At 49.4% G+C, this 70,773-nt stretch overlaps 4 protein-coding genes across 17 annotated transcripts; 1 reads left to right on the plus strand and 3 right to left on the minus strand.

Annotated features, from left to right (window-relative positions):
• Window positions 1-2,578: 2,578 nt before the first annotated feature.
• LOC136521197 (probable xyloglucan endotransglucosylase/hydrolase protein 23) lies at window positions 2,579-3,999 on the plus strand. Its single transcript, XM_066514904.1, has 2 exons — window positions 2,579-3,294; window positions 3,433-3,999. The coding sequence occupies exons 1-2, from the start codon at window positions 2,828-2,830 to the stop codon at window positions 3,857-3,859; spliced, it is 894 nt and encodes a 297-aa protein (XP_066371001.1). The 5' UTR covers window positions 2,579-2,827; the 3' UTR covers window positions 3,860-3,999.
• Window positions 4,000-46,416: 42,417 nt separating this feature from the next.
• Window positions 46,417-53,347, minus strand: LOC136520537 (uncharacterized). Of its 13 annotated transcripts, none has more exons than XR_010775284.1 (9): window positions 49,673-51,420; window positions 48,884-48,995; window positions 48,739-48,802; window positions 48,474-48,542; window positions 47,940-48,394; window positions 47,711-47,846; window positions 47,509-47,619; window positions 47,262-47,400; window positions 46,417-46,570 (listed from the first exon to the last, which is right to left on the minus strand). XR_010775284.1 is itself a non-coding variant. In XM_066514094.1 (8 exons), the coding sequence occupies exons 5-8, from the start codon at window positions 48,015-48,017 to the stop codon at window positions 47,245-47,247; spliced, it is 411 nt and encodes a 136-aa protein (XP_066370191.1). In that variant the 5' UTR covers window positions 48,018-48,394; window positions 48,474-48,542; window positions 48,739-48,802; window positions 48,884-48,995; window positions 49,673-51,420; the 3' UTR covers window positions 47,171-47,244. The 13 variants fall into 13 exon arrangements, 1 of the variants encoding a protein (XP_066370191.1); XR_010775289.1 differs by lacking the exon at window positions 46,417-46,570 and adding an exon at window positions 53,148-53,347 and having other exon boundaries at window positions 47,171-47,400; window positions 49,673-49,776; XR_010775286.1 differs by lacking the exon at window positions 46,417-46,570 and having other exon boundaries at window positions 47,171-47,400; window positions 49,673-49,776; window positions 51,118-51,420.
• Window positions 53,348-56,171: 2,824 nt separating this feature from the next.
• Window positions 56,172-57,487, minus strand: LOC136522214 (probable xyloglucan endotransglucosylase/hydrolase protein 23). The gene has a single exon (XM_066516008.1). The coding sequence runs from the start codon at window positions 57,213-57,215 to the stop codon at window positions 56,337-56,339; it is 879 nt and encodes a 292-aa protein (XP_066372105.1). The 5' UTR covers window positions 57,216-57,487; the 3' UTR covers window positions 56,172-56,336.
• An 8,693-nt stretch (window positions 57,488-66,180) lies between these two features.
• Window positions 66,181-68,403, minus strand: LOC136522215 (xyloglucan endotransglucosylase protein 1-like). Of its 2 annotated transcripts, XM_066516010.1 has the most exons (3): window positions 67,942-68,403; window positions 67,507-67,681; window positions 66,181-67,366 (listed from the first exon to the last, which is right to left on the minus strand). In XM_066516010.1, exons 1-3 carry the CDS (start codon window positions 68,239-68,241, stop codon window positions 67,350-67,352), a joined length of 492 nt encoding a protein of 163 aa, XP_066372107.1. In that variant the 5' UTR covers window positions 68,242-68,403; the 3' UTR covers window positions 66,181-67,349. The 2 variants fall into 2 exon arrangements, with proteins under 2 accessions (XP_066372107.1, XP_066372108.1); XM_066516011.1 differs by lacking the exon at window positions 67,507-67,681.
• Between the last annotated feature and the right edge of the window lie 2,370 nt (window positions 68,404-70,773).

Genomic DNA, 70,773 nt, shown 5'->3' on the forward strand with positions numbered 1-70,773 from the left:
CTTCCGGCTGCTGCCGCGTGGCCCGTGGTCCGTGAACGCGAAAAGGCGATTGGATGGATAAGCGATGGGCGCGCCGAGGACGGCAACGCGACAGCAGCCGGCGAGTGGCCCGCGTGGCAATGACCCAACGAGCGCTACTGGCTGCTGTTGTGAATAGTGCCGCGCTGCCGGCGACCGAGAGGACGCTGCGTCCGTCATCACCCAGCACACAGGCAGGCAGGCACCGGGGTCTCGTCTCGTGTTTAAGGCGCGCGGCGGAGCGCGCCCCGGGCGCACGGCAGCGGTCTAATAACTCCGCGCTGCGACGACTCCACGTCTCCACGCCACCGGGCTGGAGTCGGAGGCCCCCAGCGCGGCAGGGGAGCACGCAGCCATGCGTGTGGGTGAATGAGCTCTCAGCTAGTAGTCAGAGTCAGCTCTGCTAGCTAGCTGCTGCTGCTACGAGTACAAGCTGGATGAATACGCCTCGCCGACGCCAGCTCCTCAACCACCCGTGCTACGCTGGATATAACTTTCAGGGCTGTTTGAAACAAAACAATATAAAATAGAGGAATTAGAAAAAAACAAAGGAAAGTGATATAGGCATTCTAGTAAAACAGAGGAAAGAAAAAACATAGAAATACGATGTGAAAGAGTATTTGGAACGCGGGAAATCGAAACGCAAGAAAAAGCAGCTAAAGAGTGGTACTTAGCACAAACAAAAAATCAAACTACAAAGTAGTACTAATCACCTGGCTCTTTTCTGATGGTAATACACCTCACCCGTGTGTTTAATGATGCGCTCACCTCGGACTTCGCAAAGAAAGCAGAAACCACAGATCGGACTAGAGTTTTGTTTTCCTGTGAAATCGTGAAGGAGGCACAGTGTTCCGGAGAAAATGAAAGATTGTTTTCCTTCGTTCCAAAAGCACTACTCGTTTCCCTTTTCAGCATTTTCATTTCCTTTGATATTCCTACAAAAATTCTTGGATCCAAACAAGCCCTCAAACATATTACATGCAGGATGTTTCTTCCATCGGTTCGCGCCATGTTTGGTTAGGCTTGTTTGGCTGATAAGTCATGACTGAAATTACCGTTGACTGATTTAATATGAAAGAAAAATATTATTTATTGACTAAAAAAATACAACTTATAAGCTAAACAAACACAAACGAACATGCCGTCGGCTCAGCGGTCCGAGGCAGGAGCTAGCACCCTGTTGTACTGACGATATACTTGGTTTATAAAAAGACATGCTGATATGCCATGTTAGGAAACTACTACGTTAGTAATTTCCCCATGAAACTAGTTTTCATATAATCATGCATGCATCGCCAGAGTTAACTTAGTATTATTATATGACCCAAACGTAATAAAACACAAGAAATTATTAATGTGCTACCTAGTCGTAATGTCTTAAACCATTCCACCAAAAATTTAATTTAAGGGTATGTTTAGAATGCAAGAAATTCATAAAAATCGTACAAGAATTTTATAAAAAATAGTATAGATTCATAGGGAAAAAAACATAGAAACAGAAAATTTCCAAATTCCAAACATACTCTAAAACAACACTTTGTATGGAGGTGGGAAAAAAAACAAATCCCACTGCGGTGCGGAACCGTGGATCGACTCAAATGAAACAGTCGGAGTAGGAGAGCAGTAGTATCCCGAGTACACGTAACAGTCGGAGTGGACGTGATGGCACTCTCTTAAAAAAACATACTGGTAGCGTGATAAAATAAGCTGAAACTTGATCCATTACTTTTGACAAGTAATAATAATATAATATCCTGACACGCTATGGTTTGTAAAGAATCAAGATAGGGATATGGCAGTGTACTACAGTGCGTTCAACAATCATGACAGTCATGGCAATGGCATTTTTCACGGTGTTCGGCTGGTCTGGAACTTTTTTTTTTTTTTTTTTTTTTTGACTGATTTTGGTTGATCGAATAATATTTTGTGAGAGAGAATAAGCTAAAATAAACTAAGATTAAACAAGGAGATGTCACATTGTGGACGTGATGGTACTAAAAAAAATCATACCGTCGGTACGAACCGTAGAGGCGGTTGGAACCAGCTGCCACATCGCCGTGTCCGTAGAACTGCATCTCCGGGGTAAACAGAACTTCACCATCATCTGAATGTAAATCAGTCAATGTGAATGGTGTGATCCAGCACGCAGGAAACTCCGAGGACTTCACACAGGAAAGTGCCCTGTTTTGAGTACTCTGCTCGCTTGAGGTTTCCCCGTTCCAGACCCAGACACATCATCATCCTGCGAGAATCCAGGTCGCGAGAACAAACGAGGCGATGCACCGTGACGGAATTCGCTGCACGTCCCGGTCGTCCTGCACTGCACGAAGAAATATCTCGGCTCGCTGTGCGCGTGCCTTTGCTGACTCGCCGTGGCCTCCTCCCCTGCGGCCCTGCCGAGTGCTGGCTGCCCTGTGCCCCTGCCCCTCGTCAAGCCCGCTCTGCCCCGCCGCAGCGCACTGCACGCCCCTGCCCTGTCTCCTCCCATCTGCTCTGGCGCCAACTCACACGCATTATCTCGAACACAGATGACACGGCCGGACGGGGCCAGTACATACTCTACTCTGCTTCCCGGCACCATCCGCGCGGCACGCCATTCCCATTCTTATCGCTCGCCGCCGGCTCAGTCCCCCTCTCCCTATAAGACCCACCTCGCACCCTCCACTCACAAACCACAAGCTCTGATCAGATCGAGCACCTCGCAACCTGCTTGATCCTAGTTCTAGCTAGTGATTAGCGTAGTGCGCTCTCTCTTGCTTGCTTGGCTGGTTACGCTATAGCTGAGTGAGGAGGTCTCGAGTGATCGGTCATGGCGTCTCGTCGTGTGTCCGTACTGCTGGGCGTACTGCTAGCCTACTCCGCCGCCTTCGCCGTGTCGGCGGCCAACTTCAACCAGGAGTTCGACATCACGTGGGGCGACGGGCGGGGCAAGATCCTGGACAACGGGCAGCTCCTGACTCTCACGCTGGACAGCACGTCCGGTTCCGGGTTCCAGTCCAGGCACGAGTACCTGTTCGGCAAGATCGACATGCAGCTGAAGCTTGTCCCGGGGAACTCGGCCGGCACCGTCACCGCCTACTACCTGTCGTCGCAGGGCAGCACCCACGACGAGATCGACTTCGAGTTCCTCGGCAACGTCTCCGGCGAGCCCTACACTCTGCACACCAACGTGTTCACCCAGGGCCAAGGGCAGAGGGAGCAGCAGTTCCGGCTCTGGTTCGACCCCACCAACGACTTCCATACCTACTCCATCCTCTGGAACCCCAAGCACGTGATGTAAGTAAACAATGCGTGCGGCTCTCGTCGTGTGTGTTCGATCGTGTTTGATGTTTGATTTGATCATTCAGAGACTGTAGAACTATCGATTGACATTGACTTGCTGACTGATATGTTCTTTGTCGATCATGCTTGCAGCTTCATGGTGGACGAGATGCCGGTCAGGGACTTCCGGAACCTGGAGAGCAAGGGGGTGGCGTTCCCCAAGAACCAGCCGATGCGGCTCTACTCCAGCCTGTGGAACGCCGACGACTGGGCCACGCAGGGTGGGCGCGTCAAGACGGACTGGTCCCACGCCCCGTTCTCCGCCTCCTACCGGGGATTCAGGGCCGACGCCTGCGTCGCCGTCGCGGGCGGCAAGACGCGCTGCGGCGCCGCCGCCGTCGGCACCGAGGGCGCCGGCGCCGGCGCCGGCGCGGCCCCCGGGGACTGGTACAACCAGGAGCTGGACCTCACGCTGCAGCAGCGGATGCGGTGGGTGCAGCGCAAGTACATGATCTACAACTACTGCACCGACCCCAAGCGCTACACGCAGGGCCTCCCCGCCGAGTGCTCCATGCAGTAGTAGTAGCCCGTGTCCACGACTCCGCTCCGTTCGTCGTCGTCCGTCCAACAGGCTCCTCCAACAATGGCGATCGATGGCATCACCGGTTCGAGAAAGACGAAGGGCATCGAAACATGGGGATGGGTTGGGGGGCCGTCCGTCTGTATGGTAAATAAATAAGGATCTGGCGAATCGTAATGCAGTAGCTGCTGGTGGTAAAATTCTTCTGCCTGTTTTGTAGCCTTCACTCCCTTCCGCTACCATCCTGTTCGTACGTGTATGTAGTCTACTGTTCGTGTTCATGTCTGTATTATATACTCCATCAAAAGTCAATACGTGTTTTTCGCTTGTTCCATGTACGTGTGCACTGTGATGTGATTGTGATTGCTCCTGGAAATTATCCTGCGCAGATCGATAATTAAACAACTTAATCTGCTCTGTCCATCAGCGGTCCTTTTCGTGCATTGATACATGGTCAGTATCAGTGTATATGTCATGTGGGGCCACTCCTATTCTATGAAACGGCGTGTCCGAGACTGTCCGTCGCGCTACTGAACGCGCGGCTAGCTCACGGCCGTCAGTCTCAGGCCATGCGGGGCAGGCTATGTCAATCAGCGGATAGGAATAGAAAGAGATCAAATTGGTTTCTAAGATTGAGGAGTAATTAGCTCCTAGTGTTAGGCTCAAAGCCTATTTAGCCATGTACGTGGACAAAAATATCGGCTTCAGGCCATACGGGGCAGGCTGTGTCAATCAGCGGATAGGAATAGAAAGAGATCAAATTAGTTTCTAAGATTGAGGAGTAATTAGCTTCTAGTGTTAGGCTCAAGGCCTATTTAGCCATGTACGTGGACAAGAAATAAAGGAAGCAAGTTATTATTTATCTAATCTCTCTCTCACCTTCCTCCAACTAAACCTAGCCGGTCGAGGGGCAAAACCTCAGCCCTAAACGACGACGGTAGGAGATTACGAGCTCCGTAGTCGAGGACCAGCTACCCTAGGGCACGACGCTCTTGACAACCTGGTATCATGATCCTGGCGATCCTCGCCTACACGCTCCACCTCGTCATCCCCACCACCAGCCGTCGCGCCGTCCTTCGTCTCGCCACCGCCGTCGATTCACGCTGTCTCCGCCCATCCAACTCCACCTCCAGCCGACGTCATGGGAGAACAGCCCAACGCCGCCCTTCAGGCCACCCTAGACGCGTTAGCCGCCACCCTGAAGTCGCTCCAGACCTCCGTCGACGCCAATTCCCAGGCGATCAAGCGCCTGAGCAAGGAGCGTTCCTCGTGGTCGTCATCTTCCAAGTCCGGGACTGGCGAACACCATCAGGATCGGTCGCCGCGGTTCCAGAAGCTTGACTTTCCACGCTATGATGGCAAGTCCGATCCGCTGATCTTCATCAACCGGTGCGAGTCCTACTTCCACCAGCAGCGGATCATGGAGGAAGAGAAGGTGTGGATGGCTTCCTACAACCTGGAAGAGGGCGCCCAGATGTGGTTCATCCAGGTCCAGGAAGACGAGGGCATCCCCTCGTGGCGCCGCTTCAAGGACCTTCTCCATCTCCGCTACGGGCCACCGCTACGCTCCAACCCCCTCCACGAGTTGGCCGCATGCAAGCGCACCGAAACCGTCGCGGACTACCAGGACCGCTTCCAAGCGCTCCTCCCCCGTGCTGGCCACCTCGACGAGGAACAGCGCGTCTAGCTCTTCACCGGGGGCCTTCAGCTGCCGCTCAGCCTCGATGTCGAGGTCCACAATCCGCAAACCCTCGCCGGCGCTATGAGCCTCGCCCGCAAGCTGGAGTTGCAGGAGCAGTACGCGGCCTCGGCCCCCGTGAGCTACGACAAGGGGCCTGCTCGCCACGCCTCCGCCGCGCCTGGCACTGCTTGCACCACCGGGGGCCAACCCTCCTGCCTCGAACACCCTCACCGTGGAGGGCCGGCCGATCAAGCGTCTGTCCACTACCGAACAGAAAGAGCGCCGTCGGCTGGGCCTCTGCTACAACTGCGATGAAAAATTCGTTCGCGGTCACAACCGCGTCTGCAAGCGCCTATTTTTACTGGACAGCGCCGTGGAGGACGCGGAGGATCTGCCGGAATCTTCTGAATCGGCGGCCGCTGACGAGGAGTCGCCCCTCTTCTCCCTTCATGCCATCGCGGGCGTCCGCTTCACCGACACCATGCAGCTCACCATTGACCTAGGAGGCACCCCACTCATCGCGCTTTTGGACTCGGGGTCCACTCATAACTTCATCTCCGAGTCCGCGGCGCAGCGCACCGGTCTACCCCTCCAACGCCGTCCTCGCCCCATGGCTACAGTGCGAACGACGAACATGTGTCTTGCGTTGGCGTCATCCGCCGGGCCACGGTCGCCATCCACGACGATCTATTCCACGCTGATCTCTTTGTCATGCCGCTTGCAGGTTACGACATGGTGTTGGGCACACAGTGGCTGGCGGCGCTGGGCCCTGTCCTGTGGGATTTTGGTGCCCGTACCATGACATTCCAGCGACAGGGCCAGCCTGTCTGCTGGCAGGGGGTCCTCGGGCCCAAGGCCACCGCCGTCCACACCACCACTGCCACAACGACCCTCCTGGACGAGCTGCTCGCGTCCTTCGATGACATCTTCGCCGAGCCACACAGCCTGCCGCCGATCCGATCCCGGGACCACGGCATCACTCTTGTCCCGGGTTCGCAGCCGGTCGCGGTGCGCCCCGACCGCTACCCGGTGACACACAAGGACGAACTGGAACGCCAGTGCGCCGCCATGCTGCACCAAGGCCTTATTCGTCGGAGTTCTTTGGCGTTCTCTTCGCCCGTCCTCCTCATCAAGAAAGTTGATGGCTCGTGGTGATTCTGCGTCGACTACCGCGCTCTGAACGCCATCACCGTTAAGGACGCCTTCCCCATTCCCGTCGTTGACGAGCTGCTAGACGAGCTCCACGGCGCCAAGTTCTTTACCAAGCTCGACCTTCGCTCAGGCTATCATCAGGTTTGCATGCGCGTCGACGACATCGCCAAGACGGCGTTCCGCACCCACGACGGCCTATATGAGTTCCTGGTCATGTCGTTCAGGTTGTGCAACGCCCCGGCAACATTCCAGGCTCTGATGAACGACATGCTGCGACCCTTCCTTCGGCGCTTCGTACTAGTATTTTTTGATGACATTTTGATCTACAGTGCATCGTGGGCTGATCACCTACGCCATCTGCGGGCCGTCTTCGTCGTTCTACAGCAGCACCAACTTTTCGTCAAGCACTCCAAATGCGCTTTTGGCGAACGCTCCATTGCCTACCTGGGGCATGTCATCTCCGACACCGGCGTCGCCATGGATCCCGCCAAGGTGCAGGCGGTCTCCGACTGGCCCCAACCCCGTTCGGCTCGCGCGGTGTGGGGGTTCTTGGGCCTTGTGGGCTATTACCGCAAGTTTGTCCACGACTACGGTGCCATCGCGGCCCCACTTACGGCGTTGCTCAAGAAGGACGGCTTCACCTAGAGCGACGCCGTCGTTGTGGCTTTCTAGGCCCTCAAAGCCACGGTCACCTCGGCGCCGGTCTTGGCGCTACCGGACTTCGCACGGCCGTTCGTCGTCGAGTGCGACGCGTCCACCCACAGCTTCAGGGCTGTGCTGATCCAGGACAAGCACCCCATCGCTTACTTCAGTCGACCGGTGGCCCCACGGCATTGCTCCCTCGCCGCATACGAGCGAGAGCTCATCGGTCTCGTCCACGCCATTAGACGCTGGCGCCCGTACCTGTGGGGGCGTCGCTTCACCGTGCGTACGGACCACTACAGCTTGAAGTTCCTCCTCAACCAGTGCCTCGCCATGATCCCGCAACACCACTGGGTCGGGAAGCTGCTCGGGTTCGACTTCACGGTGGAATACAAGGCCAGCGCGCTGAACCAGGTGGCGGACGCTCTCTCCAGCCGCGACATAGATGACGGCGTCATTCTGGCCGTCTCCGCGCCGCGCTTCGACTACATCGACCGCCTGCGTCAGGCTCAGGCCAATGACCCTGCCCTGGTCGCCCTCCGGGACGAGCTTACTGCGGGCTCACGAGGAGCGCCTTGGGCTCTCACTGACGACTTGGTGACATATGATGGCCGGCTATACGTGCCACCAGCGTCGCCTCTCCTGGCCGAGCTCCTGTCCGCGGTGCACGAGGACGGCCACGAGGGGGTGCAGCGCACCTTGCATCACCTTCGCCGGGACTTCCACTTCCCCGACATGCGCCGCATCGTCCAGGATTTCGTGCGTGCCTGCGCCACATGCCTGCGGTACAAGTCAGAACATCTTCACCCCACAGGGTTGCTGCTTCCCCTGCCGGTCCCGACGGCGATCTGGGCGGACATCGGGCTAGACTTCGTTGGGGCGCTGCCGCGTGTACGCGGAAAGTCCGTCATCTTAACGGTGGTGGATCGCTTCAACAAGTATTGCTATTTCATTCCCCTCGCCCACCCGTACTCGGCGGAGTCTATGGCTCAGGCGTTCTTCACCGACATCGTGCGACTTCATGGGATGCCGCAGTCCATAGTGTCCGACCGCGACCCGGTGTTCACCTCTGTGTTCTGGAAGGAGCTTATGCGGCTCATGGGTACCAAGCTGCACATGACATCGGCGTTCCATCCACAGTCGGATGGCGAAATGGAGGCGGCCAACCGCGTCATCGCCATGTACCTTCGCTGCTTCACCGGCGACCGCCCTCGCCAGTGGCTTCGCTGGCTGCCGTGGGCCGAGTACACCTACAACACGGCGTACCAGACGTCACTACGCGACACGCCGTTCCGGGTGGTCTATGGCCGTGACCCTCCTACCATCCGGTCTTATGAGCCGGGGGACACACGAGTGGCTGCTGTGGCCAAGACAATGGCCGAACGCGTGGAGTTCCTGGGGGATGTCTGCAATCGGCTGGAGCAAGCCCAAGCTGTGCAAAAGCTCCACTACGACAAGTAGCACAATCACGTCTCCTACGCCGTGGGCGACTGGGTCCTGCTCCGCCTTCGCCATCGCCCAGTCGCGTCTCTGTCCCAGGCGCCTAAAGGGAAGCTGCAGCCTCGCTTCTTTGGGCCCTACCGTGTCACCGAGCTCATCAATGAAGTAGCCGTCCGCCTCACTCTTCCTCCACGCGCCAAGCTTCATGATGTCTTCCACGTCGGCCTCCTCAAGAAGTGGGTGGGCGAGCCACTAGCTGCACCACCTCCTCTGCCGGTCATTCACAATGGTGCCGTCGAGCCAGAGCCGGAATGCGTGGTGCGCGCTCGACTGGCCCGTGGGGTGCGTCAAGTGCTCATCCAGTGGAAGGGCGAACCTGCTGCGTCGGCTACATGGGAAGATTTGGACTCCTTCCGCGACAAGCATCCAGTGTTCCAGCTCGAGGACGAGCTGCTCGTCGAGGGGGGGAGAGATGTCATGTGGGGCCGCTCCTATTCTAGGAAACGGCGCGCCCGAGACGTCCGTTGCGCTACTAAACGCGCGGCTGGCTCACAGCCATCGGCCTCAGGCCATGCGGGGCAGGCTGTGTCAATCAGCGGATAGGAATAGAAAGAGAGATCAAATTTGTTCCTAAGATTGAGGAGTAATTAGCTCTAGTTGTTAGGCTCAAGGCCTATTTAGCCATGTACGTGGACAAGGAATAAAGAAAGCAAGTTATTATCCTTCTAATCTCTCTCTCACCTTCCTCCAACTAATCCTAGCCGGCCGGGGGGCAAAACCTTAGCCCTAGACGACGACGGCAGGAGATTACGAGCTCCGTAGTCGAGGGCCAGCTACCCTAGGGCATGACGCCCTTGACAGTATACCACTCTACTGATGCCAATTGAAACGGGTGTGCCCAGCCCGCACTGATGGGGTCACCTGTCGGATATGTATGATAGATCGACATGCAGGTAAGTAAATGTTGCAGTCGCCAGATGTGGTGCACTACTGGAGCATCAATAGCAACCTCTACCTCTCCATTAAGCACGCGACAAGTCCATCCGTGTCTCAATCTGTCACGATAGGGATCCCTGTAGTACATTGCTGCGGTTAGTTCCACGATCGAAAAGGGCAAGGCTTTACAGCAACCGACATTTCTGGACAGATAAACAGAAATTAGAACACGCGTGTTTTTAGCAGAGATCGATAAAACCGCTCTCGGCCCAAGGCAAGAAGAAGTGCCAAACGCTCAAAGAAGCTACACGTTGCTCCACTCCCTGCTTGCTCTCGGTCTCGGCTGCTGGCTTGGCTTCAGGCTACGCGCCATACCCATACGGCGCAAGCATGGCGCAAGGTGACAGGCCTCGCGCTCGCGGTCAGTCACAGGCTCACAGGCGAACCCGCAACGCGACGACGACAACGACAACTGGAAGGACATGCATGGCTCGTCATGATCCAGTGATCATCTCGCTCTCCGCCGCTGACGCGGACAGGTGGCCGCACCGACACATACTACTGGTAGCTTCCTCCTCGGATCAGCACGGAGGTGCTGGAGCTGGCCGCCGCTGCGCCGACTGCACCTGGCAGCCGCAGGAGCAATTCTCGCCACAGCGTGGCGGATGTTTTTGCCGCCAGTTCTGTGGCCGCCACAGACTTGGCGTGGCAGACAAAGGCTGTGAACCAAACAGTCCAATGCCTGTGCCATGCAGCGGTCGGAATATTCGACGATACTTGTCGTTTCAGTTGCCAAGAATGCAGGATTACAAGGCTCCTGGTATCAGAAATCTTGCTGCTCTACTCTAGAAAACAGAGGAGGAGAATTTTGGGTCACAATTTCGACCCAGGCCTTGTTTAGTTGACAGAAATTTTTTTTAGAAAATGGTACTGTAGTATTTTCGTTGTTATTTGGCAATTAGTGTCCAATCATAGTCTAATTAGACTTAAAATATTCGTCTCGTAAATTTCGTCTAAACTGTGTAATTAGTTTTATTTTTTATTTATATTTAATGCTTCATGCATACGTCCAAAGATTCAATGTGACGGGAAATCTTGAAAAATTTTATAAAATTTTGGAAACTAAACAGGCACCCAAAGCAAGTGGCTGCCATGCCAATGTTTTCCCTCCCCAAAGGACGGTAAGGGGGTTTTGCCGTAGTAGATTTATTAGAAGAGAATTGGCCCATTTTCCCCCTCCTGAAAGAACGGCAAGGGTTTTGCCTTAGATTAATTAGAAGAAATAAAACTAGTCCAAATTATAAGAAGAGGATTGGCCACTGTAGCTGTATACCTAATTGGTTTTTGGCTAAGGGCTTATTTAGTTCCCAAAAAAAAATGCTACAGTAGACATCACATCGAATCTTGCGATACGTGCATTGAGCATTAAATATAGACGAAAAAAACTAATTGCACAGTTTGGTTGAAAATTGTGAGACGAACGTTTTAAGCCTAATTAGTCCATGATTAAACACTAATTTCCAAATAAAAACGAAAGTGCTACAGTAGCCAAATTCCTAAAATTTCACGAACTAAACAAGCCCTAAGGGACGTTTGCTGTCTGCACAGGGTGTAGCTGAAAATGAACTGTATGGAGACAGCATCAGTCTATTATGGTCATGTTCGCTTCTTTTATAATCCGTACTTTTTAACTTATTTTTTTTCTCTCACAATAAATCAGTGGGAACAGTGTTTTGACTCTTTTTTTTTCCCAGTGAAACGAACGGAGCCATATATGTCGCCTCGTCATGTCGCTTGGCGTCCTGTGGTTGGATCCCTCTGACTGCTCTTGCATAAGCACGATCATAATCATACAGCATAACATTACCAAAGAAAAAAAAAATCACACGGGAGATGTGCTTGCTTCCATTGTGACTGGAATCGATTAGAATCGAATGGTCACTGGCTGGCCATCTTCTTCGCTCTTCCGGGGACGACGCTGTTCTGCCCTCATGAGTCAGCCCATGACTGATGAGCTGCTGTTTTCGATCAGCATCAGGGCAACAGGGGAGGACTGCTGCATGTCCTTCCTTCAGCATTTTTTTTTCAACGCTTGTCTACTAGGCTGTGACAGTCTGAAGAGACATTGGTTTCAGATAAATTACTTTGCCCCCTGGCGCTGTACATGCATGATTGAGCATGCTAGCTGTACCTCTTGTGCGATGATAGACTTCACAACAGGAGGGAGAGATCCACTGTCAGATTTATATATTTGGCAACGTGCCAATATTAGGGTGCCCTCGATGTTTATCCTGGTGGGAGTGGGACACGCCACGCCACAAGCATGCTTGTGCCGGTTCCTGCCTGTGCTTAGTTCTATCTATCGATGGCTGCTTGCTAGGTGTAGTAGACTCTAGCATAGTTAGTAGCACTGCCGTTGAAACAGCTTGTCTTTCCTGTGTTTTTTGCACGCCTGAACAAAGCAAGAACAGGCAGGGGATATCCATCTGACAGTTGAAATCACCTATCTGGCTGGTGAAACTAATTTTCATGTTCTCTTCTCTCCATTATGCTGTGGTAAATCATCAGAAAAATGGCCTTTTGATTTCAGTTCTGTACCTTTCTGGCTGTATGTATTTCGGCGGAGTTCATCATGTGTTCGTACGTAGTACTAACCACTCGACTTGTATTGCCTTGTTGGCCCCGGACGTGACAGGCGGGCCGGCGAGGGCCCGCTGGTCCTCCATTTTCGTGCCACACAAGTTGCTTGTGCTGATTCAGCACATGCGACCTGTTCGTTGGTTGGTTTGTGGACTGGTTTAGGCTGGCTGGTGCTGGTTTATTGTGAGAGAAAAATATTGTTGGTTGGCTGGTTTGAGCTGGCTGAAACCAACCAGCGAACAGGGTGATGGTCAGTATCAGTGTATACCACTCTACTGAAGCGAATTGAAACGGGTGTGCCCAGCCCGCACTGATGGGGTCACCTGTCGGATATGTATGATAGATCGACATGCAGGTAAGTAAATGTTGCAGTCGCCAGATGTGGTGCACTACTGGAGCATCAATAGCAACCTCTACCTCTCCATTAAGCACGCGACAAGTCCATCCGTGTCTCAATCTGTCACGATAGGGATCCCTGTAGTACATTGCTGCGGTTAGTTCCACGATCGAAAAGGGCAAGGCTTTTACAGCAACCGACATTTCTGGACAGATAAACAGAAATTAGAACACGCGTGTTTTTAGCAGAGAGCAGACAAAGGCTGTGAACCAAACAGCCCCAGTGCCTGAGCCATGCAGCGGTCGGAATATTCGACGATACTTGTCGTTTCAGTTGCCAAGAATGCAGGATTACAAGGCTCCTGGTATCAGAAATCTTGCTGCTCTACTCTAGAAAACAGAGGAGGAGAATTTTGGGTCACAATTTCGACCTAGAGCAAGTGGCTGCCATGCCAATGTTTTCCCTCCCCAAAGGACGGTAAGGGGTTTTTGCCGTAGTAGATTTATTAGAAGAGAATTGGCCCATTTTTCCCCTCCTGAAGGAACGGCAAGGGTTTTGCCATAGATTAATTAGAAGAAATAAAACTAGTCCAAATTATAAGAAGAGGATTGGCCAGTGTAGCTGTATACCTAATTGGTTTTTGGCTAAGGGACGTTTGCTGTCTACACAGGGTGTAGCTGAAAATGAACTGTATGGAGACAGCATCAGTCTATTATATGTCGCCTCGTCATGTCGCTTGGGGCGTCCTGTGGTTGGATCCCTCTGACTGCTCTTGCATAAGCACGATCATAATCATACAGCATAACATTTCCAAAGAAAAAAAAATCACACGGGAGATGTGCTTGCTTCCATTGTGACTGGAATCGATTAGAATCGAATGGTCACTGGCTGCCATCTTCTTCGCTCTTCAGGGGACGACGCTGTTCTGCCCTCACGAGTGAGCCCATGACTGCTGTTTTCGATCAGCATAAGGGCAACAGGGGAGGACTGCTGCGTGTCCTTCCTTCAGCATTTTTTTTTCAACGCTTGTCTACTAGGCTGTGACAGTCTGAAGAGACATTGGTTTCAGACAAATTACTTTGCCCCCTGGCGCTGTAGATTTTTTTTAATTTTAACCTTTTTTAAAATATAATTTTAAATCTAACACTGTCGGATTTTTTTTAAACTAGCCCTGGTGCAGCCAAATGCCTGTGTCGCGCCATGCATGATGGCGCGGCACAGGGCTGACGTGGCGTGGGCCGGCCGGGGGGCGCTGACGTGGCGGGTCTTGCCGCGCCACCGACCCTGGCGCGGCAGTGTCGCGCCCTGTTGCGTGGCGTGGCTGGACCAAACATACCGCACGAGCAGCCACACCACCTGGCCGCTGCGCCTGCCGCCGGCCCGGGCTACCTGGATGGTAGAATCGAAACGCGTCGCGACCGTATTTTGTTGAGTTTTTTTCACGGCCGAATAGATAATTTGATAAGCCAATGATTAGTTTTTCATCTTTCATAATACGATTATGCACCATTTTAACTAATCAATTACGAAAAATTGCCACCGGTGTCTAGATACGCCGGGACTGCCGGTTCCCGAACGCAGAGTACTTAATCTCGCCGGCAGTGCTGCCGCGACTCAAAGAAACGAATAAGAAGCAAGTTGACAAGCTGCCACATAACATATTCATTGTTTTGACATAACATAACTAAATAACCCCGCAAGTTTCGGATGCCAATATTCGTTTGACCTAAACAAATTAAAACCCAGGAGTGTAAGGGTCCCTCGGACGTCTTTGTCTCTTCGGATTTATTGGCAACACATTGGGAGTGTAGCCAACATCGGTATGGTCGTGTCGATGGTGCGTACGGCTCGTACCCTGCAGGTATATGATACGCACGATTACTTATAATTCTTTATGATCGTTAGTTCATGGAGCCTACGTATTGAAACAAACTATCTTTGTTAGTACCTGTGAGGCTCCTTGGGTGCCAAACGGGGCACCACCTAGCTGACACATGCCGATCTCGTCCTGTGGTCATTCATCCCACTAGCCGTGCTGTCCGTGGAATCCCGGGGGTTCGTCGTCGTCGTCATCGTTCTCCTCCTCGTCCTCGGTTGTAGGGTCCTTCCTAGCGCTATGATGTGGTGGTGTATGCACCGCGGAAGTGGCACCCTGCGTCATCGGCTGAGAAGAGCCGGTTAGTGTCCTCAAAGAGGCTGAAGACGTGCCACCCGACCGCGCGGGGAGTGGCGGATCCTCATAAGGAGTGTCCATGCAGCTCAACTTCTGAGCTAGCTTCCTGCAGCTCTTCTTCACATTCTGCATAAATAGACGTTAAAGTTAGTTCATTACCCAAACGCATATACAATAAAGAAATATTTTCAAAACGAACAAGTTTATGTTTACCTCCACAAAAGCCGCGAGAACGCCTGGCCCCTGCCCTCTAGACTCGTGAAGCCGGAACGCTGCTTCGTTGGACAACCTTGATAATTGTGTCGCCTGGGTACAGAAACGCGGTTGGACAGTTTTAGTACACATACTTAATACCAAAAGGATAACAAATTGTACCATTCAAGTATCTTACCACGTATCTTTAAAGCGGTGCTCTCTGTAGCTGTGTGTCCTCCCTAGTGGTAACGTCGTACACATTTTTGATGACATCTTCCTCCGAGTCCTTGTCAATCGCCACGTCAGTGTACGGAGGCTTGATATGTGTCCTTGTAGACCTGTGAAGCCACCACAGGTACTCGTCGAAGGTGTGCTGGTCGTGTGGAGGACCTGCAAGGACCGCATGTGGTACCCTGGTCTGCCACAAATGGATGTACGAGCTGTGTGTCACGCGCCAATCCTTGGTCTTGTACCTCTTCCTGCGGTCAAACCTGCAACAAAACGATATTAGTTGTACCAAACACACCTCTAAATTGTAGCATTGTTATTAATCGATAACGCACCCGTGCAATACTTGATTGGTGGAGTAAAGCGGTGGTGGGCAGCATGTCATTCTTCCAAACTGTCTGCAGACCCCGATGGGCAAGTGAAAGGTCCTAATATGGCTAGAGGGTGGGTGAATAGCCTATTTAAAAATCTACAAATTAACTAGAGCAATTTGATTAGTATGACAAACAGCGTAATGCAAACTTGCTCTAGCTCTACAAGGGTTGCAAGCCACCTATCCAACAATTCTAGTTGCAATGATTACTTAGGCACACAAACTTGCTACTCCAAAGAGCTCAACTAGATGAATGTAAATAATAAAGCAAGCTCTCAATTCTAATTACACTAAAGAGCTTGTATCAACTAGTTTGCAAGAATGTAAACAAGTAAGTAGGGTGATTATACCGCCGTGCAGGGGATGAACCAATCACAAGATGAAGATCAAGCCAATCACCGGGAGAATGCAAATGACAAGAGACAACCGATTTTTCTCCCGAGGTTCACGTGCTTACCAACACGCTAGTCCCCGTTGTGTCGACCAACACTTGGTGGTTCGGCGGCTAAGAGGTGTTTCACAAACCTCGTCCACACGATAGGACACCGCAAGAACCGACCCACAAGTGAGGTAACTCAATGACACGAGCAATTTACTAGAGTTACCTTTCGGCACTCCGCCGGGAAAGGTATAACTCCCCTCACAATCATCGAAGGCGGCCACGAACAATCACCAACTCGTGCCGATCCTTCACCGCTGCTCCAACCGTCTAGGTGGTGGCAACCACCAAGAGAAACAAGCGAAATCCGCAGCTCAACATGAATACCAAGTGCCTCTAGATGCAATCACTCAAGCAATGCACTTGGATTCTCTCCCAATCTCACAATGATGATGGATCAATGATGGAGATGAGTGGGAGGGCTTTGGCTAAGCTCACAAGGATGCTATGTCAATGAAAATGTGCAAGAGATATCCTTTGAGCCGGCCATGGGGCTATAAATAGAGCCCCCATCAAATAGAGCCGTTATACCTCTTCACTGGGCAAAACGCGCTCTGACCGGACGCTGGCCCTCAGCGTCCGGTCGCCCGATGGACGCCACGCGTCCCCGGCTTCAAACACTGTTCATCAGATTTCAGCGGCTACGAAGCTGACCGGACGCTCCGGTCAAAACTGACCGGACGCTGAAGCTCCAGCGTCCGGTCGTTTCCAGTAAGCTCCCCGAGGCATGTTTTTTTTTGACCGGACGCGTCCGGTCCACCTTGACCGGACGCAGACCAGCGTCCGGTGCTCAACCCTAGCGACTGTGCAGACCAGTCAGTTTGACCGGACGCAGAAACCAGCGTCCGGTGCATCACAGGTCCAGCGTCCGGTGCAACACCGAAACTGGCGACTTCTCTGCCAGCTCGACCGGACGCAGCCTTTCAGCGTCCGGTTGCTGAGTGACCCAGCGTCCGGTCAGTAGACCGACGCCAGCATCATTTCGACCAACTCCATTTCAACTCTAACTTCTTCACCCTTACTCAAATGTGCCAACCATCAAGAATTTTGCATCCGGCGCAATAGAAAATAGACATTTCATTTTCCCGAAAGCGCCGAATCCCACCTCGCAAGCTCGGCGGGAGGGAGAGAGGGACCCAAACCCATCTCAACCCTGCAAACACCTTGCGCACATGTGTTAGCCTTTTTTCACAAATATTTTCAAGGGTGTTAGCACTCCACTAGATCCTAAATGCATATGCAATGAGTTAGAGCATCTAGTGGCACTTTGATAACCGCATTCCGATACGAGTTTCACTCCTCTTAATAGTACGGCTATCTATCCTAAATGTGATCACACTCACTAAGTGTTTTGATCACTAAAACAAAATGGCTCCTACATTTTATACCTTTGCCTTGAGCCTTTTGTTTTTCTCTTTCTTCTTTTCCAAGTTCAAGCATTTGATCATCACCATGCTATCACCATTGTCATGATCTTCGTCATTGCTTCATCACTTGGAGTAGTGCTACCTATCTCATAATCACTTTGATAAACTAGGTTAGCACTTAGGGTTTCATCAATTAACCAAAATCAAACTAAAGCTTTCAGCAAGTGAATCTCGACCATATGGAAGAAAATAAGAGGGATGTCGCAGCGATACTCGTGTGACTCGTCCCTAGTGACAGGACTCAGATAGTCCTGGAGCTCCGGAGAATCCCAAGGACACCAAAACACCTGAAATTTTGTAATTGTGTTAGGTTGTGATATAGTGTACATCGAAGAAGACACTACTACGATAGTATAAAGAGCGTAACCTGGTGCTGTGTCAGGACGTCGAGACCATCCGTATACTCCCTGTACTTACGCCACGCATTCCCTCTAACTAACTGTGCTTCCGTCCAGATATACAGAGCTGTAGGGAGTGTATCATACCCGTTCCATTGCTGCATTGAACACGATAATGAATTAGCAACAAATAATCTCATCATATCTAACTGCCTGAAAGAATATAATGAACCGAAGTACTTACCGGTAAACCATTATTAAGGGGCCTCCCAACGGGCAATCGTTCCTAACACCAAACCTAGAGTAGGTAGGAGCAACCCCCAAGGTTCGCATGTCCTAAGGTGTGACGGTAGGCAACGCATAGCTGTCGATACGTCCATGCCAGGACTGCGTTGCCCCAGCTATACCCCGCTATGTTCTCCCACGGCTGGCAAAGTATGTCAAGGAAGATCCAGCTGATGGTGTTGCCCGAGGCGTCTGGGAAGAGGAAAGCACCAAGAAAGTGCCAGAGCCACACTCGAGCGAACCTATCGATCTGTGCCTCCTCAGCTTGTGGGTTCAAGTACTCAAAGCGCTCTGTGATCCAGGACGATGAAACACCGGAACTTTTCCTGTAATTGATCAAAGAAAATGAGACCCAATGCCAGCTGTAAAGCAATGCAAGTATTAAATAGACTTGAATTACTCATTTATTTTTCTTGGAAGCATCGTCGTCCGGTGGAAGAAAACCAGTAAACTGAGCCACCAGCTCCCTCCAGTGATCGTTGTCAACTATCCCTGTCACTGGAAGTCCCCCCAACCGAAGGCCTAAAATAGCCTTCATGTCCTGCAACGTCAAGGTCATCTCGCCACAAGATAGGTGGAACGTGTGGGTCTCAGGCCTTCACTTGTTATAAGAATAGAACGACTGTTAGTTGCCTCCAATTTGTTACAAGAAAGTTTACGTACAAAGAATGCACTCGCACCTGTCTACAGCTGCAGTAAGTAGTGCTGGGTTAAGGGGCGGAAGACCGTGGTTGACAACACGGACAAGCTCGAGGAAGCCGGCACGCCGTATGTACGGCGTATAACGCTCGTCCCACTGATGCGCCCTGGTGTGAGTGTGGGGCCTCAAAGGAGGCAAGGACACCTCTGCGTCGTTGTCACTCAAGATGTGTGCTCGGTGTTGGTCGTCGTACTCCACCTCCAGAATGGGGTACAATGGGTGCTGCATGGAAGAGGCCATCATGTTACAATTTGATAAATAAAGCGTTAGAGTATTCAAATTAACAAAATTCAAGTTAACATTAGTAAGTTCACAAACAAATCATAAACAAATTCACTAACCTAACTAGCCTAAATCTCTAAACCCCAAATCCTAACTATACTGGATAATAAATACATAATCAATCCATATAAAACTTTGGTTCTAAAATTACAAGTAATCTCTCCGTCTCAAAATAAATACACATCTTGCTTCTCGAGTAGTCAAATATGTTTAAGTTTGATCAAAACTAAAAAACGGTATCAATATTTCTATCTCCTAATAAGTTTATTACGAAAGTATACTCCATGCTTAATGTAATAGTACATCATAAATATTAGTACGCTATTATATAAATTTGGTCAAAGACACTAGTAGTCAATAAAAATAGCCTCGATGTCCCTACATGCTCCTAAAAATACTAGCACTAGCAGACCATCATCAACTCTTTTGCTTCTGCGACGGCCGCTCGAGTCTTGCGAGGGCACGTGGGGTACCGTAGGGATACAAAAAAATTACTAACTATACTAGATAATAATAAAAAAAAATGAAATCGAGAGGGAGGTACATTAGGAGCGGGTGGCCTTGACGCGCCGGCGTTCGTGGCGCGGCCGGCTAGGGCGCTGCGCGGCGGGAGTGGCCGGGCGCGGCGTGGGCGAGCGGCCGAGGCCGGGCTGTGCGGGCGCGGGCGCAGGCGCGGGCGCGGGCGCAGGCGCGGGCGCGTGCGGCCGCAGGCAGGGCTCTGGTGGCGGCTGGCGGCGGCGGCGGTGTTCGGGCGGGCGGGCAGGGCAGGGGTGCGGGCGGGCGGGCGGGCTCGCACGCAGTATATATCTGGTCCTGCCGCGCCACAGATCAGGGCGCGACACTGCTGCGCCAGGGTCGGTGGCGCGGCAAGACCCGCCACGTCAGCCCCCCCCCCCCCCCCCCCCCCGGCCGGGCCACGCCACTTCAGCCCTGTGCCGCGGCACAGTCATTTGGCCGCGTCAGGGTAATAGTCGTGGCCAAAAGTGTTAGTTTAAAAAAAACGACAGTGTTAGATTTAAAACTATATTGAAAAAGGGTTAAAACTAACGCTGTACATGCATGATTGAGCATGCTAGCTGTACCTCTTTGTGCGATGATAGACTTCACAACAGGAGGGAGAGATCCACTGTCAGATTTATATATTTGGCAACGTGCCAATATTAGGGTGCCCTCGATGTTTATCCTGGTGGGAGTGGGACACGCCACGCCACGCCACTAGCATGCTTTTGCCGGTTCCTGCCTGTGCTTAGTTCTATCTATCGATGGCTGCTTGCTAGGAGTAGTAGTAAGTAGCACTGCCGTTGAAACAGCTTGTCTTTCCTGTGTTTTTTGCACGCCTGAACAAAGCAAGAACAGGCAGGACAGTTGAAATCACCTCTCTGGCTGGTGAAACTAATTTTCATGTTCTCTTCTCTCCATTCTGCTGTGGTAAATCATCAGAAAAATGGCATTTTGATTTCAGTTCTGTACCTTCCGGCTGTATGTATTTCGGCGGAGTTCATCATGTGCTCGTACGTAGTACTAACCACTCGACTTGTATTGCCTTGTTGGCCCCGAACGTGACAGGCGGGCCAGCGAGGGCCCGCTGGTCCTCCATTTTCGTGCCACACAAGTTGCTTGTGCTGATTCACCACATGGAGAAAGAAAGCATCATCATGGCCTTTGGGCAAGTGATGCAAGAAGTCCCTTAGCTGTATATACCACACTTGCTCAGTCCCTTGATGATCACCAAATGGTCCTAATAAAACGACAGACAATACGACAGGGGTAGTACATGTACAGTGTACTCTCCCACGTAGTACTCCACAAGTCTCCAAGCTGGGTATGAGTTCTCAGACTCTGAGGCAGATATATAGCCAGATCATCCAAGAGTAAACAAAAGTTTACTACTCTCCTTCAAGCTCCCAACCACGTCGACATGAATGCGTATCGTACCGAGTAGTTCGTTCGTGCAGGCACGTGCCTCTACCGTCGTCTCATGTACTGTATGTAATGCAAAGTGAACATGTGCAATTGTTTCTCACAGTTTCAGCTGGAATGCAGAGTACGTAGCAGGTGAACTGTGACTCTGACTCTTTCAGCAAAGCAGGCGGCTGTAGGTATTCACCCCTTAGGAGAAAGCATCATCATGGCTTTTGGCAAGTGATTCAAGATCCCTCATGGCTGTATACCACACTGATTGCTTAACCCCTTGACGATTGCGAATGGTCCTAAAACAAGAATAGGATAGCCGGACAGGGGTAGTACGTGTGCAGTGTGCTACCACTCTCCCACATACTACTCCAACTAGCTAGGCAACTGCTATAATGAGTTCTCAAGCATATCCATCCCGGAGTAAACAAAAGGCTGTCCATGCACGCATGCATGTGCTTCTACCGCCTCACGCTTTGCAATCTTTTCGTTCTCGGAGTTTCAGCCTGGAGGGAATGTAGGTGAATTGTGAGACTGGTGCAGTGCAGGCGGCTGTAGGTAGGTAGCAATAGCATCCCTGCTGAATCCGGCCAAACGAAGCGCACAATCTCCATCAGTGCGTGCATAATTGGTACTAGTACGCCCGAGTACAGACAACCGGAGAGTGACCCCGCTCCGGAGCCATCCTTGCAATTGCGTACGATTAATTAGCGGAGGACCAGCTAGGAAATGTTATGCCTTTGGAGTGCTATAGGTACCTTTGGATTGGTCGTCAGTGCAATCCCATGCCATTGCTGAAGCTACCTACCTCCTCATGATTCAGGGACCAGCAGGCAGCAGGCCAGCTGCTTCCGCTTGGATCGGCGACGAGGATCCTTGCTGTGAGTAGGTCGGTCTTTGAGGTCTGAACTGGTTCTTATTACCCTGCAGAGCCCCAGGTAAGCATGGAGTAGTAGTCATTATGGTATACTAGGCCCTCGTTTAGTTCGGCCCGAATTCGGCGCCGGCAAAGCTACTGTAGCCACGCTGTATATTTCGTTTGTATTTGGTAATAATTATCCAAACGTTGACTAATTAGGCTCAAAACGTTCGTCTCGCAAAGTACAACTAAAACTGTGCAATTAGTTTTTGATTTCGTCAACATTTAGTACTCCATGCATATACCGCAAGTTTGATGTGACGGGAAATCTTCTTTTTGCATAGTGCCAAAATTTGAAATTTGGGGTAACTAAACACCTCGTAGCTACTAGCCATAGGGGCGTACCCAGTGCAGAGAGCTCTCGCTCTGTGCGGGGTCTGGGGAAGGGTGTCAGTGGCAAGCCTTACCCTCGCTTGTGCAATGTAAGGAGACCGCGACTCGAACCCGGGACCTTCCGGTCACAGGCGGTAAGACTCTACCGCTTGCACCTGGCCCGCCCTTCTAGTAGCTACTAGCCATAAAGCAAAAAAAAAAAAGTGACCATGAGTGCATAATCTGGGAGACCTGAAACGCATGAACCTGACTGAAAGAGGCTTTGACAAGGATCATTGGAAGGAGCCTGACGGGGACGAGGACGAGCTGCAACAGGTTCTGAATTGTGGTTTGGACAGCGTAGTAGTTCAGAGCCGGTAGGCACTGCTCCTGTAGACGCGGTAGAGCCAGTGCCATGGTGGGGTGTTGAAACGTGAGGTGATAAAGTGACTAGCTGAACACAGAAAGGACTCTCGAGGCTCGCAGCTCGCTTTAAGGTAGACTTTGCAGGCTTGATGACCTTTTTTCCCTGATGAATGAACTTTTGATGGTACTTGTAACAGTGAGTGGTCTACTAATGCTTATACAGCTTGCAAGTGCCTGAGATCCTGGACCGTTCCTCGGGCGATGCATGCTAACCCCAATCATTTTGCCAGCGTGGGAGCTTGATCACTTGCACAACGTTTTTTTGCTCGCGGACTCATCGGATCAGAGTTTTGTTTCTCTGGCCCGGATAATTAATCTCGTCTGAATCGGCTGTCGGTGTATTATGATTCGAATATTCGATGATCGTGCAAACGTTGGTGGTCCGGCTCCATTAATCTGAGCCACTCGATCAGATCTCTGCCCATGCAGCGACAGGATGCACATCCATCATTAGGGCGAGGGTAATCATCATCATCAGCCACGGCCCGGGGGCATCCTGCATCCATCGGTGTTAATCAGCAGCGGGATGCGCTGCGTTCGTCACGCCTCACCGGTCACGATCGATCGGCCACGGGCTGTTACAAAAAATCACACCGTCGACCCGTGTGGCGGTCGCGAACAAATTAGAGGCGCTGCACGAGGACGATCTGCAGGAGCACAAGTGCACAACAGTCAACAGGATGCCGCCGCCGATCGACATGTGCTCGTGGAATCTCCCTGTAGCATCTCGGGAAAAAAAAAATTAGGTGAGCGACGGGTCCATTAAACCACCCATGCGCCCCTAGGCTGGATCGTCGACACGTGGCGAAGATAACAAATCAAGCGCTCAGCATGGTGCTGCGCTTGGAGCCGAGCCGATGATCGAGCCTGCACGTCGCTACGCGAGGAGCCGAGACATGCGGGGGAGGAGCCGACGCACGTTGATTAGTTTTCCTCACCACGCGTCAGTGATCCAACGTATGGGCGCACCGGTGGTTCAGTGGGCCCGTCGCCCACACAATTTTTTTTCCTCGTTTACTGGTTTTTGTTTCCACGCAAACTCATCGGCCCATATATGGAGGCCCTAGGTCGTCACTGTCAACGCTTGGTGGACCGTGGAAACCAGCCCACCTGGCCCATAAACGGACCATCATGCAAAGAAAGTTCCACCGAGAACGGGAACCGAGGCTTAGCCCAGAGAGAGAGAAAATATTTTCTTTTCTTCACGGGGGCACAAAAGTTACGAGACCAAAAAGAAAAGAGTAAAATGCACCTCACGTTCATTAACTTTTGGAGAGGTGACATCAAGTTCCATCAACTTTAAAAGTGTATTTTTGGATCTTTAAACTTTCTATGTTGTGCATTGTAGGTCCATAACCATTCACTTGCTTGATAATTTTTTATTGAGCCCCTTTACTTGAATGACTCTATCTCAAAATAGCCCTCACGAAGAACATCGGTGCTGGCAACCACGCCGTCGCTCAGTGAGCGTGCGGGGCCAGCCACGTCGTCGTGCCAGGTCAAGAACGCCATAGGCAAGCAGGATGGCGGTCGTGCAGGGCCAACCACGCCACCGCCGTTTGATCGGGACGGGCGGGTGGCCACATCGCTGTTGGGCGGGCGAGCAACCACACGGGGGCCGCCACGCCACCGATGGGCCACCACCCTATCCTTTGAGTCACGGATCCTCTCACAGAGGAGTATGCACGTGGATGCCCCGAGGAGCGCCTCCATGTTCCGCTTGGCGCTTTTCGTCACGTCGTCGTGCAGCGCTGCCTCGAGCGCATTCTGCATAGCCTCGGCCTCGCGCACCTCTACTTCGCGTTCTTCAGCGCGTTCTACATCCACGACGTCACCCGATCACGAGCGTCCGAATCCTTGTGCGGCTGTGCCACTGCCTCCGCCTACATCGTCTCGGCCTGGCACCTCTGCTTTGCGTTGATGAGCCGCATGAAGTAGATAGGGTAGACAACACATACCGCTACGCTGATATGAACATTCGGGATAGACGGTGTCGGCGAGCGTGGCCACCTGCGCCACACGAGGTGCACCATGCCATTGTTGATGGATGCGTTTGGATACTATCCGCATCGACAAAGTCGGCGTGGCCCCTGCCAGGTCGAGGTCCCCCGTCCCCATGTATGCCACTCTGCCTAAGAAGCTGCTGCACTGCTGCAGTAATGTGGATCGGAAAAGCAATCAGCTTGTTGGTTCTAGCGACGTACTCCTACTAGGAAGCAATTAGCAATTAGCTTCAGGGCTACATACATACGGTGTCATTGTCGCTGGCCACCCACTGGCACTGTTAGTCTTGGAACGGCGGTGAACGCCGACTGCGACGACAGGACGCCGGGGACGAGTCAAGCTCACGAACTCACACAAACACAACGCGAGCTCGTGTAACACTTGGGTGTTTTGGCACTGCGATGAAGCGGCAGCTTTTCTGTTCTTCTATTCTTCCTTTTATTGGGAATTACAGCAAAGTCATGCCTGCCCAGTAGCGGCGTGGCTGTCCGGCTGAGCAGCCCGACCACCGCGCGCGTGGCTGCCCCGTGCAAACGACTGCCCGGTGCAAACGGCTGCCCACTTGCCTGGCGGCAGCGTGGCACAGGCGCCTGCCCGATCCCATAGCGTTGTTGTCCTGGCGTGGTGGTGTGGCTGGCCTGTGCGACCGCCTGCACTCTCGCTGAGCAACGGCGTGGCTCCCAGCGCCGATGCCTGCTCATGTTCTCCATAAGGCTATTTTGGGATAGAGTTGAAGTGAAGGGGTCCAATAAAAAATTACAAGGAACTGAACGGTTATGGACCTGCAATGCACAACATAAAAAAGTTTAGGTACAAAAAAATACACTTTGAAAGTTGATGGACTCACATGACACCCCTGCAAAAGTTAATAGATTTACGGTGCATTTTACTCAAAAGAAAAAAAAAACAACGTGGACCTTTGGTCTTGCTCCGCTAGGGTGTGTTTAATTTTCTGCATGTGGTCGGCCTGGCTATGGCCAGCCAAAATGTACAAGTGCCTGTGTTCGATTGCATGTTCCTGCGGAGCCAAGCTCATGTAAGAATGTGATTGTTTGTATGTACTGAAGAGTACGGTGACCCTGGACTTAGAACATGGTATTGTTACCCCTAAACATTGTCATTGCCATTTCATCGAAAACATGCCGTTGCCACCACGGCGGCCACCACAAGCGACGCTAGCAGCAGGTGGCCGGGGCAGCACCACGGTGCGCAAATCAGCGAGGGCGAGCGCCGGGGCTGGCACTGCGGAGCAACAACACCCGGTGGTGCTGACCCGAGCGCGGGCGACAACCACCTGGAGGCACGAGGCGCGACTGGCGGAGGACGACGAGGCATGCGACGGAGCGCATGAAGGGCCTGGCCTCGGCGACACCCAGGCGGGCCTGCGCGCTCGTCCAGCCACCCATCCCTGCGCCCTTAGCTGCTTTGCGCCACGGGTGCTGCTGGTCCAGCGCTGCGGCGGCAGACGCGGCCTTGCGCACCTCACGCACGTGCGTGGCTGGCTCAGGCCTTGTTTAGATGTAAAAAAATTTGCAAAATGATCACTGTAGTATTTTCGTTGTTATTTGACAATTAGTGTCCAATCATAGTCTAATTAGGCTTAAAAGATTCGTCTCGTGGATTTCGTCTAAACTGTGTAATTTGTTTTATTTTTTATTTATATTTAATGCTTCATGCATGCGTCCAAAGATTCGATGTGACGAAGAATGTGAAAATTTTTGCAAAATTTTTGGGAACTAAACTGGGCCTCGGCGTGGTGGTGGAGGCACCGCGCGCGTGCGCGCGGCCGGCTTGGCGCGACGACAGAGGCACCGCGCCCGTGCACGGCCGGCTCGGTGGTGAGAGACAGGGGAGCGGCGGTCAGAGACACAGGAGCGGTTGGCTCGGTTGTGGAAGAAATGGAGCGGTGGGTGAGAGACACGGGTTCGGAGGTGACTCCAACTCACCCTTCAGCGCTAAGCCAGTCGGGCCGCCAAAAAACGAACCCTAACTTCGTTTCGTGAGAGCCAGGTGAGAGAGTGCGTTTTGTATCCAGTGGGCTGAGCTCGCTGGTGGACCCAAGCAATCAAACAAGCGCTGTTGCAGCCCACGCACGCGGCCAGACCAACATTTCGCATATATTTTTTTCGTGATTGTGCCCTGGCACAAATGGGCCGCATATCAAACACGCCCTAGTTTCTCCGTTTGTGTTCGCAAGCTATCTTTGCATATCGTAGAGCGTCCACGTGGTCGGAGCCAAGTTGACCTCAGAGCATCACACCCCGAGCCCAAGCGACGTATGATTTGGCTTTTAAACGTTTACTAGGAGAAGTGCCTAAATTACTGTAGCATCAAGCATAAATCATTATTAAATCTTCATTATCAATCAACATGTCCATTACTTAGCCCTGATCTCATCCTGGATCCGCCATTGGCAATTGGTTGTTATTTTCATTTAAGTTTTCGACAGTGGACCTGCTTGTCGGTGGGCTCTGGGGCACGGTTCGTGGAGGCACACGAGGATGGCTGTAGCGGCATAGGATGTCAGCGCCAGTCGTGTGGAAGCCCAGCTCCCGGCTCCATGTCTACGTGGGTCTCCCATGGCGCACCTCGCCCTAGCCAACGTCGTCGTTCGTGCGCTCCTCGACGTCAAGGCCCACCTCTCAGTCACCATCGTTGTTCCTGGGGACGAAGGCGCGTTGTCCTTCACGCTGGGCAGCCCTACCGACTCTACGGCAAGTGGAAGCTCTAGGAGGTGTACGGAGGGCAGGGCCTCAGCGATCTTGAGCACGCTATCAAGGGAACCATCCATGTGCTCTACGGGAGGTCCTTGCGCATCCATGGCCGCCGGCATGGTCAAAGTGCTTGGCTCGCGCCGCCTGCCCGTTGCTCGATCACGCAACGCCTGGATGTCGTGGAGGAACGAGGAAGTGGAAGCCGTTGGTCTGCCTCTCCCGATCTCTCCAGTGTCAACATCGCCAATCGCGGCGGGGTCCTCAATTAGGTCCTAGAGACGGCGAAGGCGCGCGACTTTGTCCCTGTCGAAGAGCATGGTTGGCTGCCATAGCACGCACAGGCGCCGAATGACCTCCTCCCCGGGAGAGAATCCTCAGAGCCACGCTCTGTCGGCGACGCGTTGGCGTCAATGGCTTCGGCTTCCTCGACGTCGCGGGCGGGGCCACCTCGACCATGCGCAGATCGTGGCCGGCCTTGCGCGTCCCCACGAAGTACGCACAGACATTCTATAGAGGCTTCTATGTCTAGTTTTATCGGCAAGGAGAAACACAAGTGAAAAGTTTTGACGCAAAGTGATTGAGTTGGGTTCGTATACAACGCGTGGTGCCTTATAGCTTCCAAAATAAACACAAAAGGAATCCTATCGGAACATCTTGTATTTGGATTATGATTCCTAGTTATATCAAGGTTTGTTTTCGATATTTATATGGGAAATAAACACAGAAAAAAGACACAAACGATGGTGAAAATGGACACAAGAAAAAGAAAACACAAGAAAACAGACGTCCAAGGAAACATGTATGTCGGAAAAAAAAGAAAAAAAAATAACCATGCAGAGGGACCGAAAATTGGAAAAAAGCAAAACTGAAACAAACTCGGACGTCCGTGGGAAACACGGTTTAGGAGCATATTAGTTTTTTTAGGCAACGGAGCATATTAGTTAGGATTAGTATTCTTAGTTATATTCACCTTATTTGAAGATATCATATATATATGTTATATATATATATATATATATATATATATATATATATATATATATATATATATATATATATATATATATATATATAACGCGAGCTATAGGGAAAAGAGAATTTCTATATTTATGGAGCTAGTTAGGGGAAAACTGTGTAATTAGTTTTATTTTTTTATTTATATTTAATGCTTCATGCATGCGTCCAAAGATTCGATGTGACGAAGAATGTGAAAATTTTTGCAAAATTTTTGGGAACTAAACTGGGCCTCAGCGTGGTGGTGGAGGCACCGCGCGCGTGCGCGCGGCCGGCTTGGCGCGACGACAGAGGCACCGCGCCCGTGCACGGCCGGCTCGGTGGTGAGAGACAGGGGAGCGGCGGTCAGAGACACAGGAGCGGTTGGCTCGGTTGTGGAAGAAATGGAGCGGTGGGTGAGAGACACGGGTTCGGAGGTGACTCCAACTCACCCTTCAGCGCTAAGCCAGTCGGGCCGCCAAAAAACGAACCCTAACTTCGTTTCGTGAGAGCCAGGTGAGAGAGTGCGTTTTGTATCCAGTGGGCTGAGCTCGCTGGTGGACCCAAGCAATCAAACAAGCGCTGTTGCAGCCCACGCACGCGGCCAGACCAACATTTCGCATATATTTTTTTTCGTGATTGTGCCCTGGCACAAATGGGCCGCATATCAAACACGCCCTAGTTTCTCCGTTTGTGTTCGCAAGCTATCTTTGCATATCGTAGAGCGTCCACGTGGTCGGAGCCAAGTTGACCTCAGAGCATCACACCCCGAGCCCAAGCGACGTATGATTTGGCTTTTAAACGTTTACTAGGAGAAGTGCCTAAATTACTGTAGCATCAAGCATAAATCATTATTAAATCTTCATTATCAATCAACATGTCCATTACTTAGCCCCCTCCTTGATCTCATCCTGGATCCGCCATTGGCAATTGGTTGTTATTTTCATTTAAGTTTTCGACAGTGGACCTGCTTGTCGGTGGGCTCTGGGGCACGGTTCGTGGAGGCACACGAGGATGGCTGTAGCGGCATAGGATGTCAGCGCCAGTCGTGTGGAAGCCCAGCTCCCGGCTCCATGTCTACGTGGGTCTCCCATGGCGCACCTCGCCCTAGCCAACGTCGTCGTTCGTGCGCTCCTCGACGTCAAGGCCCACCTCTCAGTCACCATCGTTGTTCCTGGGGACGAAGGCGCGTTGTCCTTCACGCTGGGCAGCCCTACCGACTCTACGGCAAGTGGAAGCTCTAGGAGGTGTACGGAGGGCAGGGCCTCAGCGATCTTGAGCACGCTATCAAGGGAACCATCCATGTGCTCTACGGGAGGTCCTTGCGCATCCATGGCCGCCGGCATGGTCAAAGTGCTTGGCTCGCGCCGCCTGCCCGTTGCTCGATCACGCAACGCCTGGATGTCGTGGAGGAACGAGGAAGTGGAAGCCGTTGGTCTGCCTCTCCCGATCTCTCCAGTGTCAACATCGCCAATCGCGGCGGGGTCCTCAATTAGGTCCTAGAGACGGCGAAGGCGCGCGACTTTGTCCCTGTCGAAGAGCATGGTTGGCTGCCATAGCACGCACAGGCGCCGAATGACCTCCTCCCCGGGAGAGAATCCTCAGAGCCACGCTCTGTCGGCGACGCGTTGGCGTCAGTGGCTTCGGCTTCCTCGACGTCGCGGGCGGGGCCACCTCGACCATGCGCAGATCGTGGCCGGCCTTGCGCGTCCCCACGAAGTACGCACAGACATTCTATAGAGGCTTCTATGTCTAGTTTTATCGGCAAGGAGAAACACAAGTGAAAAGTTTTGACGCAAAGTGATTGAGTTGGGTTCGTATACAACGCGTGGTGCCTTATAGCTTCCAAAATAAACACAAAAGGAATCCTATCGGAACATCTTGTATTTGGATTATGATTCCTAGTTATATCAAGGTTTGTTTTCGATATTTATATGGGAAATAAACACAGAAAAAAGACACAAACGATGGTGAAAATGGACACAAGAAAAAGAAAACACAAGAAAACAGACGTCCAAGGAAACATGTATGTCGGAAAAAAAAGAAAAAAAAAATAACCATGCAGAGGGACCGAAAATTGGAAAAAAGCAAAACTGAAACAAACTCGGACGTCCGTGGGAAACACGGTTTAGGAGCATATTAGTTTTTTTAGGCAACGGAGCATATTAGTTAGGATTAGTATTCTTAGTTATATTCACCTTATTTGAAGATATCATATATATATGTTATATATATATATATATATATATATATATATATATATATATATAACGCGAGCTATAGGGAAAAGAGAATTTCTATATTTATGGAGCTAGTTAGGGGAAAACTGTGTAATTAGTTTTATTTTTTATTTATATTTAATGCTTCATGCATGCGTCCAAAGATTCGATGTGACGAAGAATGTGAAAATTTTTGCAAAATTTTTGGGAACTAAACTGGGCCTCAGCGTGGTGGTGGAGGCACCGCGCGCGTGCGCGCGGCCGGCTTGGCGCGACGACAGAGGCACCGCGCCCGTGCACGGCCGGCTCGGTGGTGAGAGACAGGGGAGCGGCGGTCAGAGACACAGGAGCGGTTGGCTCGGTTGTGGAAGAAATGGAGCGGTGGGTGAGAGACACGGGTTCGGAGGTGACTCCAACTCACCCTTCAGCGCTAAGCCAGTCGGGCCGCCAAAAAACGAACCCTAACTTCGTTTCGTGAGAGCCAGGTGAGAGAGTGCGTTTTGTATCCAGTGGGCTGAGCTCGCTGGTGGACCCAAGCAATCAAACAAGCGCTGTTGCAGCCCACGCACGCGGCCAGACCAACATTTCGCATATATTTTTTTCGTGATTGTGCCCTGGCACAAATGGGCCGCATATCAAACACGCCCTAGTTTCTCCGTTTGTGTTCGCAAGCTATCTTTGCATATCGTAGAGCGTCCACGTGGTCGGAGCCAAGTTGACCTCAGAGCATCACACCCCGAGCCCAAGCGACGTATGATTTGGCTTTTAAACGTTTACTAGGAGAAGTGCCTAAATTACTGTAGCATCAAGCATAAATCATTATTAAATCTTCATTATCAATCAACATGTCCATTACTTAGCCCCCTCCTTGATCTCATCCTGGATCCGCCATTGGCAATTGGTTGTTATTTTCATTTAAGTTTTCGACAGTGGACCTGCTTGTCGGTGGGCTCTGGGGCACGGTTCGTGGAGGCACACGAGGATGGCTGTAGCGGCATAGGATGTCAGCGCCAGTCGTGTGGAAGCCCAGCTCCCGGCTCCATGTCTACGTGGGTCTCCCATGGCGCACCTCGCCCTAGCCAACGTCGTCGTTCGTGCGCTCCTCGACGTCAAGGCCCACCTCTCAGTCACCATCGTTGTTCCTGGGGACGAAGGCGCGTTGTCCTTCACGCTGGGCAGCCCTACCGACTCTACGGCAAGTGGAAGCTCTAGGAGGTGTACGGAGGGCAGGGCCTCAGCGATCTTGAGCACGCTATCAAGGGAACCATCCATGTGCTCTACGGGAGGTCCTTGCGCATCCATGGCCGCCGGCATGGTCAAAGTGCTTGGCTCGCGCCGCCTGCCCGTTGCTCGATCACGCAACGCCTGGATGTCGTGGAGGAACGAGGAAGTGGAAGCCGTTGGTCTGCCTCTCCCGATCTCTCCAGTGTCAACATCGCCAATCGCGGCGGGGTCCTCAATTAGGTCCTAGAGACGGCGAAGGCGCGCGACTTTGTCCCTGTCGAAGAGCATGGTTGGCTGCCATAGCACGCACAGGCGCCGAATGACCTCCTCCCCGGGAGAGAATCCTCAGAGCCACGCTCTGTCGGCGACGCGTTGGCGTCAGTGGCTTCGGCTTCCTCGACGTCGCGGGCGGGGCCACCTCGACCATGCGCAGATCGTGGCCGGCCTTGCGCGTCCCCACGAAGTACGCACAGACATTCTATAGAGGCTTCTATGTCTAGTTTTATCGGCAAGGAGAAACACAAGTGAAAAGTTTTGACGCAAAGTGATTGAGTTGGGTTCGTATACAACGCGTGGTGCCTTATAGCTTCCAAAATAAACACAAAAGGAATCCTATCGGAACATCTTGTATTTGGATTATGATTCCTAGTTATATCAAGGTTTGTTTTCGATATTTATATGGGAAATAAACACAGAAAAAAGACACAAACGATGGTGAAAATGGACACAAGAAAAAGAAAACACAAGAAAACAGACGTCCAAGGAAACATGTATGTCGGAAAAAAAAGAAAAAAAAATAACCATGCAGAGGGACCGAAAATTGGAAAAAAGCAAAACTGAAACAAACTCGGACGTCCGTGGGAAACACGGTTTAGGAGCATATTAGTTTTTTTAGGCAACGGAGCATATTAGTTAGGATTAGTATTCTTAGTTATATTCACCTTATTTGAAGATATCATATATATATGTTATATATATATATATATATATATATAACGCGAGCTATAGGGAAAAGAGAATTTCTATATTTATGGAGCTAGTTAGGGGAAAACTGTGTAATTAGTTTTATTTTTTATTTATATTTAATGCTTCATGCATGCGTCCAAAGATTCGATGTGACGAAGAATGTGAAAATTTTTGCAAAATTTTTGGGAACTAAACTGGGCCTCAGCGTGGTGGTGGAGGCACCGCGCGCGTGCGCGCGGCCGGCTTGGCGCGACGACAGAGGCACCGCGCCCGTGCACGGCCGGCTCGGTGGTGAGAGACAGGGGAGCGGCGGTCAGAGACACAGGAGCGGTTGGCTCAGTTGTGGAAGAAATGGAGCGGTGGGTGAGAGACACGGGTTCGGAGGTGACTCCAACTCACCCTTCAGCGCTAAGCCAGTCGGGCCGCCAAAAAACGAACCCTAACTTCGTTTCGTGAGAGCCAGGTGAGAGAGTGCGTTTTGTATCCAGTGGGCTGAGCTCGCTGGTGGACCCAAGCAATCAAACAAGCGCTGTTGCAGCCCACGCACGCGGCCAGACCAACATTTCGCATATATTTTTTTCGTGATTGTGCCCTGGCACAAATGGGCCGCATATCAAACACGCCCTAGTTTCTCCGTTTGTGTTCGCAAGCTATCTTTGCATATCGTAGAGCGTCCACGTGGTCGGAGCCAAGTTGACCTCAGAGCATCACACCCCGAGCCCAAGCGACGTATGATTTGGCTTTTAAACGTTTACTAGGAGAAGTGCCTAAATTACTGTAGCATCAAGCATAAATCATTATTAAATCTTCATTATCAATCAACATGTCCATTACTTAGCCCCCTCCTTGATCTCATCCTGGATCCGCCATTGGCAATTGGTTGTTATTTTCATTTAAGTTTTCGACAGTGGACCTGCTTGTCGGTGGGCTCTGGGGCACGGTTCGTGGAGGCACACGAGGATGGCTGTAGCGGCATAGGATGTCAGCGCCAGTCGTGTGGAAGCCCAGCTCCCGGCTCCATGTCTACGTGGGTCTCCCATGGCGCACCTCGCCCTAGCCAACGTCGTCGTTCGTGCGCTCCTCGACGTCAAGGCCCACCTCTCAGTCACCATCGTTGTTCCTGGGGACGAAGGCGCGTTGTCCTTCACGCTGGGCAGCCCTACCGACTCTACGGCAAGTGGAAGCTCTAGGAGGTGTACGGAGGGCAGGGCCTCAGCGATCTTGAGCACGCTATCAAGGGAACCATCCATGTGCTCTACGGGAGGTCCTTGCGCATCCATGGCCGCCGGCATGGTCAAAGTGCTTGGCTCGCGCCGCCTGCCCGTTGCTCGATCACGCAACGCCTGGATGTCGTGGAGGAACGAGGAAGTGGAAGCCGTTGGTCTGCCTCTCCCGATCTCTCCAGTGTCAACATCGCCAATCGCGGCGGGGTCCTCAATTAGGTCCTAGAGACGGCGAAGGCGCGCGACTTTGTCCCTGTCGAAGAGCATGGTTGGCTGCCATAGCACGCACAGGCGCCGAATGACCTCCTCCCCGGGAGAGAATCCTCAGAGCCACGCTCTGTCGGCGACGCGTTGGCGTCAGTGGCTTCGGCTTCCTCGACGTCGCGGGCGGGGCCACCTCGACCATGCGCAGATCGTGGCCGGCCTTGCGCGTCCCCACGAAGTACGCAGAGACATTCTATAGAGGCTTCTATGTCTAGTTTTATCGGCAAGGAGAAACACAAGTGAAAAGTTTTGACGCAAAGTGATTGAGTTGGGTTCGTATACAACGCGTGGTGCCTTATAGCTTCCAAAATAAACACAAAAGGAATCCTATCGGAACATCTTGTATTTGGATTATGATTCCTAGTTATATCAAGGTTTGTTTTCGATATTTATATGGGAAATAAACACAGAAAAAAGACACAAACGATGGTGAAAATGGACACAAGAAAAAGAAAACACAAGAAAACAGACGTCCAAGGAAACATGTATGTCGGAAAAAAAAGAAAACAAAAATAACCATGCAGAGGGACCGAAAATTGGAAAAAAGCAAAACTGAAACAAACTCGGACGTCCGTGGGAAACACGGTTTAGGAGCATATTAGTTTTTTTAGGCAACGGAGCATATTAGTTAGGATTAGTATTCTTAGTTATATTCACCTTATTTGAAGATATCATATATATATATATATATATATATATATAACGCGAGCTATAGGGAAAAGAGAATTTCTATATTTATGGAGCTAGTTAGGGGAAAACGGAAAAAAAAAAGGCGGACGAAAAAAATGGACTGAAATTTTACCTCTTTATTATTAGATATAGGTATAAATTTAATGACGATGACTGTTCCTAGCAAATTAGTAGATGTTTCAACGGGTAATGAAAACATTTCGTCTCTGCCTGTACACGCGTCATGAAAACGCCCGCTTAGAGGAGTTCCACGCGTCCTTTTCGCTAATGGATTGTCTCACAGTTGCCTTGTGGTTTAAAGATGTATTCAACGAAATCGTCAATATTCAAATACATTTTAAAATCAAACTTCATACCGTCATTTGACATATTTTGAAATCGTACTTCATTCTATCACTAGACAGACACTATCTAACTCGTATGAGCTCAAACCGTGACTTCCAATCACATAAGAGATATGGAGGAGTGCGAGGACACTATGACGGTAGATAGAACACACAAATCTATTATTAAAATACAAGGATGCAATAGGAATTTAATTTAGTGTATTTCTTATAGACAAGCATTCATCCTTGTATTTCTCATAATACATGCTCCAAAACAAGATCTAACGTAAGTGTATATATTTAGATAAAATTCCGTTGAAGAATATTCTTTTGTGAAGATAGCATGCTTTCTTTTTATTGAGCAGGGACAAATGTTAGATCTAGAAAAAAATGTTTGATCTTCACAAGACAAATATTCTGAGTTTAGAAGAATATTCCAGATTTAGGGGTTAAAAATCCAAATTTAGATGAATGATATTATATGAATTATAATATCCGGTCCGTGTCCAATAGCAAGACATTTCCCAAAAAGGAATAAACGGCTGTGAGTAGTTGTCCTAAAGTTAATACTTGGTTTCGGTCAAGTCAACGTGTACGAATATAGTAGTTTTAAATAATATTAGTTCAAAATAAGTATTACCTCGAAACAAATGGCTCAACACCAAAATTGTTAATAAGTTTTTAAAATACTGCGATGAAGATGTATGTGGTACTTTCTGAGCTTATGTGCAAGTCTATGATGATGGCAATTTCAATCTAAGCATATGTCCAAGTCTATGATGATGCTAATTAAAATCTGAGCATTTGTCCATGTCTATGATGATTTGTCCAGATCTTGATCATATGTCTCTTCCACTAAATGTTGGTCCTCATTTTGTTTAGAAAAAAATTCTGATTTTCTTGTTTTGGTAGTAACTCGGTCCTGGCAATTGTGTTGCTTTGTCTAGATGGATTTGCAAGAGAAGAGACACTTGCTTTTTGCTCGGGCTACTGCTCTTATCATGGCTATGTATCCATTCCTTTTTACTAGGATTAGAATGTTCACGACCTTGCTCACTTATGGGCCATTGAGCAAGATGGATGAGGGGCGCCAAAAAAAAATTTAAACTTAATTTACAACTATAATGATGTAGAGTGTGTAAATATGTTTCGCATGAGAAGGGCTCCCCTTTTCAGGCTATGCAATTGCTTAGAGAGGGGGGGGGGGGGGGTTGTGCCCCCACCCACCACCCCGCGCGCGTCCTTATCTACAATCTCTGTTGCTTCATATTTGATCAATACTGCAGTACAACTAGGGCGAGCTCGGTGCACAGCTAGGGGCAGGGGCGACGACAAGCAGTGTCGGGAACCAATACTAGGGTATCCGAAGATGAGGAGCTAATGGTCATCGACATTGATTCATCCGAGTAGTCAAGAGCGCGACTACAGCTCCAACCGACCCCCAGGTGCGTGGGCTCAGCCACGCCCGACCCCTTGGGTGCGGGCTCCGTCTCGCCCGACCCTAAGGACACGGGCTCCGTCTCACCCAACCTCGAGGCTGTGGGCTCCGCCTCACCTGACCCTAGGTGCGCGGGCTTTGTCTCGCCTGACCTCTGGGGGCGGGCTCCTCTTCGCTCGACCCCTTGGGTGCGGGCTCCGTCTCGCTCGACCCCAAGGACGCAGGCTTTGTCTCGCCCAACCTCGAGGCCACGGGCTCCGCCTTGCCCAACCCCGAGGCCGCGAGCTCCGTCTCGCTCGACCCCAGGTGCGTGGGCTTTGCCTCACCTAGCCTCTGGGGGCGAGCTCTGCTTCGCCCGACCCCAAGGACGCGGTCTCCGTCTCGTCCAACCTCGAGGCCGTGGGCCCCACCTCGTCCGACGAGGACCCATACCACCGCCAACCACTCCAGGTCCAAGCGTATGGGCCTGGGTCAAAATTCTGACGCCGAGAAAGAGACCGGCACGCCCCGATGTAACCCGTGGCCATGACGGGCCATACCTGAGGGTTCACATCAAGAACAACGTCGGGCGTATCGGTGCTGTTCTATCTAACCATCGTACAAACACTGATAGGCGCGTCAGTTCACCACGACGCCCGTCGGGACGGAATGGGATGCCATGACCGGTAGACGACGCCTGCGCATGGCGTCAGTGACGAACAGGGCTGCAACATGGAGCCATCCCTGTTGACGTCTATAGGATCGGTGGGACTGAAAGCTCTAGTTTGGTTTTGGTGAATTGATGAAACCCTAAGTGCTAAACTAGTTTATCAAGTGATCATGAGATAGGTAGCACATTCCAAGTGGTGAAGCAAATGAAGATCATGACATGATGATGGCGATGCCATGGTGATGATCAAGTGCTTGGACTTGAAAAGAAGAAAGAGAAAAACAAAAGGCTCAAGGCAAAGGTATAAGTGGTAGGAGCCATTTTTGTTTTGGTGATCGAGACACTTAGTGAGTGTGATTACATTTAGAATCGATAGCCATACTATTAAGAGGGGTGAAACTTGTGGCAGAACCACCTAATCTAATGCCTCACAGGAGTGCTTGTCTTCCATTAGACACTAAGCACTCAGGGAAGAACACTAAATTACCCGGTTTCGTCGGACACGCTCCAGGGGAGAACCCGAAAATCCACGTTTTTGCCATCAAGATCACAAATGAGAGAATAAAGCTTACATCACTCGTAACCATTTCTTACATCACTTTTAATACAACATCAGAGTATAATATTTATTAATTTAACAGCGGAATGAAATCATGTTATCAGAGTTATAAACAAGTCAATATACAGCGGAATATAAACATGTGATCAGAATTACAGCGGAAATAAATATCTAATCATGGCATGATGAAGTATGGATAATAAACTACAACAGGTTATGAACTTTCATTTATAAAAACATTTGGTGAGAGTTATAATTAAAAACTACATCACAGCGTAAAGGAAATCCTCTCTGAGCCCACCAGGAGGAATCCACACACAAAGGTCAGCTCAAGCGTCCACCTGTCACCTGCAACAGGGGGGAATAAAACCCTGAGTACTCAATTGTACTCAGCAAGACTTACCCGGCAGGAGAAAAGAAAAAACTCCAAGGATATGAAAGGCCATCTGGCTTGTGGGTTTATTGCATTTGCAGAAAGCATTACTAAGCGTGCGTCCTTATGTTCGATTTTTATTAATAGCCGTATTGATTCATTAACTAACCATTCTATGTAAGCACCTGTGCTACTTTCAAGCATGTGGTAAGCAATCAGATTTCTTTTGTCCATCTTCCATCTTTCATCTTTCAGTTCTTACTACGATGCTAAATCGTAGACAAGCCGTACCGGATAGCCCGGCGATTCGCGAATCAATGCCCCCAGCTGGGTACCCCAAAAACACACGCCCCGCTTGTACCCCGAGCACAAGCAGGATCAACCCATCACTCTCCTGTCCCGGGTGTTCAGGTCCCCGTCCAAACTGGGACTCCAAGCCCCCGCCCCTGAGTCCCGGACTCAGTGCGGTGCAAGGACCTCCTCCACCAAAAACAAACCCTGATAGTCGGTCCGGAAAGAGCCGGATCCGCGACAAGAGAGCAACAAGTTTTCCAAGCGCCCATACACAAGTATGTGCTCGGGATAATAAGTCTGTGACCTGCCCAGAGTCATATGCAACGATCGGTCCTTAACCGACTAGACAGGAAAAAACGGTGTAATCAAGCTATGACCTGCCTCCGCGGCGACACAACTTCTTACACCCACCAATACCCAAACCATATCCCTGCCCGGTCACCATTTTCCTTTCCACCATTTTATATTTTCCAAGTGATAGTAATCCAATACTATATTTCCTATCTCTCACGAGTGACAGGCAATCACTCGACTTCTACCGGAGTCCTGTAGCATAGCATTCTACACGATCCTGTCATACTAGTAAGACTCATAGGAATAAAGATATATATATGCAAGTGGGTTTCATTCAACTCCTTAAAACTTAATGCACAAATATTATTTAAACTGCAGAAAGTAGGGGTTATGCACCGAGGCTTGCCTGGGTAAAATATAATCAGAAGTTAGCTTTCCATCATGGCGACATGATCTCCAAAAGTACCATTCCTCTAGCAACTCCCGATGACTCCGTGATCCACCGACGTCCCTATTATGATATGCAATGTAATGCCATGCAAAGATATAATTAATTGACTGCAATCGTGACTCGTATAATATGACGTACGCCTCTCAAGTTAACGGGCTAGTTCTAACGACGACCGTACTTAGGCTACATATACACGTTGTCGGATAAGACACTATTTCTCACAATTCTTTTAGTTATATAAACCAACGGTGTTTCTTTATCCCATTGTATCGGTTTAATCGTTATTCAAAATAGAGCATCATTATCTATTTAGTAAACTAATTATTCTTGAGCTACAAAAATTACAGAGAGTAGATACTGATATTAGTAGTTTACTGTCAAATTTTTAGAGTCAACACTATTACCGATTTATCCCGGAAATTCCTACAAGTTCATCTTTTAGCAATATTAAGCATTTTAAAATACTTATATAGCTCCCAAAAATATTGCCAAACTTTGTGAACAAAATATACTAACATGAAGAGCATGATTTTGGGGGACTAACAAAACTGATTTCGCTATTTTTGGACTCCTATGCTATTTTATTTTTATTTTACAAGTTTACTTCCCCACTAAATTACCAATTGCTTTAGAAAAACAAAAGGCATCAGCTGTCACCAAAATGGCCCACAGCAGGTGCCTCAGCGTGGCCCGCATTCCGGCACGTGCGGCAGCAGCCCACGGCGCGCACGGTAGGCCGGCCCAGCGACCAGGCGCGGCCAGTGGCGTGGCCAGGCCAGCAGCGCGGAAGCAGGCCGACCAAGCGGGCCACAGGCGCGGCGGTGGCGTGGCTCAAGCAAACTGGCCCACGCGGCCAGGAGGCCTGCGCGCGCCATCGTTTCGTAGAAACAACCCTAGCTTTCAACGGAATCAACCTATAGTCCTATGTACTATTCCTATAGACCGCGGCTTCGCAAGAACACCCTTCTAAACCTTCGTCCTTGCAACGGGGAGGTCCCCGATGCCTCTCCATCCATCGGCGCGGCAGCCAGCGGCACCAGGCGACTACATCGGCCAACTAGGACACCCTACTGCTTATCTAGGGAGTTGACTCTCACCTGCGGGTCCTCGCGCATGGATGGGTGGCGGTTGGGAAGTCGGAGGTGCACTGGAACGGCTCCCCTGCGATGACGGCAATCTGCAACGGTGGTGGCGGTGTTCCGGTGAGCCGAGGCATCAAAGGAGTGGTAGGGGTGGCGGGTGAGCTCCAGTGACTCACCACGAACCAGGCTGGGGTGACGGCTCGGTCAGAGACTCTCCGAATGACGCTGACCACGTGCGCCCGGATGGCGCGGCGGCGCACCGCGACAGCACGACCACATCAGCGGAAGCTAGGAGGCGGTAGAGGTTCAAGTGAGGTACGCAGGGTGGAGCGGAGGTAGAGGCGAGGCTAGCGGTGCAACAAACTTGACTCGAGGTGAACACTTGAGCTATTGCAGTGGTCGCGGCCGAGCCCGGCCTTAATGGCGTGGTGGGGTGAAAACCTCCAAATTGGGGTACGGTGGTGGTCGGTTGAGAGGATGGAGGGGTCGGCCAGTCAACCAACATTAAGACGAAGTCGGAGCCGCTGTGAATTTGGCGCTGGTGGTCCCGAGCAGCCAGCCTACGGTGGCGGCCCCGTCGGCCGTGGCAAGCAGAGGAGGGGAAATGAAAATGCTAAGTCCGAGCTCCGGTCACGTCCGCAACAGGATGGGGCGACGTGATTGGCACAGTAGGAGCGGCTCGCGCGCTGGGCCAGACCACGACGTGCGCCCACAGACGGCCGAGTTGCGAGGCGTGAGCGGCCAGCCGACCAGCCAGCAGCGCAGGCGAGCAGGGCCTAGATGCGACGCGCGCGCTGACCCCAGGCAACATAGCTTCACCGCGTGCAACGTGGAGGGGACAGTGGGACAGCGCGGGCAGGCGCACACGCAAACCTCCGAGAGGAGGTAGCAGCAGCCACTGTGGTGGGACAACGTGCAGGGCGGTTGTGGGCTCGGCGTGGCCAGCGCTCAGCCGGGCATGGCCCAAGCGTGCAGAGACGCACGGTGACCGCTACCCAAGGGCCAAAAGGGCGAAATCATTGCCGTGCACACTTTTTAAAGCGGTGCCAAGGCCACCAAACAGCGAGGTTAAGGTTCGGCCAACTTCGCTAATCCAAGGTCCATGCTACCAGCTAGCTAGGAAAACACCCGGCGCGACCAAAGAGCGACTAGGGTAAAAGATACGAGAAGGCCAACATGAGTTCGTCGTATAGCGCGTCGGTTCGCGAACAGAGCACCGAACGTAGCTCTTCGTGCGTTCTGAGAGTTTCGAGCCATTCTTGGGATAACCCCGCTACGTCCAACAATTCTACGAACCACTCCACACCAAAACACTTACGATGATACAACTAGCGATACAATAATATAAAGTTAACGTTCAAGAAAATTAGCTAGAATTTAAATACTAATACGCCATCGCCTATCGTTTCCGATTTAGGAAGTTATAACTTTTAGTTTTGACTGCATCCCAGAACTATTCAACTAGCTAGTGCGATATAACTTGCCACGAGTGATACTTTAAAACCTAAGTTAAGATTTTTAAAGACTCGGAAACTCGTTTCGGTAAAACCTGTTAGGTCGAAATTATGGCGCTAAATAGGATCATAACACCGGGGTGTTACAAAACTCATATCGAAATGCGGTTATCAAAGTGCCACTAGATGCTCTAACTCATTGCATATGCATTTAGGATCTAGTGGAGTGCTAACATCCTTGAAAATATTTGTGAAAATATGCTAACACACATATGCACAAGTGGTTGGCACATTTGAGCAAGGGTAAGAAACTTCACCGACGGAGTGTCCACCCGTAGAGTGCGGACAGTCCGACAGTGCCACCGGCGCCCTATACAGAAAAGACAGGATTTCACAGAGTGACCGGACGCTGGATGAGTGCGTCCGGTCCTGCTGAGGTGGCAGTGCACAGAGGAGACACTGTGTGACCGGATGCTAGGTGAGTCCGGTCGCGAGTGGAGGCTTACTGGAAATGATCGAACGCTGGGGTCCTGCGTCCGGTCATGATCTAACTGACGCGTTCGATCACAGTTGGAACCTTACTGGAAGTGACCAGACGCTAGGGTCCTGCGTTCGGTCATGGCACTGTGCTGCGTCCGGTCATTACTTGACCGTTGAGATCGGGCGCTCAGTATTTGAAGAGAGGGATGACATAGCAGCCATCCGTTGACCAAACGCTGGCAGGGTGCATTCGGTCGATATGACCGGAGCGTCCGGTCACCCCAAGTTGTGCCTAGTGAAGGGGTACAACGACTCTATTTCGTGGGGGCTTCTATTTAAGCCCCATGGCCGGCTCTAGCTCACCCTCTTGGCTATTTGCATTGAGATAGCAATCTTATGAGCTTAGCCAAAGCCCTCCCACTCATCTCCATCATAGATTCATCATCTTTGTGAGATTGAGAGTGAATCCAACTGTATTGCTTGAGTGTTTGCATCTAGAGACACTTGGTGTTCGTGTTTCGCTGCGGGATTCACTTGTTACTCTTGGTGGTTGCCGTCACCTAGACGGCTTGGAGCAGCGAGGATCATCGAGCGGAGGTTGGTGATTGTCTCCGACTCCGATCGTGGTGCTTGTGAGGGGTTCTTGACATTTCCCTGGCGGAGAGCCAAAAGGTACTCTAGTGGATTGCTCATGGCTTGTATGATCCTCATCTTGTGTTGGTTGTGCGGCACCCTATTGAGGGTTTAGCGTGTGATGCCAATTAGCGCATGAACCTCCAAGTGAGTAAATCGCCACAACGAGGACTAGCTTGTCGGCAAGCAAGTGAACCTCGGTAAAAAATCATTGTGTTCATCATTTGATTCTGAGGTAATTGGTCTTCATTCTTGTGATTGATTGGTTCACTCCTCGACACGGCGGTATAAACAACTTGCTCACTCTCTTTACAATACCGCAAACTAGTTGTTAAGCTCTTTAGTGTAGCTAGTTGTGAGAGCTTGTTAGTTTGGTTAGTGCGGCTCTTTAGTTAGCCTTTGAGAGCACACTAACTTAGTGTAGTGACATAGCTATTGTGTGGATAGACACTATATTAACTAGAATTGTGGTTGGTGGCTTGCATTTTTAGTAGGCTAGCGCAATACTTGCTTCGCCCCATAATTGTCTAACCATTCTATTAAGTGTTGTTGTAGAAATTTTTAATAGGCTATTCACCCCTCCTCTAGCCATTAGGACCTTTTAGGGACCCGCATGAAGGAGAAGAAGGACCTGGCGATCCTGAAGGCCTTCTTCTCTCTCTCGTTCTTCTCTTTTTCCTCCGCTATAACTCGCGCTTTCCCTTGGCCTATAAAAGGGAAAGCAGGGCGCCCCATGAGAGGGCCGCTCGATCGACCCATCGAGACCCGATCGGATCCAGATCCACATAAGAGCATGATACGAACACATGGTTGAGCAGCGATCGAGCTCTTAGCACCTGTTCACTCCTTCCACCAGAGACTTGGGATCATTTCCCTCTCTCGCTCGTTTATAACCCCTACTACAAACTTTTAGTGCTAGTAACACAAGTAGTAACGACGAACTGGACTTAGGGACTTTCTGCCCGAACCAGTATAAACCTCATGTCCTCTAAGCACACCATCCAAGCCAGACGTGCAATACTAGAAATTTACTCGTCGGTGGTAACTCAAAACACCGATAAGCAGCGACGGTGAAGTAGGCCCTCGAGGAAGCACAGCCTCTAGGTCGTCGATCTCTCCACGGTGGCCTACGGCGGGCGGTCCGCTGTCGATGGCTCACGTGGCATTCAGCCACGCTCGGCTGGCGAGCGCGGCGTCCTCCGACCTCTCATAAGTTGCCTTGTGAACCTCGGCTCGTCGGGCATCCTTCTCCGCCCACACAAGCCAGGCGGCCTCTAGGACAGCTTTGAGATCTTCCAGCCGTGAGCCATATCCCCCCGTTAGGAGCTTTAGGAAACTATTTTTTTTGCTTGGCTATGAACGCAAATCTAGTGATGACATGTCCACAGACTGCTCCAACGAAAGTGATGACCAAGCCCCCGCCGACCTCGCTGGAGGTCACGGTGAGGGTGTTGCCCATTCTCAGTGCTCTGAGAGGACGGTTGGGGGTGGGGGTTGGGGACGATTGGGGGTGAGTGGGTTGGGGTGATGGTTAGTGAGTTCGAGGGCGGGGGTGAACGATGATCTCTTTGACCTTATCATCCATCGTGCCATTGACTGCGCCATTGCCGTCTAGGGTAGTATTCTTTGGTGAGAAGCTTTTCACTTGTCTTGGCCAAATTCGAGCAAAGGCGACTGGAAGAGGATGCCGAGCCTAGTGGCGGTGGGTGGGTGGCATCCAGCCTCCAGCGCCTCTAGATCCATCGAAATTGTTAGGGGTGCCACGAGCACGCGTACATTGGACCCACAGTCCTAGATGCTCTGTCTTGTCCAACCAAAGTTCGCGTACATTGGGCGTCTTGCATGGATTTGAGCCGGACAACCGAAAAGGCCTCACCAAAGCTTAGTTCCCTCAAGGACAATGGCGCAGTGGATAATAGCGATGAGATCTCTGTTCACCCTCACCCCTAAACTCACTAACAATCTATGCCCTCACCCCCCCTCACCCCCAACCGTCCTCTCACGAGCATGGGCACCTTCCTCACCATGAAGTCTGCGTGCTCGCCGCGGGCCTGGCCGCCACTTGGCTATTTGGAGCGGGGAGATCGAGGCTGAGCACGACCTGTATCCTCCTTATTCAGGCTATGCAATTTGCTTAGGGAGGGGGGTTGTGCCCCCACCCGCGTCCCTATCTATAATCTTTTTTGCTTCCCCAGTAGAGTCTACTAGATGCGCTATAGTTTAGTGCCATGGTGGGCATCGAGCTAGATCCAGTAACTGGCTGGCGCCTTAACACGCCTGCAGGAGCTGATGTTGAAATGTAAGGCGATGAAGTGACTAGCTGATCACTGGCCCAGCAGATTAAACTGCTGAACAATGGGCCTGAGGTATGCATCCGTATCCATCGGTGTTCGTCAGCAGCCGGGAGCACTGCGTTCTTCACGCCTCACGAGTCACGATCGATCGGCCATGGGCCGATACAAAAAAATCACACCGTGGACCGTGTGGCTGCAGGCGGTAGCCCGGGGAGCACGGGATGAATGGACCGGACGCCAGGCAAGTTTCGCCACGACCATGCCCTCACCCTCGCCCTAGCGCTTTGCTGACACAGGGGAAAAAGGGAAGGGGTCACGAACAAATTGGAGGGGTTGCGCCTGCTGCACGAGGGCAGGATGCCGCCGACAGGTGCTCGTGGAATCTCCATGTAATATATCGATGATTTCCTTTTTTTCCCGCGCAAACTCACTCGGCCCATATATAGAGGCCCTAGGTCGTCGCCGCCCATAAATGGACCATCATGCTAAGAAAGTTCCGTCGAGAAAGGCCTGAGATAAATACACTAGAGGCGAACGGGGCTTAGCCCAGACCCCAAAGAGAGAGAGAGAAGAAAAAATTATTTGGAGACAAAATAATGAGAACAGCACCAAAAAAGAGAAGAAAACTGAATGTCTTAATACAGCCTCGTCTCACATTTCAGAAATTTTGTTCACAAATGGGAATGTCACATTTGTTTCAAATGTAGTAAACACGATTCAGATCAAAGGTACGAAGTGTCTAGGCCGATGCTCACAATACACATATTGCTCAATCTCATCATGAATTTAGATTTATGCCATACTTTGTTTGTGTAAATGCAGTCACACTAGACGAAAATATAACGTCCAGAATAGAACAAGTTTATATTGGTTGTCTTAAGATGCATTATCAAAATGGAATATGTTAATCGTTCTAGGAAACTTTTTTTTACAACATCACATAGTTTATATTAGAATCTGTCTACTGAACATTCAGTTGATTTTGGGCTCCCTAGCAACCGGTTGTTTCAAAGCCCCAAAACAACCGGAAAAACAAAAAAAGAAACAATAGGTTGTTCCAAACCAATGAAACAACCGATTTATAAAACCACAGGATCAACACTAACAGCTTCTGTGCTTTGCTGTTGTAGGCCCAAAAATTGAGAAAGAAAAGGCCCAAACAACAAAAAGGCAATAGGCCCAAAAGCCCTATTGATTCACCCAACGTACTGGTATGTAACACTAGTCTTGAATAGCTTAACACCATCAAAGCTACATAAAACAAAAGATACACATAAAAATCTACATGACAAATAGACAAAAAAATAATATACAAAAATAAAAATGAAAAAATATGTACCAGCTCCATTGGCTGTGAGCAAGACCACAAAAGACTTTATAGTAGTGCATCTCAGTTTCAGACACATTAAAACGACGAGAAGATTTTTTGATGTTTGGGACTATGATATGCACAATACACAAAACGTAAGAAAAAATGAAAAGCCACAGCTAGACAAAATAGACCAAAAATAAACATGAAATAAAAACAGCATAAGTCCACATAATTTTAATTATATGAAAACTGAAAATAGAATAAAATGGACCACAAATGAGCCTGAAATAAAAAACCTCGATTCTACAATAATGAAAATGAACTAAAACTATCTTAAAATGAACCTGAAATCAAGAACCGAGATTCTAAAAAAGTAAAAATGAACTATAACTGAAATAGAGATTCAGATTGATTCTTGCAAACAACAAGATTCTACGGTACTGAACCTAAAATAAGAATGACAAGAACTGAACCTAAAATCTAAAAACTGAACTAACTGAAACTAAAATCTATACACTAAACTAAAACTCTGAAAACTCAAATAAATTAAATTTACAGAACTAAATCTGTAATCAAACACAACTAAAAATGAAAAATAGACTATACTAAACAATTATAGAAACATTTCACCTTCAATTACATGAGTCATGTTATTGGTCATCCGGATGTTCAAATTCTTTTTGTTGTACAGTTGGTCAGCTAATTCTCCCATGTCCAAGGAACGACCTTTGGATTTTGTTTCCTTAAAAATATAGACCTCAGGTGAAACCTGCCAACAACCATAAATCTCAAAATAAGAAAATATAATTTCAACCATGACCAATAGCTTAATTTAACATATAAAAAAAGATCCCCTGCCTAATTATACAGAACTTACATCTTTGATAGGGTTTGGAATTGAAGCTTGTAACGATGGAACTGCAGGTAGATGAAGTTCGCTAATGAAACTGATTAGGCTTCGATTTGGGATTCATCGGCATTGCTGGAGCTAAAAAATATACACAGTAAATACAAATACTAGAAACCTAATAATAGTTAATACAAATTTCATATGAAAAACACATAAAGAAATACAATACCATGCTGCGATGATACAGATGTATTCCTACTAAACTCCCTCCCAAACAAGAATATTGGTGTGTCGAGAATAGGAACATGATTTGCCTTGACTTGGTTCTGAAAGCTTTTAGTAGCTTCAGTTCCATTGTATATATTCTACCCAAGAAATTGAACAAAAATAGATCCACATGAATTAATGATTTGAATATAAAAATATATAACTTAAAAGAAAAAACCAGAAATACACACATCTGCAGAATGATGGAGACCTTTATCTAATGCAGCATTACTTTCCATTTTCGCCATTTGTGCTTGGGGGCTTCTCATGAAACTATGTCTGAAAACATTTAAAAATAAAAAAAAATGCTAAAATGATTATTAATGACAACAACCCAAAATCCAAAAGAAAAAAAGCATAATTGCACAACATATTCAACATAAAGTTTCTATTACATGCCTGAAGCTGGTGGGGCTTTTTTATTCATGGAATTAAAGTTAGCATCATGGTTGTTGCAAACAGGTGCATTACGGCAAGCATGGCTACTGTGTGCTACTTGAGAACCGTGGGTTTTCTTCCCCAGGTTTTGAGATGCATCATGAAGGATCTGTAGAAGACTGAGCACTAAGCTTTCTGCTGACAGACTACAGCAATGGCACTTCCCATATGAATTATCTTGAACAAGGTTGCATAACTCATCAACCACCTAATACAAAAATATAATAAACTTAACAAAAAAAATAAAAGAAGATGACAATAGGTAAAATGAAACGAAAGAAACTTACATCAGAAGGCAAATGCTCTTCGAAATATGTTGTAAGCTTCTCCTTGAATGCATTTCTTTTGAAGGACTCCTAGTAAATTTAAACAAAACAATATAAAAAACACATATAAAAACTTACAAAAAAAAAAACAAACCTCATTCTCTTCATGCAGATTGAGTTTGGTTTTATCAGGGAGCTCCTAGACATATTTTACTTTCTAAAAGAATAGTAAAAAAATCAACTTCAAATCTAAGTACATATGAATTGAAAAGCAAAACTAACATACCTTCTCCTTACAAAAGTTAATGAACTTTTGCATCATTTCTAAACTGAGCTTCCATCAAAACAACCTATAAAATAAATAGGCAAACAAAAATAATAAGAAGAATTAACATAAAAGAACAGAGTAACTACATAAATGATATACTTACACTCTTATCATCTTCAAAATCTTCAAACCTAAAAAAGTTGTTATGCTGCCCTAATCGAACAGAAAATGAATTACCACCACTGGTCCGCGGGGCTCTTCCTTTTCGTAGCCATCTAATTCATAAAGAAAATAAAACACTTCAGGCATCATGTCAACATCATGCAAAGCCAGGGAGCATGCTCAAAGTCAATGGGTGCATGCCCTAAAAATAAATTCTAAATGATTTGAAGTTAACTGTACTGATACATGCTATAGAATGCAATCCTCAAAAAGAGCAGCAGATCAAAAACCGAAAGTACTCAGTAAGCAATAGCAGAAAATGAATCTAATTCAGGGTACTATAAATCATTAACTAGCAGACGGCTAACGTGCGTTGAAGCCAGCTAACGTGCGTTGAACAAAAAACTCATGTGCAAGCAACTAAGAACAAAAAAAAAACTACAACTAGGGAGGATCCACTTATTCTAAATGAATGAGAATAGGCATGGTAGTCAACTTGCTTGAAAACATTACAACTTTGTAGTAAGAAAAACAGATAGGTAAACATTTTAGGTAGTATGAAAATAGCATGGCTCATAAAAATTGAATACAGATTGACTTGCTCTGAATGATAATGCAAACATGTAGCTGAACAAAGTAAATATTGATGATACTAGCAGGCTGACAGAAACACTAGCAAGAGAAATATAGCTAAACGTACAAAGAAGATTAGAAACCAAGTAATGATTAATGAAAAGGACTACAACTAGATTGCAGATCTAAACTGACAAAATGGTTGAGAGAATAATACCTGAACTTTATATGAAATCGCTGCTGCACCAAGTTTCTGAATAGAGACCCAACAGTGAGGAAGAGAACAAAAAATAGTAGTAATTGCTGCCACTTACTGCTGATCTGAAAACCAAAAAAATAAGCTTTGAGCTGCTGAAGTAAAAAAGAGCAAATCACATAAACTGTAGTTCTTGCAACATGGACAGAGATACAGACAAGGCAAAAATAGAAAAAGCAAGGAACTGAACTTAAAATAAATAAGCTACCTGCTACCACAATTCTACTGCTACGAATATAAAACTAGAGTAAACTAATAACTAAACTGACGACAAAACTGATTTATTTCTGTTGCAAAAGGAAGGAATCGATCCGAACGAATTGAAAGCAACGGCCCCCGGGCCACGTACGGCCATGCAAGAACATACACGCATGCAGTAACTAAAAAATTCCTGAATTTCCTAAAGTTGTGCGGAAGCAAAACGACAAAAAGTGTATTAAATTAGTCACTAAAAAGCTGGCTAACAAAAGCTCTAATAAGCAAGCAAATATTAAACAAAAAGAGCCAATTTGGAAAAAACACAAGCTGCAGGTGAACTGAACTGAATAAGACCAAGATTATTTCTCTCACAGAATTAATTAATGCTCCTGACAAAACACAAGATAACAGACTGTTTCTTCAGCGTACAACTAACACAATGCAACGCTGAAATCCACCAGATCGAGCTCAACGCCAACAACTAGTGATTGCGTACAAATGACGTGATGGTGCTTGAAAGATCAAGTCATGTCAGTGAGACAAACTGTCATGCAAAAACAAAACTCAAAAGAACTGTTACTGTAGCTGGACAAAGACGTTTCACAAGCTAGGAAACTCAATCCAAGGTTTAGCACGAGAGGTACTGCTGAAACACCAAACACGCATTTGAGACACGTAGCAGCAAAGCGAGAAACTGAACGAACTTCAAATCTGAACTCACAAAACCAAGAGAAGAGGCCCCGGAAGGATCAGTGCTGATAGAGTCCAAGCACCGGTAAAGAAAAGCTACAGACCATCTGAAAGTACCGAACTGGTTACTGCTTCTAAACTGAAAAATGACGGATTCTCTGAACTGAATTGGTGAAGCTATAGAGGGCATTCCTGAATGCCAGCCGCCGCCGCCGTTATGATAGAACTGAGAAGAAAAACAACCAGCAAATAAGATAAATGGCACAGATTTATCATCATGGACAGATAACTGAGAAGTAACTGATTTCAGCACATAACATTTGGACACCAGTGACAAATAAACAGTACCATGCATTTGTACATAAAAGAAACTGAAGGAGCACAAGAGTGATGAACCTTACTATATATCTACTCAAAAGCTAAATCACTACTAGCAGAAAACAGAGGACTAGTGAGACAAACATGAGCTGAAACTGAACCATGTCTCTGTACTAAACTGAAAAATGAACGGATCTCACCTGCCGCCCACCAACATCCAGCCCCAATTCCAATTTCCCTTCCACAGCAGCAGCCTCCTGCCATACCCACACCACCCACCCCCAACCCGGTAACCATGGTCGAAAGCCGTCGCCGCCCTTCCTGGCGCCCCTCCTCACGGCAGCCGTGACCAACCCGATGACTTCACGCCCGAATGCGCTATCGCTCGCCCATGCCGCCCCTGACGGCGGGGACGCCAGCAGCGCCACGCGGAACACGTCGAGGCCGCGAGCCGTGCTTGGCGTGGGAAACGAGGCAGCGACTCACCGTGGGCCGTGGCCCCGCCGGTGCTGGCCGCGGGTAAGGCTGGATGAAAAAACCGAGTTGTTAGCTCTCTCAGCTCGTGGCTGGCTCGACTCGACTCGGTTTGAATCGACTCGTTATGATTAACAAGCTGGCCGAGCCAAGATTTAGCTCGTGCTTTAAAGAGGGCCAACTCGAGCCACTCGTGAGTCGCTCGCGAGCTAAACGGGCTAAACTTCTAGGAAAAAAAAGTATCAAAACTTATATTAGTTTTTGTATTACTTCATGTCTTGCACTTTACAATTGACTGATAACTGGTCTATACCCTATAAATTAACTGGTAACTGATCTAGATGCATTTCTTTTATATTATTATTATTCTCAAATTTTAGATAAATACAAATATTATATTTTGTGTATTTTTTATACCTGGCTCGCGAGCTTAACGAGGGAGGCCGAGCCAGGACGCGATTACCGAATGAGCGGCCGAGCCGCTGTATCCCCATGAAGTCTCCGTCCGTGAGGTCGAGCACCAGGGAGGCGCCCAACGCGGACCCCCCGCGCTCCCAACCACAAAACCACAACCTCATTCAGATCCTCTCCTATACATCAACATACCGCCGCACAAAAAAATGCCTGCCGCCGCAAAACACACAAACCCTAGCATCGATGAAAATAAAACACAAAGAGAGGGGCAGGGGGACTTAGCTGTCCGAAACCCTAAAAATCGCCGGTCGCCGCTGCCGGCGGGCGGCGAGTCGCCTCGACTCGACTGGAGGAAGACGAAACACAATGGAAATGGGGAAAGGGGGGAACGGACACGATAAAATCAGGCGCCAGTCCCAAAAAAAATCAAAATAGTAAGGCCTTGTTTAGTTGGCCGAATTTTGGAATTTGGGTTACTATAACACTTTCGTTTTTATTTGGCAATTAGTGTTCAATCATGGACCAATTAGGCTTAAAACGTTCGTCTCGCGATTTCCAACCAAACTGTGTAATTGGATTTTTTTTGTCTACATTTAATGCTTCATGCACGTATCGCAAGATTCGATGTAATGGCTACTGTAGCACTTTTTGAGAATTTGGGGTTAGAACTAAACAAGGCCTAACCCATACAAGCTGAGCCCACATGTCACTGCCACAAAAACAAACACAGGCACAGACACAAGCGGAGGGGGATCGAGAAGAAAACAAACAGAGATCGCACGCTCCAAAAGAAAAAGACACAAAACAACCGGGCAGCATATAGAAATTCTCTTATATTATCACAACAGCCATATTACAAAGGCATCCTCCAAAGAAGACGAAAATACAACGAAGCCCTGCATCTGAAAGGGAAGGCAGCAGCGTCGACGGTGATGGTGATGACGAATCCGCCGGCGGGGACCGCAGGGGCGTCGTAGACACATGCACCCGGATGGACTAGTCGCGCAAAGCGTCGGTTAAAAGTGGATCTGCTGAGCCAACGGAGTAGCAGCACACCGGCGATCGAAGGATGCTGTTGATGTCGTCGCCAGAGGTTGAAGAGGAAACTCAAACTAGGATCCCAGGTGGAGGCGGAGCTGTCGAACCGAAACCAGAAAAGGAGCTGCCTTGCTTTAGAAGGGAATAGCAGGACCATAGGCTGCTGTGTTGCAAAAAAAGCGGGCGGCTAAGGTTGCGGATGGAAGGGAAGCGGATCTCGACGATGACAGGTGGAGGTGGAAACGGAGATGGAGAAGAAGAGATCCGCATAGCAGAAGATCAGATTTATTTTATTTTCACTGACCTTGGAAGCAACGTCGTCGGCACCGACGAAGATGACGAGGAAGAGCACGACGACGACGGCAGCTGCAGCTCGAAGACAGAACTTCCTCACAAGGGAGACACTCGTACAGCAACTACTACATACTACAGCTCGCCGGATGTGGCACGGAGGGGGCTGGCTGGATCTGCTGGGAGCCGCTCGAGGAAGAAACTACCGCTCCCGTTGTAGGAAACTTTGTTCTGACTATACTGGGACACACTCCATCTGTAGAAATAACAGTCAAACAGTGCAAACAAATATACCCCTCCGTACCATGGTTTTTGAAAGTTTTTGAAATACTTTTAGAAAGAAAACTGTGTGCTGGAATTTTGTTTGCAAGCAAACACACATTCATACAAAAAGTTCCAAAATATTCGGTGTTTTTTCAAAACTAAAATATTCGGTGTTTTACTATCCAATAAACCTGGCATAAAAAAACAAGATGTTACGGAGCGAGATTCCAGTTTCTAGAATATAGAGAAATTTTATGTTAAAATTGGTATGTCGTCGATGGAATCATCGATGCTTGATTGCTTCAAGAGCTATCCTTAGTTTATCAACTCATGGCAAGGATCTCGGGCCTCGGACATGGAGATGATCACAGAGAGAGTCTCATTTGATATGAACTCAGAGACAAGCAGCTAGCGGAATTCATGTCCCGACAGATAGCATCCATATAATCTCACGACATTCCGATGATTCATCTGTGAGAGGATGGCAACCTCGTTTGTGAAACGGAAAGAGTCTACGTAACCCCTCATCTATTGCGATCCGACTACTTCACTTTCAACCTATAAAACCATGTATTTAACCTCTAACTTTGGTAAAACCGTTTAAATAACCCCTGAGATGATTTTGCATAGCGGTTTTGTCACGTTGGCGTGGTGAGGTTGATGCTGACGTAGATTACTGACAAATGGGCTCTGCTTGTAAGTGGGCAGGTCTTCTCCCTTACCTCCCGCAGCCGGTAGGCGGATGTCCGTGAGCTGCTCGCGAGGCTGCAGATCGAGCACGCCGAGGCCAAGAGCCGGGCCGTGGACGGGCTGCTGGACGCTCACGCAGGGACGAGCGGAGCGTGCTAGCGGCGCTCGGCTGCGCCAGCGTCTCCGCGATGGTGCAGCTGCTCACGGCGTTGGTGCCCGTGGTCCGGGAGAAGGCCGCCAGGGTCGTGTGCCAGGTCGTAGAGTCAGGCTGCTCGTGTTGGAGGGCGTCCTGCCGCCGCTCGTAAAGCTGGCGGAGTCCGGCAGCCTCGTGGGGCGCGTCCGCGTGAGAAGGCTGCAGTCACGCTGCAGCGCCTGTCCGCGCAGACACGGTGGGCGGAGGGCAGCGGCCTGCGGCGCACCGTCGTGTCCGCCACAACCCGTCGGCTCCGCGGCCGCTCTTCCACCTCGGCGCACCTGCAGCCTGAACACGTCGCGATTCCACCCCGGCGCGCTGCGGTTGCACGGCAGCGACGCCACCACCACGTCCACGTCGCCCTCGTCGTCCTCCTCCTCGTCGATCCGCTCCGGGAACAGGTCCATCCACCGGAACACATCGGAGACGCGCTCGAAGTCCACGCGCACGGCGTCGCCCTCCACGCCCGGCGGCCGGCTCGGAGCAAGAAAGAACGCCACTGCTCGTACGTCGTGCCGGTAGACTCACATAGTCACACTCACCTTACCTTCTGTGAGAGCTGGGTCGACGGCGGCGGCGGGCAGGAGTTGGCGGAAACTGCAGCGGCCTTTTTGGCATTGATTTGTTTCTTGATTTTTCATTCATCTCCCTGTAGATTTGGGGAGGATTTGCGTTTGTGAGAGATGCAAGCGTTCAGCCTCGTACGCCCTGAGCTGCATCAAGGGAAATAGACACCTCCGACGGCCACCGCGTTCGACGCCGACGTGCTTCCTATGCGAGCAAGCCGGCAGCGGGAGATTGTAACCACTTACAAGCGGGGCCCACTTGTCAGTCGTCCCGTCAGCATCAAAGTCCACCTCAGCACGCCAACGTGGCAAAACCGCTATGCAAAACCACCACACCACAGGAGATTATTTAAACGGTTTTGTAAATGTGAGGGGGTTAAATACCTGGGTTTATAGATTGGGGGTGAAGTAGTCGAGTTGCAATAGGTGAGGAGATTATGTAGACTTTTTCCTTTGTAAAACCATCTATCTCCTTCTGGACTGTAGCTTTTGATCGCTTGATGGCAACAACATGCCCATTTGATAGGATGCCTCTGTTTTCGGCAATCACTCTATCAACGGCAAAGGCCCCTTTCACGGCGTTGCTGAAGAGAAAGGTGGCAAGCCTGTCCAGGAAAGGGAGTTTGATCTACAGTCAGGAATCAACACAAAGACAAGAGCACACTGAAATACTCGATATGTAGAGACTAGAACTAGAGAGAGGTCCGTTGCCACTTGCCCTACGTCCTCCCGACCGATAGCCAATATCTGATGGTACTGTGGAATTGTTAACTTTGTGACATCTTGAGGTAATGCCCATTTTTTACTGTACATTATTCTAATTCAGTAACTCAAGATCGGAATTCCAGAAGTAATCTGTTCCATTGGTTCAGCCTACCTGCATGGCTGCATCTGTTACGCTTGCCGGGCCAAATCGGTGTTCGGAGTAGGCCACATCGTCGTTAAAAGGAGATGCAGCTCAGTCCAGACGGAAGCGACGCATGCGTATACATTTCACTGACATTTATCCCATTGTGAGCCCGAACGAGGCAACGGCCGGCCCAAACGCGGAGTGGCTTCGGAATCCAACTTGGAAACCCCTGTTTGTCTTGCTCCGCGCCAAAGCTGGATTCGTGTGTTGGATTCTTCTGTAGTACGTGTGCTGTGCGCAGGGTTTTGACACTTCCGCTCCGTACATATCCTAGCGACCTAAAACCGTGCCCTTGTCAAAGCCAAACGTCCACAGGTTCTCGGCATCTTTGAAAGCTCCTTTTGACAAACGAACGTTGCCGTGTTGACGGCTTGACGCAGTCAGTCCAACAAAGTCATAAGGTCGGTGTGAGTGTAACACAGCAATTCTCCCCGTTAAAGTATATGTTTATGTTTATGTACATGTACATGTACACTGCACGTTACATCATGACAAAGACATGTATGGCGTCTACGTAGATGTATATCCGCCGAACTTATGCCGTATAACAATGTGATCAACCGATGGATCGATCGAACTCTAGTTGGCCGGCGACGAGCACTCGGGCGGCGGGCCCTGCGGGAAGCGGTACTTGTCGGTGCAGTAGTTGTAGATCATGTACTTAGCCTGCGCCCGGCGGAGCTGCTCCTGCGCGGCGCTATCGAGCTCCTGCGACATCCACGCACCATTAGACCTCGCGCACGAGGCGACGTCCGGCGCGGTGCACCCGGCGGCGGCGTACCCCTTGTACGAGGCGACGAAGGGCGCCTTGGACCAGTCCGTCCTGACTCGCCCCCCCTGCGTGGCCCACTCCTCCGCGTCCCACACGCTGGCGTACAGCCGCATCGGCTGCGACGTCGGGAACGGCACGGCGCCGTCGTTGCGGCGGCGGAACTCGCGGATGGGGACGCCGTCGACGTAGAAGACGATGTGGGCGGGGTTCCAGAGCACGGAGTAGGCGTGGAAGTCCGCGGTGGGGTCGAACCACACCCGGAACTGCTGCTCCCGCCCGCCTTTCCCCTGGGTGTACACGTTGGTGTGCACCGTGTAGGGCTCGCCGGAGACGTTTCCGAGGAACTCGAAGTCGATCTCGTCGTGCGAGCTGCCCTGCGAGGAGAGGTAGAAGGTGGTGACGGTGCCCGCGGAGTTGCCTGGCACCAGCTTCAGCAGCATGTCGAAGCGGCCGTAGAGGTACTGGGCTTTGGACTGGAACCCCGAGCCGGAGGACCTGTCCATGGACAGCGTCAGCAGCTGGCCGTTGTTCAGGATCTTGCCCCGCCCGTCGCCCCACGTGATGTCCACGTCCTGGTAGAAGTTGCCGCCGGCGCTCGTGACGATTCCCCCGTGCAGCAGCAGCAGCTGCAGCACCACCGCCGCCGCCAGAACCAACGTCTTCATGGCACCGGCGGACGAGGCCATCACAGCTCGATCGATTGGTCGCTCAGACTTCAGACTGGTTCAGTTCTCGTCTCTGCAAGACACTGACTGCGATCGATCGATGGATTCTCGATAGGATGGTAGGTGCTGCGACCAACAGGCGGATGAAGCCGCGGTATTTATAGCCTGCCGGATCGATGCTTCCGGCCGGATGGTTGGACCAGAGAGGATCAATCGGTCGATGGATCGCAGGGTGATGAGCTGGCTGCACCATCCATCATCCAATGGCTTGCGCTGCTTCGCAGCCCGTCCACGACGACGACGTTGACGCGGCAGGGCAGACGGAGCCACGCACACGGCTCTGCCTGCTGGCTCCAGGTTTGCGTCCGGGCATTTGTTCGTTTTGTTCGGGTCCCTCCCTCCCAGGAACCTGATGGCGGCGTGAGACGAAGTGCCGCGCGGTGCACGCACAACGGCACGGCACAGGGAACCGCGGCGGGCGGCAGGAATTGTTCGGCGGGTGTGTTCGCGTCAGGACGTCAGCTGTTTTGCCTGCACACAGCTGAAGCGGAGGGAAGAGCCGTGTGCGAGGGCTCAAACGCACGCATGCACGCATTGCTGCATGCAAATTGCAGGTAGCTAGCTAGCTGCCATGCATGATATGATGAAACTGCTGGCAGAATAAAGCTCGCCTGGTCGTAGGAAGTACTAGCTACGATGGTGTTAGCCTGTTAGGAGAAGATTGAAGAGTCTATCTAGCCGCAGTGTTGGAACGAAAAAGGAACCAGCATGCATGATGAGGCGGCGGATTACGAGCAAGCATATGATTGGGGGCTGATTGGGATTAGGTACGTGTAGTATGGGCTCCATCCATGCAGGTATCGTGTTAGTTTACACGTCCTGTTCATTATGAGCTATCTTTAGCAAGGAAATTTATGGGACTGCTTAACTGTCAGCACAACATAAAGCGCGCGCACAGACGAATAAAAAGATAAGAAAAGAAATTGAAGATGCGTACGTACTTCATTCCAAAACAAAACAAGTATTATTCTCAATACCTGAGAAGTCAAACACTTTTAACTTTTACTAAATATATACAAGGAATTATTAATACTTAAGGTGTATAATAAGTATCATTTGATTAATTATTGAGGATATTTTTATAATAAACTTATTTGAAGATACAAATGTTGCTGATATTTTCTATAAATCTAGTCATTTCTTGTGTTTTTTTAAATCAAATAATTTAATATTTTATTAAAATATAAAAATTACTAACATGTATGATTAGATTAGCTACGAAATATATTTTTATAGTACAATTATTTAGGAACATAAACGATGAACTATAAATTTAGTTAAACTTAAAAAATTGATCGGAGTACCCTTCTTGTTTTTTTAAAAGTCAAATAATTTCAAATTTGATCAAATGTATATAAAAGTATTAACATTTATATACTTATTAAAAGTATGGTTGATTAATCTAAGAAAGATATTTTCGTAGTTAAAACTATTTGAAGACATAAACGATAACTATACGTTTTAAGTTAAATTAAAAAAATGATTTTCTCAAACTAGAAATGCACTCTTTTTGAAAGGATGAAGTACCAATCACAGTACAGTGTACACATGCATAGATGCATGCCACACACTGCACCGTGCATCACAGTCCAAGGGATGAATTGACCCCAATTGCTGCTCCTTGTTGCCTTGCGTAGCACTGCATGTATACCAATCGATGTATATGTTTTTATCGTCTCTGCGAATGACTCCAGCCTTTAGACCATCTGAAATTCTGAATGCGCCACGAACGCACTGTGATATACTGGTACGTAGCAGTTTTTCTGGTCGGAGTCTCAGAGATCGACGGTCGGCCGAATCGGATGCAGTCGTAGTGGAGCTGTTACTGTCTTTCAAAATCATCTGACTGTATATCATACACAACGTACACACGACTTGGATAAGAAATAACAGCTAGCGCCCCTGCTGTAGCTGTAGACATTGTTAAAAAAGTTATGAGTCTGACTACCAAGTCTACCTTTAACACCTCCCCCCCACCCCACCCCAACCCCCCAAAAAAAATATCCAACTACCGAGCATGCGTCTTTTAGGAAAGTAAGATTTCATATCTTTTATGGAAAGTAATGAGAGAGCATTTTACAGTTTTTTTTCATTTTTTATTACATGGTATCTAGATGCCCATAAACAAGTATGCACCACCCTATCCTTATAACTATCTCTGAAAGACTAAGCTAGTTGATGTAAGACCGACTTAGTAGCCTCATGAGCATCTATGAAAGACTGAACCATAGGATCTAACAAAGCCACCATAACCCCATGAACATCTTCAAAAGATCCAGTCGACAGATTTTGATACTAACAAAACCACTACAGCCCTATGATATGATCGCCTCCTAAGGAACAAGCTAACAAATCTTGAGATTGATAGGAGTCGCGTCGGCGATAGCGGAGGCGCATGCCACCTCCCTAGGTTGTGTCGCTGTCCTTATCCCGGTTGTCTACTATTTAGGTAATAACGAAATATGTACTTATTTGTTAGGATGGTCCAGCCCATGATTGTAATCCTATAGATCTCCTAGGGCGCTCGTCAGAAACGCGTTGCGTATCAAACTTTCTACCTTAAATCCTTAATACAAAGATGCACAAATCTTTTGCGTATTCGAGAAAAAATCTTGAGATTGATGAAACCAACATCTACTAGTAAAAGAATAGCGACGTTAAATTCTCGAATAAATAAAAAAAGCAAGTAAAAGTGCAGAATTGAGAACCTCGACTCGGGTGAGCAGATTCCACTATAAGAAATCGAACCAACTGAGAGTTCACACGTATGATATTAATTTAATCTTCAAGATAAAAAGAACATAATATCCAGAAATTTTCAAACATAGGTACCATATCAAAAAATATATAAATCTAAGCCACATGTTTAATGTTACAAAGAGAAGAGACAAATAAAATAGGAGTAAACTGGACTAATCGTCTATTATATTGGTATTTGGCCAACAAAAAAAAGTCTCCACGATTAATCTTAATAATGTCTACAAATGACGACATTGACCAGGAAAATTTCAAATTAAAGCAGAGTAACCCTTCATGCATGTTGATAAACTACCCATCATTGAATTACTCAAAATAATGTTAACCCAATGCAAAGTGCTCCTGTACTTTATTTCTATGCTTTGCACCTATATCATTATTAAAGATAATCTAACCAACAGCCTTTATTGCACTTGTACGCATTTAAGAATTCAGTAATATGTTTCACCGATTTCTAGTGCGACAGCTGCTTTGTCAATTCGGTCATGAGCTGTTCCACAGAAATGAAAATCGGCATGAGCGGTGTACGGTGAGCTAAAGCCACGTGTAGAGCGAGTGTAATACGTACTCCATCGGACACATAATACTGGCCCGGTGATTCATCTCCGTGCGCCAGCGATGCACGCATCGCAATGGCAATCGCAGTCGCAGCCCCATTAGCAGATCAGATCATACACGGCTAGGGCTGGATATCGAGCCAGCTCGGCTCGGTCCAGCTAGAGCTGACTCGTTAATATTACGAGCTAGAAAGGCAGCTCGGCTTGTCTTGTTACCGAGCTCGAGCTGGCTCGTTTAGCTCGCGAGCTACTTAGAAAAATAGGACACACATATTTATAATGTTTATGCTACATTAATTTCAGAAGGTGACGTCTATCATTATGCAACCATATATGATTATACATATTAGGTTCGTCAAAAGTATCAACCATGCAACATAACTGGTCCACATGCAGTTCCAGCATACTAACTAGTTGCTTGCCACCAAACTTAGGAAAGTCCACAGATTCAATGTTAGCATCATCATCTTCTCTCTAAAAAACAATCCATAAAATCAACATTTAAGTACCACAATAATTATAAAATTAAAATTCATATGAAACAACTGAAAATAAGGATTACATATCAATAGAATAGGTGTACACTTCTAGGTCATCATCATCATCTTCTGGATTCATGATTTAGGTTAATAGGCCTCAGCTTATTTCAGCTCTTGAGCAGCTCACGAGCTTTAAAATAGCGAGCTAGACTTCCAGCTCAAGTCATGAAAAACTTAAAACAAGCCGAGTCGAGCAAGTTAGCGAGACGAGAGCATTTTGTCCAGCACTGTACACGGCAAGGCAATGGCCGGAAGCCAACAGACGGCGGTGAATGAAGAGGCCCTCACTACTGGCTGGGTGCACCCTACGGAGATTTCAAACTTTGGCTGCCCGCCCACGCCCAGCCTTGGCAAGCCACCGAGATGCATGGCGCTCGTCGGGGCTGGCGCATGTCATCGCCGTTGCTCGTCGTATGAACTTGGGCACGTACGTACATTCAGACATAGAGTACGACTTAACGAATCGATTCAGACAGCGCTGCATGAAAACTCCAGAACGCCCAAGGAACACCGCTAGCTCTCGTCTTCTTCTATCTAGAGCCAGTAGCCGGGACCTCTAAGAGGACTAGGGGAGTGTCACTGCACTCTGATAGTCTGATCCATGAGGATATCATCATATCACCTGCCCATCCCGTTTCACCTGCTGCTGCCACGCACTACACACACACACACACTACTACTAGCTACCTGCAGCAGGCAGCTAGCTCTAGTTAAACTTATCTCTCTCTCGCAAAAGAAGGCATGCAGCAAGCAATTCATGCAAATAGTATTGGGCCACGCATTGCATTGCATCGACCAACGCGTGCCTTCATCACATCGATCGCTATCGCTCGACCAAGTGGAGGCGCCAATTGCTCGATCGGCTGAGTGGGCCGGCGGTCGAGAGACCCATCGATGGACAGGTAAAGCTAAGGCACCACCCCACCCCACCCCACCCCACCGATGTCTTTTCTGAACTTTTCTAGCTAGCTAGCTAGCTAGCTGCTCTTGTGGATACGCCGCCCGGCCGCGTCTCCATGCCGTTCGTTCTCGCCCTCAAGGCCACAAAGGCGATATGCATGATTGCGGCTCGCGCGCGCGTGGATCGGAGGGCACCATTTCTTGTTGGCTTTGCTGACCCGACGGTCCATGCAGGGACACCTGTGGTAGCTTTTTGGAATACCATAATAATACTATCACTGATGGAAAAAGTGTATTTATCATGGCGGTCAATCAGGTTTGGACAGTAGTAGTGTCAGTTGACGAGGATTAGGTGACCCAGCAAAAGATGGCCTGATCGGAACCGGGCTCTCTGACAGAATAGGAAGACACAAATAAAGTTAATACATTTTCCTCATTGACAACATGGACACATCTTTGCGATTTTCACGAGGAAACCATCAGACACACGTGGCTTTTCCGAGGGGGGATGTAAAGCCTGAAGCAAAGATGTTGAAGCAGGAAAAAGGAATAGCTAGGTTAATAAAACTTGTCCACCCGTTTTAAATTGCAAGACATTTTAACTTTTCTATATATATTATTTTTATTATGTATATAACAAAAGCTATACATCCAGAAAAAAGCCAAAATGTCTTACAATTTGAAATGAAGGGAGTACAAGATTTAGTGTATTTTTTTATCACAATACACATCTTGTATTGTGTTGGGAGTTCAGCAGGGAATACCACTTTGTAGACCCCAATGCGATACACAGCCCAACGGCTCAAGAGGTAGTGACACAAGATTGTGACAAATGTTGGACGCCTACTTATTTTGATGATTTCTGTTAACTTTGAAAGATTTTGATGTGGGGCCACTGTCATTGGAAAAAAAAACTTATCTCCTTAGCTTTCCGTACATGTAGAGCATCGAAACAGAGGGAATCAGATCCTCTGAGGTTGGCAAAAAGGACTTGTCTCGCATCTAAGCCATCCAATCTGCATCCAACCGTGAGCGAAGCAAACTCTACAAACAAACCAATCTCATGGGCTGGCCCATACCAGCTTAGCTTACCGACTCCCCTGGGTGCGACTCATTCGATTCCGCCTGTCCGCCGTCGCTCGTTCCTCTTCCCGACCGGCCGCCACCGGCCACCGCGACGCTCGGATGTGCTTAGGCCGCCGGGTGTGCTCGCTCGCTCTGCTGGCTGCGTGTGCGCTTGCCCGCTCCGTGAGCGCTCGGCCGCCGCCGCAAGTGCTCGCCCGCGTCGCCGTAACGTGCGCTCGCCCACGCTGCCGCCCTGCTGCGGAAGGTCGCCGGTCGCCTCGAGTGCTCGGCTGCGCCACCGTGCTCGCCAGCTGCCGCGTGTGTTCTACGTCGTGTGAAGTTCAAAGAGTTTCAGAGAACGAGGGGACAGAGAGTATCGGAGGGAGGAAGGGATAAGGGAGAGCACTGGGAGCCTGGGACGGGGAAGGGGAGCGCTGGCGAGGTGGAAGCCCTGCCGACATGCCATGCCGCCGGGTTAGGGAGGGGAGGAGAGGGTAGCGCCGGCGGTGTAAGGACCTCCGACTCCGAGCGTCGCAGTGGCCGGTGGCGGCTGGTCGGGAAGAGGAATGAGCGACGGCGGACAGGCGGAGTCGAACGAGTCGCACCCAGGGGAGTCGGCACGTTGAGCTGGTATGGGCCGGCCCATGTGATTGGTTTGTTTCCAGAGTTTGCTTCGCTCACGGTTGGATGCAAATTGAATGACTCAGATGCTGGACTACAAGTCATTTTTGCCAACCTCAGATGATCTGATTCCAAACAGAGTCCAGGCGACGACCCGAGATGAATTCCGTACATTTACAAGCTTCAGTGGACTATAGGGCCTGGACAGTGGTCCAGCTTTTTTTTATTGAGCAAATGGACAGTGGTCCAGTTGCATAAAATTTTTTTCCTCGACACTTGACCCAAAGTTTTTTTTTCTAACTAAAAAATAGCGGGCCGCCGGCCTTCGGCCTGTTCGTTTGGCTATGGCTCGTCGTAAACGATCGTAAATTTTCAGCCGGAACAGTATTTTTCTCTCACATAAACCAGCCAGCAGTACTTCTTTACGAACCAGCAACGATACGAACCAGCCAACCGAACATGCTGCTTAGGTCCAGCCCGAAAAATGCCAACCCGACTCGCCACGGCTGTGGGTTGGGTTTTTTTGGTCCGAAATAACTGGGCTTTTTTCGGCTCATCTTGAGCCCGGCATGGCCCGGAATCCATGCATGATTGCTCGCCGCTGGGATTGGAGCTGGGGGACGCTGCCGAGGTCGGCCTCGGTGCCATCTGAAAGCGCTAGAAAAACCTCCACCGAACAAAACCAAAACCAAAACCCGCCGTAAAAGCAAGATATCGCTCTCCGACAGGCACCCGGCCTTCTTGCCGTCTCGGTTTTCTTTCTGTTCTGTTAACCGGATATCGCCGTCGACGTTATCTCATCATCCCATTGGCGCCAGCATGCACTACTATTTCGTTCCATCGATCCGATCCTCTGCTTTCTCTTTCCGGTTGGGACCGGCGGCCGGCCAGACGCGCGACACGTCCAATCCAATTCGCAATTTCACATCAACATTCCAATTCTAATAAGCACTGGTGCAGCAGGCCGCCGTCCCGTCGCGCCGAGGCGCCCGACGACGACCACCGAACTAATCGACGATCGATAGATGGTTGGAGGTGGAATTGTGGTCGCCCACGCTGGCGGCGCGGCCGGGCCTATGATCGGCCGGTACGTCGTGCTCACTGCACTGATGATACACAGATCATCATCAGGACTAAAAAGCATATCCGCCTGTGAGTGTGAGGTGATGCATGCATGGATGCGTGTAGTACCCGTGCGTGCATGATCGGACCAAGCACCAACCAAAAACCATGCAAAGAGCTGGAGCCGGCGGCACACGTCCAAGTCCTTCTCATTCTCCTGTGCATGTGTATATCCGTCGATCCGCATGACAAATCGTCTACGCCAGTCGCGACAGCGACGTGTGTACCGTGGTGTGATAGCTAGCCTACAGAGTAGGAGTATATGCGTGCAAGCTGGAAGCAGCTGGCTGACTGACGGATGATATAGGAGATGATCTGTGCTTCTCAGGCGGCTGTTCTGGACTTGCGGTGGTGCGTGGTCACCATTCACCAGACCGGACACCGGAGGCATTCATGCGGCGTGTTGGGCGCCTCCGCGCCTGGAACTCATCACTCAGGAACGAACCCATGGAGTCTTGAATTCTTGAGGTGATGGCCGGGCTGCCGAGGATAATGTTCGAATTTTTCGTTGGGGGGAATGTGGATCCATCCGTCCCAGCTCGGTTGAGGGGTACGCGTGAGTTACTGTGCACAAGTATTGCCTGCTGGCCACATATATTCGTTTGGTTTTCTTCATTTTATGTTTGTTCGAATAAATATACGTGGAACAACTACCAGTGCCCAATGTTATCGCGAACAATTTTTTTTTCAAGAAAAACCGGAAATGCCGAGGCAAGTGCTTGTCAGTCTAAATCCTGGGTCCTGAGTCCCGGCTAGAGAAATGCCGCAACAAGTGCCTGTCTGTCAGTAGCGCCCAACTCAGAATCTGGCCCAGCCCATGTCGGTGAACCCAGCACAGCCTTTTCGTTTTCGACAGGCCCTTTTTTTTTTTTGAGAAACCTGAAGTCAAATGCCAGCATTTAGGGCCTGTTTGAGACTACTCTGCTCCACCTTTTTCAGCTCTGCTCCACCAACTCCACCACATAGCAGCTCCACTGTGGAGTTTCTGGAGCAAGTGGACATGTTTGGCACGCAGTTTAGCTCCAGCTCTGGAAACATGAGGTTTCTATAGGAAATGTCTACTATGCCCCTGATCAATGTTTGGTGCATGTTCTGTTGTATGCAGAGCATGTGTAATTGAATATTTTTTTTACCAATTCAAATATGGTGTAAATATTATAATCTCATTTAATTTATTGGAGAAAAGTAAAAAACAAATATTTCGGCCAAATAATTTCATACTTTTGTCACGTAAATTTCAAAGCGCTTGATGGATAATTGACAAAGTTCATATTTCGGATACAAATAATTATCAATACATGACTAATGATAAATAAGATAACAAAATCCATCATTCTAATACAAGATAGAAAACTAAAACTAGGAGCAAATTCTTTTATGGCAACTTATGTGTTCAATGGCTACCCTTTTGTAGAAACTAATGTGCAGGATTTAGGAAGATATTCAAATCTAAAAATGTGACTGAAATCTGAAACTAAAAACAATAAAAAAAACTTGACTGATAATGAAACAAAAAAAACTAAAAACTGAAAATAAAAAAACATTAAATTGAAACTAAAAGATCCTGCGAGCACATTCAGTACATTCAGAATTTTACAAGATGCATTAGCACTGCAAAGAAAGATGCGGTAGTGTGCAGGTCTGAATCAATCAATACTGAACTAAGGTTACAACAATTAGAACACATGATCGAAGACAAAAACCATCAAGAAGAGCTCCGATATACTGGATGATACTTAAATATACTGAACTGATTTTAGCAGATTAGAATCAGTAGCCTCTCAAATGCCAGCTGCTACTCGTGCTATTGGGAAATCCCTCTCAGTGCCCAAAAATCCTTTTTAGTATCAGGTGCACATCGAGCTGGGAAGGTCAGTCTCAGATTCACCATGCGCATAAGCCATGTGTATAGAATACATGAGCGGGGCGAGCTCCAGTGGGCGGCTGGAGGCTCGGCCATGGCTGGGCGGGAGCGCGTGGAGGTCTAACGGTCCTGCGAGCTCCGGCGGCGGGCCATGGCGGTCTGCGTGCTCCGGCGGCGGGCGGCGCGACCACGGACGGCTGGCGGTGGGTGGCGCAGCCACGGAGGCGGGAGGAGCTCGGACCAGAGCGGACGGGCGGGGAGCGCGGGCCCGGTGACCTCTGACAAGCTCCAGCGGGAGGGGCGCTCGCGGCCTGGTGTCGCTAGGGTTTGGGGAGGACGGGCTGGAGCAGAGGAGAGAGGCGACGGGAGTAGAGGAGGATGAGGGCGTCGGGTGGGGGCGACGGGAGGAAATAGAACGAAACGGTATTTTGCGTAACGAGTGACAATTGCGGGTAATTACCTTCAACTCTACGAGGACATACGAAACGCTGGTTTATGGAGTACCCTCTGAGGAGCTCCGCGAAAAACATGGAGTTGGACCAAAACTCATCTTTTTTTTGGAGCAGAGTTTGTAGAGTTGGACCTGTTTGGCAGAAAAATTTGGAAGCAGAGCTACACAAGGTGGAGCAGAGCCGTCCCAAACAGGCGCTTAGCATGGCCCAGTACTCTTTCAAGCTTCACAATTTCCTGAAAAAACAACGATGAGGCACAAATTATTCACAGTACATTCGTGTACCGAGTCTCCGGTCCGCGAGTTCTTGCGACGAATCGAAGCGGCATGTTCTAGAAACAGAAATCAAACACGAATCGAAGCGGCATTCACGCACCCCCAGTCGTACAAAATCCACCGCGCTGAGGGTGAACCTCAACCAAGCAGCCACTCGATCTGCCAAGCCACGCGCAGCGCTCAGGCTCAAGTCTGAACTCTGAAGAAGGGAATTCGAAGAAGGCAATCGAGAAATGCGCGAGGCCAGGCCATCCATCCAGCGCATTTTCCTTCACCTGCTCTCCTGATCAAAGCTGTAATCTTTTTTTTTTCACCCCAAGAGCAAAAATCACTCCCAGCCTCCCAGGAAGCCAAGTGCCAGGCACATGGAGCGCTGCGGCAGCCCCACAGTCCCACTCCCACTGAACAATCTCAGCTCATCTCGAACGAGATGCATTGCACGGCCAACCAATCATAGCTCAGCCGAGCAATCTCCACAGACCGACCAATGGAGGATACTACGGAGGAGAGTGCAGGAATGGACGGACGGACTCACATAGAAGGAGGTGATGGTGCCGGCGGACTCGCCGGGGACGAGCTTCATCTCGAGGTCGAACCTGCCGAAGAGGTAGCGCTGCTTGGACTGCAGCCGTGCGCCCGTCCGCCCGTCCAGGGACAGCTCCACGGTCCGCCCGCCGTCGCGGAACCGCGCATTGCCCGCGCCCCACACCACATCGAAGTCCCGCTGGAAGTTGTGGTCGCCGCCTGCCGCCGTCGCCGTCGCCACGGCCAGGGTGGCGACGAAGGGGAGGGCGAGGGCCAGCAGCCGGCTTAGACGGCCACCAGAGGTGCGCATGCCTGGAACGCCGCACAGGTCGCAGCTGCAGCCGGCAGGGACTGACCACTGCGGACTCGAGAGAAGGGAGATCGACTTGGGGCAATGTGATGGATGGATGTGAGCAGCCTGTGGTGAACTGGGACTGAGGACAGAAGAACAGTTTGGGGGAGGAAGGAGACGGACCACGCAGGAGAAAGGTGGTGGTGTCAGGTGTGTGTCTTGTGGGGAAGAGAGGGCAGAGATGGTGACTGTGAGACGGGGAAATTATTAAGACGCAGGGAGACCGATGGATGGATTTGAGGGCACGTAGCCAGGCGCTTTCGCCAAATGCCAGGGCGAGCCGGCATGCGCGCTCTTTTCTGCGGCAAGGCTTTCCTGTGGCCCAACAACGGCGTGGACCGCAGCAAACTGATCCAGTCCCGCCATGGGAATCGTCGAGCCACACACGATGGGGCACACAACAGTCAACAGAAGGTTGCCAATGGGGCGACACAAGGTGGGATGGTCCCCGGCAGCACGACCGTGGCAGCGTAAACTGGCCTGGCCGCGGCCCGCGGCGCCGGCGCGGGGCGCTGCGCCTGCGACCTGAGGCGAGAGCGAGACGCTGCGTGCTCCGTGAGTTCATTGCACGACGCAGCGGGAGCGCAGGCGGGAGGCGATGGCCGATGGCCGGTGGGAGATACCGGACGCGTGAACAATGAACATCTTTTTACTCGTGCCTGCCCTCACTGTGAGGGCCTCACATGGCCTGTGCCACGCGGTCCTTCCCAATTTTCGTCTCAGCACAGTCCACAGCATCGCTATCGAGAGCGCCAGCCTAGGCTAGCTGTGCACCTGCGACTTTTCTTCGAGGCTGCACTCTCTCATGCCTCGTCTCATGGAACCTCCAGCTCTGCATCATCATTCGACCGGCCCTGTATAGTTACCAAAGTAATCACTGAAGTAATGAGCATTATTCTTCGACAAAGAACAACTTCCAAGAGTCGCTTAATGAAATCAAAACGATCTTAGCATTACTGATTAGATGTTTCTAACAGAGCATCCACTGATCCACATTAATTCTCATGAAATTGCTAGAAAAAAAAGATAAATTGTAATTCTCACAATAACAAGAAAACTCGTGATACAGGCCTTTGTTTGTTTCTTTACCAAACAAGGGGATTGGAGAGGATTTGAGGGGATTGAGAGAGATTTTGACTTGCAGGGGATAATCCCCCTCAATCCCCTCCAGCTCTTTTGGTTTCGGGATGAAACGAACGAGGCCTAAATATGTAGACTCTAATCTTCATCACTAATAAGAATTGTTGGATCTATTTATTTTCTTAAAAAGTACACATCTCCTATCATAAAAAACACATAAATTAGCCTATAGATACGCAACTAAATTACCCACCTCTCATGTTTTCAGTAGTTCAACTGTAAGTGTTCTATTTGGACTAACATATTATAACATACTTCTTCAGTTTTGAAATACGAGGTATCCAAGCAATTTTAGACCAAATAAAAAATCTGACAAAAGACAAGCTTGCCTCTCACTAATTAGTTTGTTTAGTTATTACCTTGCTTAATTTCATATTGAACGATAGTTTTAAAGGCATGTATGCATGTTATTGATTTTGGCTACCAATTACATGAGTCATTTTGGACAAGATATGCATAAATGAGGTTTAAAAGACATGCACACAATTATAGAGTTGAACAATTCAGAATACTTTATAATATTGAAACAATTTTTGAACCTTCGATGTGCGTGCTTCTCCTTCTTTGTTAGTATTCCCTCTGTCCCAGAATAAATTGATTGCTAGAGTTGTCTTAAGTCAAACTTTTTAAACTTTAACCAAAATTCTAGAAAAAAACGTTAAGATTTATGGTATCAAATTAGTATCATTAGATTTACCATAGAATATATTTCTATAAGTTGCTCATTTTATGTCATATATTGTCGGTGTTTCGTAAACCAGACTAGTAAATTTATACGATTGCCGTGCTACTCTAGGAAGACGATGGTAGCATCCAATAGACACGAGGATTTATACTGGTTTAGACCAGAGCCCTACGTCCCGTCTCAGAGAAGATCGAGTGCGTGTTCCTCGCTTGAATGCTCTGAACTTCTTACAATGGAGGGTGCAAGAATGGAGAGAGAGGTGGTAGAACCTATGCTAGACGAGGGGCAACCCTAAGAGAAGCTCCAAGAGCCCTACTGCTATGGATGGAATGGTAGATAATAAAGAATGTGAAGATGATCCTGAGATGGGAGCCCTAGCTTCCCTTATATAGAGTTTGGGGCTAGGGCTCGTTACAAAGAGGAGATTCCCCCGACCAAAGGGTCGAGAGCCTGAGGGTGGTCCTAGCTAACTTGGCTTGCAACCTACGCCGTCTTCTGATGCTCACCCGGGCGTAGCTATCGTCATGGTCTCGTGGCCACGTCGCGACAGGGTCTGACATGGTGCTACTGTGCTGGCCATGGGAGCACTGTAGCCACGGTGATGGTTCGTCAGCTATCCTGTGCAATATGACATCCGTCATGGTCTTCGCCGTCGTCTCCAGGTT

Source organism: Miscanthus floridulus, chromosome 18 (genome assembly GCF_019320115.1).
Source record: "Miscanthus floridulus cultivar M001 chromosome 18, ASM1932011v1, whole genome shotgun sequence".
NCBI lineage: Eukaryota > Viridiplantae > Streptophyta > Magnoliopsida > Poales > Poaceae > Miscanthus > Miscanthus floridulus.

Bases quoted from the DNA above. Each gene is read 5' to 3' on its own strand.
- LOC136521197 (XM_066514904.1), top strand. From the start codon at position 2,828: ATGGCGTCTCGTCGTGTGTCCGTACTGCTGGGCGTACTGCTAGCCTAC. The intron at 3,295-3,432 runs GTAAGTAAACAA...TCATGCTTGCAG, and splicing joins TGGAACCCCAAGCACGTGAT to CTTCATGGTGGACGAGATGC.
- LOC136520537 (XM_066514094.1), bottom strand. From the start codon at position 48,017: ATGAGAAGCCCCCAAGCACAAATGGCGAAAATGGAAAGTAATGCTGCA. The intron at 47,550-47,710 runs GTATTGTATTTC...ATCTACCTGCAG, and splicing joins ATCTGTATCATCGCAGCATG to TTCCATCGTTACAAGCTTCA. The intron at 47,401-47,508 runs GTAAGTTCTGTA...GGTTGTTGGCAG, and splicing joins TTCCAAACCCTATCAAAGAT to GTTTCACCTGAGGTCTATAT.
- LOC136522214 (XM_066516008.1), bottom strand. From the start codon at position 57,215: ATGGCCTCGTCCGCCGGTGCCATGAAGACGTTGGTTCTGGCGGCGGCG.
- LOC136522215 (XM_066516010.1), bottom strand. From the start codon at position 68,241: ATGCGCACCTCTGGTGGCCGTCTAAGCCGGCTGCTGGCCCTCGCCCTC. The intron at 67,682-67,941 runs GTGAGTCCGTCC...TCAGGAGAGCAG, and splicing joins GCACCATCACCTCCTTCTAT to GTGAAGGAAAATGCGCTGGA.